We start from the raw sequence: 72,089 nt of genomic DNA on the forward strand, positions 1-72,089 counted from the left end.
GACTGGACACGATCATAAAGCACCACACAAGCATCTATGCAATCATACACGAAGCAAACAATAGATCTAAATTAAAATAGTACACCAACATATAGAACAGCAAGTAAAAAGGTTTTAAAGATGTCCTACACGCTGCTATGAAAACACAGATGCGAAAATCACGCTAATCGGAGCTAAAACAGAAAAGTTATGAATTAAACAAGATTTTCTTTAATTAAAATAATAGATTAAATCTAACACTGAATTTTAAAAGTTGAAATTATATTTAACAGTAAGATAAACATGTAGACTTCGCAATTATGAATCTAACGCAACTTGAACGGATCAAATCGGAGTTAAAACGGAGAAGTTATGGCCTAAAGAAAATAGTGGCAAAACTGTAAACACATGAAAGCGTAATTTGGATCTAACCGGAGAAACTACGTTTTTAGAAGAAGAAGAAGAAAAAGCGTATTTTGAATCTAACAGAGGGAACTTACGCTTTCCCGAAAGAGAAAACGTATTCTGAGAATAACCAAAGGAAAATCCGATTTTGAAAATAGAAAACGTATTTCGGGGAATACGTCAAGGACCACGGGTTTGAACTTAGAATCTTGCGAGGGCTCTTTTGCAAAACTAGCGGGCGAACCCGTACGGTGCCATCACGGCCGTTGGATCTAACTTGGATGGCACAGATTAGATCGGGAGGGAACGGCTACCGGTGGCGACGCAGACAGCGGCGGCGCCATGGCCGGAACGAGCGAGCTCACCGACGTAGTGGGATCTAGGCCTACGGGTCACAACAGCACAAGGCGAGGGCACCAAGAGAGAGAGGAAGGCAACGCAAACTCACCAAGGTAGTTTTCGCCGACGATGGAGGCACGAAAGCGATGCGCAACTCGACGAACACGACGGCTATGGCGGTGCTAGGGCTCGTGGCTCGGCATGCTGCAATTCGGCGATTTGGCGAGGCGACTGCTGCTCCGAGGCTCGGGATGGAAGTGGCACGATGCGGGCGCCCGGTATTTATGGCCGGGAGCAGCTTGGGGCGCAAGACAAGGACGAGGCGTGGCCGACGCGGAGTCGGGCGGCGCGGCGGAGTCCGGTGTGGTACCGAGGCGGAGGAAGGAGATGATGCCCGACAACGCGGACCCGGCTGTTAGCGAGATGCGCGGGGAGAGGGGAAGATCAGAGCGTCACGGCACTAGGCTGGCTGGCCCAAAACGAGGAAGCGGGCCGGCGGTGAAGGAGGGAGCAGGCCGCGGGGAGCAAGGCGGGGCAGGCCACTGCTGGGCTACGGCGCTGGACCGAAGAGAAAGGAAGCGGGAGGAGGCCTGCGCGGCTTGGACCGTGGGGTGAGAAGGAAACCAGCCGGCTGTAGAAGTAGGTGCAGGATTGGGCCAGATGCAAGGAGTGAAGCTGGGCTGGTGCGAGAAGACGGGCCAAGCAGCTGTTGGGCCATGGTAAAAGGAAACAAGGCTGAGCTGGGCCAGAAAAGAGGGAGAAGGGTCCTTTTTTTCCTTTTATTTCAAAACTATTTCAAAAAATATTTTAAATAAATTTGAATTTGAATCAAACCACTCATTACAAAAATACAAATGCACCAGCATATATGCACAACCATGTTTCTAAACCTTAGGATGACTTTTTAATTTAATGAAAAATATTATTTTTCCTATATTTCATGGCACAAAATGTAATAATTAAATCTTTTTAACCCTATTTCAAAAAGAGCAATTTTTAGGATGTTACATCCAGTCCATCATATATTAAGTACTGAGGTGATCTGGCTTTATCTCGCATCAAAAGCTGTAAGATGTGTCATTTGACTTTTGCAGTTTCATGTCTCCTGTTGCCAGGACATCCTTCGCCGTATTGTTAAACGTCATTGGTAAACCAGTGTGCAACTACAGCAGAAGTCAGCTATTGGGCCAATATAATACAAGACAAAATCCACAATATGGTGCATGCTTATACATGCCCTGTTGCCCCCTGTATATTTCGTGAATGGAGTAAGATTGTGAATCCAATTTACTACAGAAATCATAAAACCTGCATTCACATCTATCACTCTATCAGATCTCATATCGACAACATAAATAATCAAACAATTCCATGATCCACAGCACCGTATAAAGACATGTATGAAGGGGTGCCAGCCACTCAGAATGTGACCCCAAGTAAGTCGCTCTTCGCACCATTGTCAAACCATTGTCTGAACAAACTGAAATATTCCCAGCACTAAGATGAAAGCAGATGCTTTTAAGGGATCTTGGGCATATAATCTGTCACTAAACTTTTGTTTCCTCGATCGGTACCTCTATCTTCCCTGTACTGTTTGTTGAAGTGTTGGCCATGCGACCTCCTCATCATTGCTATATCCATTGATAAGAAAATCAGTGCAGTTCCTCTGGCAACCTCGACTGTAAGGATTTCTGAAACGCCCATCAGGCCCTCGAAGATATGTGTAGCGAGATCGATTCGCTACCTCATTAGTTGTCATGTTCCGTGCTATCTGCAATGAATGGGTGAAGCATACACGTTATGAAAATGCACACATTGAAGCGAATATGCCGTGCGGGTATGTGGCCGAACTTCCATTTTGCTACTTCTAGCAAACTGAGTTCAATGAAATTGTGCTGTTCGGTTTCACAATGATAGAAACATACTCTCTAAACAGCCTAGCTACAAATCTTGTGAGGCACAAAATAGAAACTGTATGCTCTTTTGCTATTCCCAATGTCCAAAGTAGCACAGAGCATGAGACCACAATTTGATCATACAGCATAGAGACAAATAGAATGCTGCTCTGATAACCCCGGAGTGTTTGCTCCAAAAAATGCAAATACTAACAAACAGGCGAAAATTTACCTGTACTGCTTGTGCTCCAGTCAGAATAAGAGCTCCAGTTAACAAAAAGACATCCAGAAACATGAACAATACAGCACCAGGATGCTCTGTCACCATGAAATGCATCCACGGTTCTGAAGATGAGAGTATAACGGGCTCTGTCCAAAGTCCTGAGGCATTAAATGTCCTTGACTTGTTAGTACATCTTGAAGCAAAGAAAAAGTACTGTTTAAAGACGTCCTTACTGTGGAATCCAACAGCAGCACCCAGGAAGGATGTAGCTATCCCCATCCAAAGAAACACGAAAAAGTCCCACTTATTTCGCTGCAAGAAAAAATATATATTTAGTAATTCCCTCTGTCCCAGTTTATAAGGCGCACACGTAATAAACAAAACATTGAAGTTTTATTCTTACAGTACAAAATTGATACCGTTAATTTTGAACGACATACTTTCCTACGATCTTAATCATATAGTCATAAACAACGCAATATGGAAAATCTGTCGAAGTCTCAAAGAGCTGCATGCAGAATACAATTGAATACGAACATGTATGTATGGCATCACGATGAGGTTCAAGTTGACAGTCTGAATACTTATTACAGTCAGATTTCATAATGAAAAAAATCCAAGTGCACACATTATTACGTGAATACTAAGCATCCAGCAACTGTGTATTCCCATTAGCGATCCAAAGAACAAAATTAGTATCCAATATTAGTGCCTAGCCAGAACATGTTTCCTAAAACAATTGGAACAGCAGAACAGGCAGTTGAAGTCACAACAATAGAAAATTCGAGATGTGCGAATTAATGTTTATACCTTTCCAACACAGTTTGATATCCATGGGCAGTGATGGTCAAACTGCTCAACACAATGCTTACAAGTTGGACAATGTTTGGAGCGCATAGGTCGAATTATCTGGTAAGTAAGGTTACCCGTTCAGTAAAAATAAACATAGTTGGGGTTTATAGCCAAAACAAGAGCAGGTAACAATGCAAGCACACATACATATGGTTTCATCTTTTGCTTCCGACACAAGTGCCATCTCCACAAGAGATATACTAAAATAATACGAAAGACGAGGGGGAGGGGGGATCACAGAAGTAAGAAACAAGACAAGCACACATACATATGGTTTCATCTTTTGCTTCCGACACAAAGTGCCATCTCCACAAGAGATATACTAAAATAATACGAAAGACGAGGGGGAGGGGGGATCACAGAAGTAAGAATAGTAATGAAGAGTTTTTCCCTAGTACCTTGCAAGTAGGGCATAGCTGAGACCAATTGCCTGTCCAAGTAGAGGAGTTGGTAAGATCAATTTCCATAAGTGGCTCCTGTAAATAAAGCGCTAATTGTCATATTTACCTACTGACAAAAAAAAACTGTGCAAACAACTTTCTATGGTTTGGCAGACCAAATGATGTTTAGTCAGTCTTCAAAATGTTGACTACAGAACTTCAGTTGGTCCCAATGCCAAAAGATAGGTGAAAATAGGCCCATAAACTCCTAGCTTCCATGTACTGTAGTATGATAATATGGTATCAACTACAAACTGAAAGAACATGTTTTATCTGTTCCTTGAAATGACACATAGCAAGATTCTATAAATATTGATCCAAGGCAGTTCCTTCAAGCACATTTGTAGAAACATTGTCTTTGAATAACAGTGGTAGAACATTTTTTTTACCTTCGGATCAGATCGCTTGGAATGTGCCTTGATGTAGCCAGGATTTTTTCTGTCAACAGCAAAAGAACACAAACGTTAAGCATGGAACAGGGACAATATGAGAACAAAATAATCTGCTGATCTTATAAAGTATATGTTCATATGTTGAGATTAAAACTTTAAAATGGAGATTTCCACACTAGCAAGAATGCATCAAATGCATGATCGAATCTCTTCCCATGAGTCTCATACTCTCATCACAAATTCATTTTACCCAACAGTCAGTCATCTTTTTAATGGCTACATACATCAAGGTATTATTACAGCTACTTAATGTACAAAGACTAAAAAAACATATCTAATCAGGAAATAGCCAAAGGTGCACATAAATGGTACGACCAGACGATAAACAAATATGAAACATAAGCTACCTGCTAACTCTGTAGAACATTACTTGAGATGCAAAGAAAAGTGATACAGCAGCCCAAGACCAAAGACCAGCGGTAGCAGTGATCCTAGAAAAATTAGGTGCTGCAGAGATTTTATGATCAGGTCTGATGCAAAACAAAGATCCCTAATTCTGATATAAACAACAAAAACTCTGAAGCAATGCTCACCAAATACAATCGAGTTTAGGAAAAGGATGAGGCAGACGACAAGATAAGCAAACAAGAAAGGGGCGTATCCAATTTTCCTCGATTTTCCAGGGAAGAACTTGTCTTCAAAGCTTACTTTTGTAGCATTAGACTACAAGCAGAGAAATTATTTTGTTAGTGGAGTTGAAAAGGTCAGTACCTAAAACACACACCAAACAAATATTTGGAGAACAAACTTCAAAACAGGGGAGGAAAGAAAATGGATAGAACAGGGGAAAGCATACATCATTGAATACATGCCATTGCAATCATTTACAACAGCACGAACCTAGATATACTGGTGTATGAGCAGATTGAATGGTGGCATGCAGCATAATTTCTCAGGAGGAGAAAGACGTTAATTATTAATAGGAAAATAGAATGCCAGCGGAAACGTACAAGGATATTGGAAAGATGCCGATGACCTTTTTCTGCTGCAAGTTGCACAGGAGTTAAGCCACCACTATCCTTAAGTGTGAGTTCTTCCTTCGTACCAGTATGTACAAGAACTGTGCAAACCTCCAAATTCCCTCTTATAGCAGCCCAGTGTAAAGCGGTACAACCTGCACGGCATCACAAAAAGAGCTTAAATACTATATACCCACCTAGCTGCCTAAGAGAAATAAAATAACAGGGCCACATTCGCAGTCATCCATAATTTTAAGGGAAATTAATTATTCATCCTAATTTTTTCCATAGGGTTGGGAGCATACCACAGACAATTGAAAAAGTAGATGTTTTTAAAAATATTCTGACAAGCACTGAACCTTGCCAAATATGCCATTGTTTTTGTTCATAGAATAAGAAAAATTGTGGGAAAGAAACATATGAAGTAGCCAAAAGATGTAATTAAATACCACAGAAAAGAGGCAGGTACCATTTTTGTCTTGCCTTACTTGATTAGCATCCATAAATAGCAGTAATCTGATTGTATCTGCATTTCCTTTGTAGGCAGCCCTGTGATGTTATAGAATATATAAGGTTACATTACGCCAAACATGGAAATGTAGATAAAAGTATCCAATGAATGGAAGTCTTGACAGAGAAGTCAGGTAGACAGTAAATTAACTGACTCTTCAGGACTGTGGTTACAGTCCTTCAATCGTACAACTGAGTGCACAGCACCATATCATATACATGCACAGCAGTGCAAAGACAATTTCTGAATGAATCATTTACCGTGATTGAGACACAATTTGAACAGAATATACAAAACCATATTAAACTGTATACTGCATTTTTTAGGTGACATTGATACCTAAACAAGGGAAAGCATGCATTCTGAAAGTAAGTATTGTCAATAATCATGTACCAGTGCAGCGCGCTCCTCCCATCATTGTCCAAAGCATCAAAATCTGCACCGTACTTTGAGATAATGTGATGCAAGAATGATGTTTGGCCATACTGAGATGCAACATGGACTGCCTGACATAATAATCAAAGCAGGGAACAGTCAGACAGAAGATTCCGCTTGAACCATATAAATGACTTAGCTGTGATCAGGAACTGAACATATAATCTTTTTCATCAGCATCAGCAATAAAGGAAAGATGAAAGGCTGCTCCAAAGATAAGCTATCCAGCCTAAAAGCAGATTTCCAAATGGTGTGCTGTAAATATGTAAGATATATTTATTATTTTGCTATTCAGTCCATTGTCTTGCCTATCAGCAAACAGCAGAATTAATCTGCAATTGCACCTGTTGCAAATGATTTATTCTAAACAAAATGGCACTAGCACAATGGCTGCTCCTCTGTACCAAATTGCAAGTCGTTTTGGTTTTTCTAGATACATAGCTTTTGTTATGCACTTAGATATTGTCTAGATACATAGTAAAATCTATGTATCCAGAAAAGCCAAAACGACATACAATTGGAATGCGGGGAGTACTTCACTGAGATAATGCTTAGTTTGGAAGTTGGACCAATAGAGTAAGTTCTGTATTTGGAAGTTAAGACTAACAGAGTAAGTTCTGTATTCTTCTACTAGATAGATTTCCTATTGTCATCAATGCTGAAAGCCTGAAACACACTAACCATACAGCTGATTTGGCAAACCAGCTGAGAATTGAGGCAGACCCTACATTTTTTTACTGATTCAAACAAACTTCATAAACCTCTAAAACCACCCCCGCAGACTATCCCAGAAGGCAGTTGGTTTCATGGTACCCTCACCAATCAGGTACTAAACCAATCACAAACATAGGGGCAACAAAATATATAAATTCGAATTGTACATCCAGAAAGACGGGTGCCACATTACCCGGTAGCCATTGGCGTCGGCGGCCTCGACCCTGGCGCCGTGCTCCATCAGCACGTCTGCCACGGAAGTGGACCCACGCACCGCCGCCCAGTGCAGCGCCGTCTGCCTCGCGTGGTCCGTCGCATTCACATCGCCCCCGTGCTGCAGCAAACCGAACAATCCCATCGTCAGCGAAGCTATAAGGTGAGGTGAGCACGAGTCGCAGGAATGGATAAGCGAAGATTCGAAGCCGGCGAGGAAGCAGGATAGCGGTAAGGACGGAGGGGAAGCCGAGTCCGAGCCCGACCTCGATGATGTAGAGCGCGACGTGGGGGTAGTTGTTGAGCGCGGCCCACTGGAGCGCGTGGTAGCCGTTGCCGTCGGGCTCCCTGAGCGCGGCGGCGGCGGCTCCCCCCTGCTCGACGAAGCCGCGGAGCCGCTCCAGGTCCCCGTACGCCGCCGCCGAGTACGCGTCCACCACGGGGTCTGCCGGCGGCTCCCCCGCACCTTCCTGCCGCCGCCGCTCCTCGTCCTCGTCCCGCCTGCCGCCTTCGGACACCACCTCGATCTCCGCCATGGATGGGCCCTGGCGGAGGAAGGTGGGGAGCGGGGGGGCGCTAGGGTTGGAGGCTTGGAGCCGCGGTTCCTTCGAGGCGGCGCGGGTGGGAGAGGGGAGAGGGAGGAGGTGGTGGTGGTCAACGGGGCCGACGACGAGAGGAGGGTGATTTGGGAACAGCGACCGCCGACAGAGGGACGGACAGCCCCCGCGGACCGGAGTGGGTCGGGAACTCGGGGCGGAGGTGGGTGGTGGTCGGAGTAAGAGGAGTGACGCGGTGGCACGTGAGAAGTGGGTGGGAGAGCCGTCGGACGGCTTGGGTGCCCAGGTTCAGGTGGAACGGAACGGAACGGAACGGAGGGGCTCCGTGGGTCATGGCTTGCGTGGACAATGTTTTTCAGCCTGGGCAGTTTTTCACCGGAAACCGAAAACCGAACACCGAACCGAACTGAATAGTCGGTAATTCGGTTTTTTTGGTTCAGTTTCGGTTTTTAGTTCTGTGAAGTTCGGTGTTTCGGTTCGGTTTCGATTTCTATGAACTGCAAACCGAAGTACCGAGAAACCGAAATTGGTGGAGTACTGTAGTTTTTTTTTTCCCTGTTGTTTATCAAAGCTGATGGAGTACCGTGGTTTATTATCAAGAATGAACTGCAAAACTGATGGAGTACTGTGGTTTATTATCAAGAATGAACTGCAAATTTGTAATATTTAATTTGAGCATCGAATCCTGTCCGATGTTTTCTTGCATCGGTTTATTCGGTTTTAACCGAAAAACCGAACTAAAAAACCGAACGTCCAGGCTGAAATGTTTTGGCTTCTCCGAGTTTGCAATGCATCAGACCATGAGACCCTCCGTCAAATTTGACTTTTTTTTTAACAAGTCAAACTTTTTTAAAAAAAAATTGATAAAATATGTTAAAGTACTATTTATGCTATGCAATAAGTATAATTAGACTATTAATAAAATATAGTTTTTCATAAAAATATACCTTGATATATAAATATTGAGATTATTTTCTATAAATCTTGTTATAAACCTAAAAAAATCAAGTCCTGAAAAAACAAGATATGTATTCTTTTAGGATCGAGAAAGTTTGATTCTAACTTTAAAAATGACCAGGAGTTTACTCATTCCAAATTGTAAGTCTATTCCAGCTTTCTGTCGATACGGTGTATATCTGGTGCATAGAAAAAACTATGCGCCTAAAAAGTTAGAATGACTTCGAATTTGAAATGGAGGTAGTACAAATTATGGAGCATAATGTGATTATCTTATCAGTAGATTGAGTCTTTAGGGTTAAGTCTTTCCATGTCAAGCATTTTGGTTTTGGGGATTTATTTCCTCCTCTCCGACGACGACGAGAGGGCATGGTGGAATTGTTTTCTCCATTGCGGTTCCATTGAAGATGAGGGCGACAACTACGATGCCAGCATCGTCACCGGTTTGACGACATGGAGACTTTATTTTCGAACGACGACATCAAGGCAGAGATGGTGTCGCTGCCGTTTAATAATTTTCTCCGGATTCTTCTCTGTTTTATTGTGGTTAGATCTGACCACGATAAAAGACTAGGGAGAACAAGTTCCAGATCAGTCTTCCTCATTCTTCGGTGGTAGAAAAAAGAAGAAGAAAGAAGACACCAGAAAGAAAAAGTTCATCAACTCTGCCTACATGAATGTTGGCCGTTGTTCGTTGGGCACTATTCTTAGGCCTTTTGCCGCAAAGCACTGTACAGGTTTGGTTTTGAGATCTAAAGCTATTCACAGTGTGGGTACAATTTAGATGAAAATCAGTTTCTGGAAAATTTGTGTAATCTAGAGTGCTTTGTAACGTGTTGAAGTACCCAGCTATTATCTAATATAATTCTTTTTTCGTTGAAAAAAAGGATTTATGCATGGATTTTAAATGAAGAATTTGGACACGTGTAAAAAAGATATTATATTATATAAAAAATCGTTTGATCTTATTTATGTTGTTATTATACTCCATCAAGTATATTCCACTTGTCCCTTAACATTGGATCGTTATGGGAGTGTTTGTTTGCCTGGCCCAGTTGAGCCATTGAGTCTAAGGGGTGCAACATGGGCTTTTTGTTTGCCTGGGCTAACCTATGAGCCCGGACAGCATGCCCCTCAAAGCACCCCTGGGCCTGACCATAGAGGAACGAAAAAAAATTTGTTTCTCTAGATCCTGGCTCGTCCGGGCGCAAGGCTGCTCGCGTTGGTAGTTTCTCGTCACCACCCTTCTCTTCACCTTCCGTAGTGGTGCAGCACCCTACCCCGTGCGTCAGCCCACCTCCCCTCCGGAGCATGTGACGAGCTTCCCCTGGCGTGGCGAGCCCTTCCCCGCGCTGCGGCCCACCTTCCCGCTAGCGCGAGCGGATAGCCCTGCCCCCCGCGTCGGCCCACCTCCCCGTCGGTGCGCACGACAAGCTTGCCCTGCATGGCAAGCCATGCCTCTACCTCGGCCATGCCATCCTCCTCGCCTCCGCCATCTCCCTCCTCCGCACGAGATCCAGCGCGGGCGTGTTGCCCTACTCCGGGCGACAGCCCTGCCCCGGCACAGCGGCCCGGCTCCACCTCGGCACGGTGGCCCACCACCACCTCCGCGCGTTGCCCTGCTCTGGTGCAGCGAGGAGGAGGTGGGGGTGCGTGGATCTAGGCCCGCCGCCGCTCACCCTGGCCGGCGAGGCAAGTTGGCCCCAGAGCGGCCGCCTAGCCCTGGCGCGCCAAGGCCGCCTCTCCGCCACCGCGAGCCTCCCGGCGCGACAGTCTCCTCCACCTCCTCCACCTCGGCACGATAGGTGAAAGGTCCTAATGGCTAGAGATGGGGTGAATAGCCTATTAAAAATTTCTACAACAACACTAAGATAAATGATTAGTCAATAAGATGGCGAAGCGAATTTTACACTAGCACTATACTTGGGGTTGCAAGCCACCTACCCAATTCTATTTTCTTTGATCTCAAGTATATCACAACAAAGCTATGTCACTAATATACACCTAGGTGATCAACCTAGTGAGAGTAATACAATTAAATGATACACTATCTAGTCTTAACTACCACTAGCTCTATCTAAGTGAATGTATAATGAAATACAAGAGAGTGGTAGAGAGGTATACCGCCATGGCAAATGTCTAAAGAGTGAATACCAATGAATACCAAGGAGACAATCAAGACACAATGATTTTTCCTCCGAGGTGCACTTGCTTACCGGCAAGCTAGTCCCTGTTGTGGCGATTCACTCACTTGGAGGTTCACGCGCTAATTGGCATCACACGCCAAACCCTCAATAGGGTGCCGCACAACCAACACAAGATGGGGATCACATAAGCCACGAACAATTTACTAGAGTACCTTTTGGCTCTCCGCTGGAGAAAGGTTAAGAACCCCTTACAATCACTACGATCGGAGCTGGAGACAATCATCAACCTCCACTCGACGATCCTCGCTGCTCCAAGCCATCTAGGTGGTGGCAACCACCAAGAGTAACAAGCCAAACCCGTAGTGAAACACGAATACCAAGTGCCTCTAGATGCAAACACTCAAGCAATTCACTTGGATTCTCTCCTAATCTCACAAAGATGATGAATCAAAGATGGAGATGAGTGGGAGGGCTTTGGCTAAGTTCACAAGGTTGCTATGTCAATGCAAATGGCCAAGAGAGTGAGCTAGAACCGGCGAAATGATATTTATAGACACCTCCAAACAATAGAGTCGTTGGCTCAATTATTAGACTCACTGCGAGACAACCGGACGTGTAGGTCGTGTGCACCGGACGCGTCCGGTGTGGTCCGGTGTGAGTCTAGAGAGCTCCCAGAGCCGCTCTAGGCCGACCGGACACGTCCGATCACGCTCCCAGCGTCCGATGAATTATTGCGCTAAAAACCCGAGACTTGCTGGTTCACACCGGACACATCCATTGGGCTATATAACTTTGACCTAACACTGAATAGTAATTCATCAGCGTCCGGTCACTCCACTGAGCTAGAGTCAGGTCACTTTCACTTAGTCGCTCACCTCGGGTCCAAATATCGAACGCGTCCGGTCCTGATTCCGGACGTGTCCGGTCACTTCTGTCTGACTACCCCAAGACTGGATAAAATAACGGACGCGTCCGGTCCCAATTTCGGACGTGTCTGGTCACTCTATGACCAACACAACTAACTCATTTTCAACTCTATCTTCTTTACCCTTGCTTAAATGTGTCAACCACCAAGTGTATCACCTTGTGCACATGTGTTAGCATATTTTCACAAATCTTTTCAAGGGTGTTAGCACTCCACTAGATCTTAAATGCATATGCAATGAGTTAAAGCATCTAGTGGCACTTTGATAACCGTATTTTGATACGAGTTTCACCCCTCTTAATAGTACGGTTATAGATCCTAAATGTGATCATACTCACTAAGTGTCTCGATCACCAAAACAAAAAAAAAACTCTTATCAAGTTTCACATTTGCCTTGAGCTTTTTGTTTTTCTCTTTCTTCTTTTCCAAGTCTAAGCATTTGATCATCACCATGCCATCACCATTATCATGATTTTCACCATTGATTCATCACTTAGAGTAGTGCTACCTATCTCATAATCACTTTGATAAACTAGGTTAGCACTTAGGGTTTCATCAATTTACCAAAACTAAACTAGAGCTTTCAATCTCCTCCTTTGGTAATTGATGACAACCATTTCACAAAGATATGAATTAAAATTTATTTGAATCCATGTTGCTTGCCCAAGCATATTTATCATGTGTAAAAGGATATGGACAAGTTTTATGAATCCTAAATAGTAGCAATTGCTCCCCCTATATATGTGCTAAGAGTTTGGATTGTAGCTTTGAAAGGTCCTAATGGCTAGAGGGGGGTGAATAGCCTAATAAAAATTTCTACAACAACACTTAACCAAATGGTTAGACAATTATGAGGCGAAGCGAGTGTTGCACTAGCCTACTTAAAATGCAAGCCACCTACCACAATTCTAGTTTAGATAGTGTCTATTCACACAATAGCAAAGACACTATCCTATGTTAGTGTGCTCTCAAAGACTAACTAAAGAGCCACACCAACCAAGCAAGCAAGCTCTCACAACTAGCTACACTAAAGAGCTTGTCAACTAGTTTGCGGTAAAGTAAAGAGAGTGGTTAGGATAGTTATACCGCCGTGTAGATGAAGAACCAATCAATCACAAAGATGAATAACAATGAAGACCAATCACCTCGGAATCAATGATGAAGACAATGATTTTTTACCGAGGTTCACTTGCTTGCCGGCAAGCTAGTCCTCGTTGTGGCGATTCACTCACTTGGAGGTTCACGCGCTAATTGGCTTCACACGCCAAACCCTCAATAGGGTGCCGCACAACCAACACAAGATGAGGATCACACAAGCCACGAGCAATCCACTAGAGTACCTTTTGGCGCTCCGCCGGGGAAAGGTCAAGAACCCCTCACAATCACCACGATCGGAGCCGGAGACAATCACCACCTCCGCTCGACGATCCTCGCTGCTCCAAGCCGTCTAGGTGGCGGCAACCACCAAGAGTAACAAGCGAAATCCGCAGCGAAACACGATCACTAAGTACCTCTAGATGCAATCACTCAAGCAATGCACTTGGATCACTCCCAATCTCACTATGATGATGAATCAATGATGTAGATGAGTGGGAGGGCTTTGGCTTAGCTCATAAGGTTGCTATGTTAATGAAAATGGCCAAAGATGTGAGCCACAGCCGGCCATGGGGCTATAAATAGAGCCCCAATCAAATAGAGCCGTTATACCCCTTCACTGGGCAAAACGCGCTCTGACCGGACGCTCCGGTCATACTGACCGGACGCTGGCCCTCAGCGTCCGGTCGCCCGATGGACGCCACGTGTCATCACCTTCAAATGCTGTTCGTCAGATTCCAACGGCTACGAAGCTAACCGGACGCTCCAGTCAAAACTGACCGGACGCTAAAGCCCCAGCGTCCGGTCGTTTCCAGTAAGCTCCCCGAGGCATGTTTTTTCGACCGGACGCGTCCGGTCCACCTTGACCGGACGCAGCCAACGTCCGGTGCTCAACCCTAGCCTACTATGCCGTCTGACAGCTCGACCGGACGTAGCCTTTCAGCGTCCGATCACTGAGTGACCCAGCGTCCGGTCAGTAGACCGACGCCAGCATCATTTCGACCAACTCCATTTCAACTCTAACTTCTTCACCCTTGCCCAAATGTGCCAATCACCAAGAATTTTGCATCCGGCGCAATAGAAAATAGACCTTGTGCACATGTGTTAGCATATTTTCACAAATATTATCAAGGGTGTTAGCACACCACTAGATCCTAAATGCATATGCAATAAGTTAGAGCATCTAGTGGCACTTTGATAACCGCATTCCGATATGAGTTTCACCCCTCTTAATAGTACGGCTATCAAACCTAAATGTGATCACACTCTCTAAGTGTCTTGATCACCAAAACAAAATAGCTCCTATAGTTAATACCTTTGCCTTGAGCTTTTTGTTTTTCTCTTTCTTCTCTTCAAGTGTAAGCCCTTGATCATCTCCATGCTATCACCATTGTCATGTTATGATCTTCATTTGCTTTTCTACTTGAAGTGTGCTACCTATCTCATAATCACTTGATGAACTAGGTTAGCACTTAGGGTTTCATCAATTTACCAAAACCAAACTAGAGCTTTCAAGCTTGCACATATGCTTAGATAGGAAATATAGGAAACAATGTCTACCAAATGATGCTAAGGTATAAGAGATAGACCTTTGAAGTGTGATACCAATCGAAGTGCACCAATATACCATCATTAGCACCATTAGTAACTAGACATACACAAAAACTAGAATACCCCATGAGATCAACATTAGAAGCAAGGGTCTAGTTTCCAAAAAATGAACATAAGTCTAGTTTTCTTAACCTATGCATGCTAGTTTTTCATTTCATCATTCAATCCAATAACTAGAATATACCATGCAAGCATAAATATTAAAATTTAAAACATGTGCCATGCAAGCAAACATATGAAATGCACATTCAAATGCATCCACCAAGTTTATGAGCTTGCTCCCCCTACTTGTGTGCTCAAAATTTTAATTGATCCCTTACTTTGTCATATCTCTCCCCCTATGTCAATTTGTCAATTTCTCCCCCTTTGTTATCTTTTCACTATCTTTGTACACTATTTCTCTCCCTTTGTCATCAATGACCTCAAAGGTTTAATTTTAAATAGGTTGAGATTATCAATGTCAATCAATGGGGCGAGGATCATTTTCCCAAATTTGGTCCAATCTAGATCACTTGCCAAAGATATTTAACTCGGTTTGATCCAAGGACAAGCTTCTTCACACCTTCAAATAAGGGTTATCTTATACCATGTTGAGTTAAACATTTATAGCTCATTTTCTAGATCAAACACTAGGTTTACAAGCCCACAAATATGTCATATGCTACCACTAGACCAAATTAAGTATAGAAGCAATAGTGATACCATACAAACATCAAAATCATTTGATTTTCATGAATGAGCCTATTAAATGTGAAAAATAACTAGATGCACTAAACATGTTGTCGGGTTCATAAACCCGGGGTCCCTCGGGGACCGGCTTCCACGCCAAGGCTCGGCCTAGAAGGACGGCCTTTTCTTCTTCTGGACCGGCCCAAGAGTCTGAACTCAACAGACTGGAGCACTCGCTTTAGGCCCTGCCCACCTTCGGCCCATCTTTCTGACCTGAGCACCTCAGGCTCATGCCAACTCTGAATGGCCTCTCTGATCGGAGCACTGGCTTCAGGCCCCGACCGCCTTCATACGACCTCCGCTTAGAAAGCCTAACCCGAGGACCACCTTCGACCGCAACCCCGTGTCTCCGACCGGGGTTCATAGAAAACCTTGCTCATCGCTATTCTTCGACTGGTGCGCTAGAACCGACTGGGGACCATCAGACCAGGGACGCCTGCTCGAAAAGAACTAGAAGGCGTGCGGAGAAAGGCAAGGCATGGCTCACAAGTCAAAACCACTGTACCAGGGACCATACCCTGCATGAAACAGTGCTCTGCAGCTGCCCTGACATAAAGTATTGTAGGGGGCGCTAGAAACTCCCATATGGTAAGCCCCCCCGCATGTCTCTGGACACCGATTGCGGTATGGGCTCCAGGATTTGCCATACCGGGTGAACATAGCGCGGCACCTCACCTGCCACTAGGCATCCAGAAGTATTTGTAGGTACTGGCATCCATCCTTCCTAAAGAAGATAGCTAAACCACCCGTGCACATCTGACATCCTACAGCGACATCAACAGTACTGGGGGGCTTCAGCCATTATCCAGTTTTCACCACCGTAGGCAGCAAGGCTTAGAAATATCTGTACTCTCTCCCTCTCACCTGTAAAAGTCATCCCCTTCATCTATAAAAGGGGATGCGCTCCCACCAACTAGGAGAGATCGACTTCTTCAAGCTCAGACTCACTAGATCAACATAAACACTCCCAACCGTAGGACCACCCAGTTCTGACCGTGACCCTTCCGGTCGGAGCCGATCGAACCTCTTGTACACCCCTTCTTCCTCCTTCTCGTTTGTCCCCCCACTACAAACTTTGAGCACCTAGGCTCAGGAATAAAGTCACCGACCGACCCCGACTGGATGTAGGGCACGTTTCCTAAACCAGTATAAATCCTATGTCATTGAGTGCTAGGCCACCTCCAATCACAACGTACAACAAAACTACAAATATTTACTAGTTGGTCACTTTTTGCACCGACAGTTGGCGCCGTCCGTGGGGAAGATGTTGTATGTTCAACACTTTTTTGGTAATCGGATGGCCCATTTTTCCGCCACCCCCACCATGGCGGGCTCGGGCGATACGATTCGTTTTGGCTCGCTGGAGTTCCCCGCACCCTCGCCCACCGGGATGCGGGTTCCACACGTCTTCAAGCCACTCCAGGCCTTCCGCTTTGGGAGCATGGACTTTGTCGCCGACTGGCTCGGCGTACTCCACCTTCGTGAGGAGGTTCGCCACCCGGCACCCGTCAAAGGGACGTCCTCCACCGACTCCGGGACATGCGACTTCGATGGCGCAGCATCTGCGCTTCATTCCGAGCAAACTCTCTGCTCAAACCCCGCTGTAAGTAATATGCGTACCACTCGCTCTTTATTTACTATCTCTCACCAGTCACCCGGAGGAAATGTACCGCCTATGCCACAAGCGCCATACGATCGGTTCCCCTATGGCCTTGCGTCCTCCATGGACGCCTACGCTCAGGGGCTCTGAAGGACGCTGGCACCATCCCCCCTCACGTCCAAGTTCATGGGAATGGCGGGCTTTGTTCCTACCATTTCCCACAAACTTCCAGATGATGATGGCGAGAGCGACGGTTCAAGCATCGGTGACGTGGCACCCCGCCACTGTCCGTCATGGGAGTGCGCTATGGCGGACGCTCCATGACAACCGCCGATGGTTGCGGAGTCTGTGCAAACTCACACCCCTTCGGACCTGCATGCGGGAGCCCTCACGTCTACGCAAGCACACGCTAAGGAATTACGACAACGACGATAGAGTCAGCCGCCGCCTGCATCGGTGCCATCGGTACAGCACGTTGTGCCCCACGTTCCTGGCCTGGTGGGTGGCGCCCAGGGTCACGCTCGTCAGGTTCAGCACGACATCATGAGCGAGGGGAACGATGTCCCACAATTCACCCGGGCCAGCCAGAATATCGTGGCTGCAGTAATGCTTCTCTGTGGTGTTCCCGAGCCCATCGACCCTCAGGAGCGGGCAGTCTACCGGAACCTCCGGGTTCTAGTAGAGGCCACCGCCGTCCAACAGGCAGAAAGCTCTGCACCACGACCCCGAACCGCGCCCTCTCTCCCCACCGGAGGGACGGGGACGCGCTAGACGGATCGATCCGTTCGCTCACCGCCACAGCCGACAGGCTCGGCTCGGGGAGCAATAGCCGCGCCACGGTCCAACCAGGCGCCTGCTCCACACCAACCGCACCAGGACGCTCATAACATCGCTGGCAACCGTCGTCGGGCCCAACATGGCAACGACGTCCGCCATACGACAGCAGGCAACACAGACCCTGGCCAAACCATCGAGGGAAGCGGTGAAACATGCGCCAGGCGCGATCGCCGGTCGGATAACCAGAGCCCCAGCCCTAAGGGCCTAGGGCCATGGGCCTTCAGCCGGTGCATCCGGAGAGCACCGTTTCCATAGCATTTTCGGCCCCCCACCAACATCACCAAATACATCGGGGAGACGAACCTAGGCATCTGGCTCAAAGACTTCTGACTCGCCTGTCGAGCCAGAGGGGTGGATGATGACTTTTTCATCATCCAATATCTCCCCATTTGCGTGGGGGAACATGTTCGGGCATGGCTCGAATTCCTTCCACATGACAGCATCCACGACTGGGCAGACCTCAAGAGGGTCTTCGTCGGGAATTTCTAGGGGACGTACGTCCGCTCGGGAAACTCCTGGGACCTTAAGAGCTACTAGCAGGAGCCCAGCGAATCCCTGCGAGATTACATCCGTAGGTTTTCCCAACGTTGTAACTCCCTCCCTGATGTTGTCGACGCAGACGTCATCAGTGCTTTCCTCTCCAGGACAAACTGCAAGTCCCTAATCCACAAGCTTGGTTACCTAAAACCCCGCACCACCTGTGATCTGCTCGATGTCGCCACCAACCATGCCTCTGGCGAGGAGGTGATTGGAGCAGTCTTCAGCAGAGGCCAGGATAAAGGCAAGTCCAAGCGCATGGATCCAGACGAAGGCCCCTCCACTCAGAGGGGCAAAAAGAACAGGAAGGATTCTCGAAGTCGGTGATCTCATGCTACGAAGGACCCAATCGACGAAGGAAAAACACAAGCTCTCTCCACCCTAGGAGGGACCCTATACGGTAACCGAGGTAATCCGACCGGGCACCTACCGACTGGAGGACAACAACGGCAATGTTCTCAACAACACTTGGAACATTGAACAACTACGTCGTTTTTTTCCCTTAGAATCAATCTAAACACCTTCGGTTAAAGCACATGCTCCTGTAAGAGCGCCCCCGCCCGAACACTTTCAACCCAGGTCGCTCGGGGGCTCCATAAATATACAAATATTGAGTACTACCTCTCTATTTTGTTTACTATTGTATGGAGAAATTCCTTCCTACCCTAATGAAGGGGTAGTTCATTCCTTTAAATTTACCTTACATAACTTTGCTTTAGAACATTCTGACTGATCGCACCCCACCTTTTCCTACGGTTACGACCGGCCGAGTCTCGCGGGCCATGCCCCGGGCTCACAAAGTTGCGACCTACGGAACAAACGGGCAGGTGCGAGAAAGAAAGAAATTTAAAATAAAATTATACTAAGGAGAAACTAAGGAACGGAAGGGAACAAGCTTCCCCGAACGAAATAACTCCATCACAGAAAACAAAATACCATTATAGCTGTTAAGCACATGAATGTTTTACACGGGGGCTTCCCCACAAATTTAAAACTGCTATGGCTACTCAACAACTTCACTTGAACGCTAGAAGAAGACCTCCCTGAGTCGATCGATTCACTCAGGATAAGCACCTGAGATATAGGTAGGAAGCAAAGGGGCACCCTATGCGGGCCATGCCGACTCCATCTTGAATGACGAGCACGGGTCCTGGTTGGACATTTCTGACTAAAGCTCTCCGAACCCCATCTCTCAGGTCATCAAGGTAAGCATATGTTCATTAAATACAAAACTGTTAACACGAGGACTAACCCACAATTGACAAGCGCAGGTACCGGTCGGGCATTTCCAACTAGAGCTCTTCGGACTCCGTCACTCCAGTCGTGCAGGCGCCACCACACGAAATCTCCGCCGAAAGACAACCAGACCTTCCTGAGTTGATCGAGTCACCCAGGATAGATCAACCGGCCTCCTGAGTCGATCGATTCACTCAGGATAAGCACTTGAGATATAGGTAGGAAGCGAAGGGGCGCCCCATGCGGGCAATGCCGACTCTGTCTCGAATGACGAGCACGGGTCTCGGTCAGACATTTCTGACTGAAGCTCTCCAAACCCCATCTCTCAAGTCATCAAGGTAAGCATATGTTCATTAATACAAACTGTTCACATGAGGACTAACCCATGATTGACAAGCGTAGGTCCCGGACGAACGTTTCCGACTAGAGCCCGGCGAACCCCGTCTCTCCAGTCTTCAAGGTAAAACACTATCGAAGCCCCTCTATTTCAATTTAAAAACATTCATACATCCATACGCGCATTTCATTCCATACGCCTGAATCCCCCAGACGGTTAGGGCATGAACAGCCCAAGGGCTCGGGAACTAAGCATCACACGTGCAGCGAAATGCACTAGAACGCTCCGTGTTGTGCCACGAAGCGATGGCTTGCCTCATTCGACATGAGCAACCAAACAGAGCCAGGGGAGAAAACTGTAGATGAGCACCATGCGGCCTTCGCCCGGTCTGGCAAACCAGGTCATCTCAACCTTCTCGTTCGATCCTGAACCTCTCGCCAAGCCCACAGAATCTCCATCGAGGGGAGGCCGTCAGGCCACCTGGGTCGGTCTATGGAATGACCTAGGCATCTATCGAGCTGCAGGTAAAGGAGTAGTGGAATGCCACAAGAGGGCTATGTTGACCCCATCATGAACGACGGACCTGGATTCCACTCGATCACACCCGTTAGCGAGCTCACCGAGCTAGTCTTCGAGCCCGAGCGATCGGGACAGGCGATGAAACTCAGCCCCTCCGGTTGTGAGGAACCAGATGGGGTAGCACAAAAATGACTCACAACCCCCACGAATGCCCGACAAGGCTCGGGGGGTTTAAATGCCATGGGACCGTGACTCCGAACTCGCGTCGACGGGATAGGCGACATTCGGCTACGGCTCTTGGGACCGCGACTCTTAAACTCTTGTCGACAGGATAGGCGACATCTAGCTACGGCTCTTGGGACCGTGACTCCTAAACTCGCATCGATAGGATAGGCGACATCCGGCTACGGCTCTTGGGACCGTGACTCCTAAAACTCGCGTCGACAGGATCGGCAACATCCGGCTACGGCTCCTAGGACCATGACTCCTAAACTCGCGTAATGGCTTCAGATGGCTCCACTAACTAAAACTAACTCTCTCGATCCACGGCGAGCACCGACGCCTAGGTCAACTCGTGACTCCACCTTACCCGATCTCACGGCGCGCACCGACGCCAAAGATCGAACTCTGTTGCATCCAAAACTAAGTTATTTCCATTCACGGAGCACACCGACGCCAGGGCTTGTTTCAAAAACTAAAAACTTCCTCGTCCGATCCCCGGCGCGCACCGACGCCGGGATCATTAAGTTCTGTCTCAATCCAATCCCCGCGCTTAAAAACACCTCGGCTGCACAACAACGCCATGGTTAAACAAAATTCCATCTCAAACTAAAAACACGCATACATGCCTGCTAACACCCCCAGCCGGTTCGGCCTAAACCGTCTGGGGCTCGGGGGCTACACCGGCGGGTGCGCTCCCGCCAGCAAGACAAAAAATCCCATAGACGATTCTGTCCGAATCGCCTGGGGGCTCGGGGGCTCCTATCGGGTTCATAAACCTGGGGTCCCTCGAGGACCGGCTTCCACACCAAGGCTCAACCCAGAAGGATGGCCTTTTCTTCTTCTAGACCGGCCCAAGAGTTTGAACTCAACAGATCAAAGCACTCACTTCAGGCCCTGGCCGCCTTCGGCCCATCTTTCTGACTGGAGCACCTCAGGCTCATGCCAACTCTGAATGGCCTCTCCGATCGGAGCACTGGCTTCAGGCCCTAGCCGCATTCACACGGCCTCTGCTCAGAAAGCCTAACCTAAGGACTGCCTCCGACTGTGACCCCATGTCTTCGACCGGGGTTCATAAAAAACCCTACTCGTCGCTATTCTCTGACTGGCACGCCAGAACCGACTGGGGACCATCCGATCGGGGACGCCCGCTCGGAAAGAACCAGAAGGCGTGCGGAGAAAGGCAAGGCATGGCTCACAAGTCAAAACCACTATACAAGGGACCATACCATGCACGAAACAGTGCTCTACAGCCACTCTAACACAAAGTATTGTAGGGGTCGCTAGAAACTCCATATGGTAAGCCCCCCTCCCCCTCCCCCCGCGTGTCTCTAGACACCGATTGCGGTATGGGCTCTAGGATTTGCCATACCGGGTGAACATAGCGTGACACCTCACCTGCCACTAGGCATCCAGAAGTATTTGCAGGTACCGGCGTCCATCCTTCCTGAAGAAGATAGCACAACCACCCGTGCACATTTGACATCCTACAGCGACATCAACAGTACTGGGGGGCTTCAACCATTATCCAGTTTTCACCACCGTAGGCAGCAAGGCTTAGAAATATCTGTACTCTCTCCCTCTCACCTATAAAAGCCATCCCCTTCATCTATAAAAGGGGATGCGCTCCCACCAACCAGGAGAGATCGACTTCTTTAAGCTCAGACTCACTAGATCGACATCAACACTCCCAACCATAGGACCACCTAGTTTTGACCGTGACCCTTCTGGTCAGAGCCAACCGAACCTCTTGTACACCCCCTTCTTCCTCCTTCTCGTTTGTACCCCCACTACAGACTTTGAGCACCTGGGCTCAGGAATAAAGTCACCGATCGACCCCGACTGGACGTAGGGCACGTTGCCTGAACCAGTATAAATCCTGTGTCATTGAGTGCTAGGCCACCTCCGATCACAACGTACAACAAAACTACAAATATTTACTAGTTGGTCACTTTCTACACCAACACATGTCCTTAGCAAGGATGTATGCCATGCCAATCAACTTTTACCTTGGATTGCTCGAAGGAGAGGCATGTCATATAAGTAGGGAGGTGCATCAACACATATTTGAGAAATCTAATATGTTCAACTCATTCCTTAGCTTGCAAAAACTTTTCTCATCTAATGGCTTGGTGAATATATTGGCAAGTTGATTTTCGGTGACTACACTCTCAATGCAAATGTTCCCTTTTTGTTGGTGATCTCTTATGAAATCGTGGCGAACATCAATGTGCTTTGTTCTTGCATGTTGAACCGGATTGTTGGTTAACTTAATTGCACTCTCATTGTCACATAGCAATGGCACTTTCTTGAACTTGATTCCAAAGTCATTCAAGGTGGTCTTCATCCAAAGTATTTATGCACAACAACTATCGGCGGATATGTATTCGGCTTCGATGGTTGATAATGCAACACTATTTTGCTTCTTTGATGACCATGAAATAAGTGATATTCCCAACAATTGACATGTGCCTGAGGTGCTCTTCTTTCAACCTTGCATCCCTCATAATCCGAGTCGGAGTAACCAACTAGCTCAAACTTTGCTCCTTTAGGATACCACAAACCAACATTTTGTGTATGCTTCAAGTACCTCAATATTCTCTTTGTAGCCTTCAAATGACTTTCTCATGGTGAGGCTTGAAATCTTGCACACATGCATACACTAAACATGACATCCGGCCTTGATGCGGTCACATAGAGTAGGCTTCCAATCATAGACCGATATAATTTTTGATCCACCCTATTACCACTTGCATCACTATCCAAGTTGCCATTTGTTCCCATTGGTGTACTAATGGTTTTGCTATCACTCATGCCAAACTTCTTGAGCATGTTTTTGATGTACTTGCCTTGACTCATAAATGTACCATTCTTCAATTGCTTAATTTGAAGATCAAGGAAGTAACTTAACTCTCCAATCATGGATATTTCAAACTTATTAGCCATCATCTTTCCAAACTCTTCACAAAGTCTTGATTGGTTGATCCAAATATGATGTCATCAACAAGATTTGTATTACAAATAAGTCTTTGTGAATCTTCTTGGTGAAAAGAGTGATGTCAACCTTGTCCATCATGAACCCTTTAGAGAGTAGGAAGTCCCTCAATCTCTCATACCATGCTCTAGGTGCTTGCTTCAAGCCATACAATGCCTTCTTCAACTTGTACACATGGTCAGGCTTCTTGTCATCTTTAAAACCAGGAGGTTGCTCAACATATACTTCTTCATTGATGTAACCATTGAGAAATGCACTCTTGACATCCATTTGATAGAGCTTGATGTTGTGGGTACAAGCATAGGCTAATAAGATTCTAATTGCTTTCAATCTAGCAACCGGGGCATATGTTTCTCCAAAGTCAAGGCCTTCAACTTGTGTATATACTTGTGCTATCAATCTTGCTTTGTTCCTTACTACTATCTCATCTTGATCTTGCTTGTTTCTAAAGATCCATTTGGTTCCAATCACATTGTATCCCTTTGGTCTCTCTACCAATTCCCATACTTGATTTCTTGTGAAGTTATTCAATTCTTCATGGATAGCATTCACCCAATCAACATCCTTTAATGCTTCATCTATCTTCTTTGGTTTAATGGATGACACAAATGAGAAATGCTCACAAAATAAAGCCAATCTTGATCTAGTTTGTACACCTCTTAAAATATCACCAATGATAGTGTCCAATGGATGATCCCTTGTAATATTGGTTGGTTGGAGGATTGGAACTTGATTGCTTGCACTTGCTTGATCATTGGGTTGAGATGATGCACTAGCCACTTGATCTTGTTTATTATCATGAGAGCCACTTATACTAGCTTAATTTGTATCATCTTGCACATTTGAGTTACAGAGCACTTGCACTTGATCATCTTCATCATCATTCACTTGCCTAGGTCCCAATTCACCAACATCCATGTTCTTCATGGCATTTGAAAGTTAAATGCCTCTAACATATTCCAAGTTCTTATTCTCTTCTTGTGAACCCTTGGTTTCATCAAATTCAACATCATGAACTTTCTCAAAAGTACCACTATCCAAATTCTAAACTCTATATGCTTTGCTAGTAATTGATTATCCAAGTAGAAATCCTTCATCACATTTCTTGTCAAACTTTCCCAATCTAGTGCCTTTTTTAAAGATATAGCATTTGCAACCAAAGACCCAAAAATATGCAATGTTGGGCTTTCTACCATTCAAGAGCTCATATGGTGTCTTCTCTTTCAATGGGTGACAATAGAGGCAGTTGCTACAATAGCAATCCATGTTGATAGCTTCGGCCCAAAAAGATTGACTCACATTGTACTCACTAAGCATAGACCTTGCCATATTAATGAGTGTTCTATTCTTCCTCTCAACAAGGCCATTTGATAGTGGAGTGTACTTGGCTAAGAATTGATGTCTAATTCCAAATTCATCACACAACTCATCAATTCTAGTGTTCTTGAACTCACTTCCATTGTCACTTCTAACTCTCTTGATGGTTGTTTCAAATTCATTGTGAATGCCTTTGACAAATGATTTGAATGTTGCAAACACATCACTTTTGTCCACTAGAAAGAATACCCAAGTGTATCTAGTATAATCATCCACTATCACAAAGCCATATTTGTTACCACCAATGCTAGTATATTGAGTTGGCCCAAACAAGTCCATGTACAATAACTCAAATACTTTACTAGTGCTTATCATGCTTTTCTTAGGATGGGTGTTTCCAACTTGTTTTCTAGCTTGAGAAGAGCTACAAAGCTTGTCTTTCTCAAACACTACATCTTTCAAGCCTTTAACCAAGTCATGATTGACCAATCTATTCAATTGTTTCACTCCAACATGACCAAGCCTTCTATGCCATAACCAACCCATGCTAAACTTAGCGAACAAATATGTAAATAATTGAGTTTCACTAGCATTGAAATCAACCAAGTATAGATTCTCATATCTAGAGCCCTTGAAGATCAAGTTAGAGCCATCTACACTTATGATCTCTACATCATCTACCCCAAATATGCATTTGAATCCAAGATCACACAATTGAGCCACGGATAGCAAATTAAAGTTCAAGCTCTCTACTAGCAACACATTGGATATGCTCATATCATTGGATATTGTAATCTTACCAAGCCCTTTGACCTTGCCTTTGCCAATGTCACCAAATGTGATACTATCATAACAATCATTGCCATTGGTATTGATTGAGTTAAACATTCTTGCATCACCGGTCATATGTTGAGTGCACCCACTATCAAGAACCCAATGCCTTCCTCTTGCTTTGTAATTTACCTACAAAAGAAGATAAATTCTTTTTAGGTACCCAAACTTGCTTGGGTCCATGAAGGTTAGTGACCAAGCTCTTTGACACCCAAATAGCTTCTTCTTTGAGCCCATCCATGGTGTACCAGTGAACTTAGCTTTCACACCATTTGTACTCTTAGTAAGCACATAGAAAGAATTAATATTAATTGAGGATACATTAACACTTTTGCTCTTGTTCTTGCACTCATGCTCTTTTATGACCAACTTGCTTGTAACTAGTGCAAAACCGACCATTGTTCTTCATAAAACTAGTCTTGTGAGGAGCAAAGGCCGCCTTGCCTTTCTTGGGGGTATAGCCCAATCCCTCTTTGTAGAGAGAAACTCTTTGGCTACCCAAGCACATAAGCAAGTGGTCCTCACCACCATAGGCCTTAGCCAAGGTGTGAGTGAGCTCATTGACCTTATTCTTGAGGGTCTTATTCTCAACCATTAGTGAGGCATTACATGTGAAACCATCACTATTAGATAAGGTGGAAGTGGAAGTGCTACAAGAAGGGTTAGTGGGAGCAATAATGATAGGCTTATATAATGATTCATCAATTAGGTCACAAGTTAACCCTACATTACATGTCTCAACATGCTTCTTCTTATTTTGCTCATCAAGCAAAGTGGAATGAGCTTTTTCAAGCTTCTTGTGAGCCTTGCCAAGCTTCTCATGGGCTTCCTCTAGCCTCTTATAAGATGCATTGAGCTCACCAAAGGCTTGCTTAAGGGCTTTTAGTTACTTACACAAGCTTTTGCATTCCCTTCTCTTAATGTTAAAGTGTTCTTTAACATCATCTAGCATGTCAAGTAGTTCATCCTTAGTTGGTTTATTATCATCACTATCACTTTTATTTTCATTTTCATTATCATGTTCCTCATTGCTTCCATCATCACAAGTTTGTACCTTAGTGGCCTTAGCCATGAAGCATGATGGAGTGTCGAAGAGAGAAGGCTTCTCATTAATAGCATTGCTTGCAAGTGCCTTCTTCTTGATGGTCTTGTCATCATCACTATCATCATCATCACTTGAGGAAGCATCACTATCCCAAGTGACCACATATGAACCACCCTTTTTCTTCTTCTTGAAGATCATCTTGCCCTTCTTCTCTTTCTTTTCCTTCTTGTTCTTCTTGTTGTCATCATTGTCACTACTGTATGGACATTGAGCAACAAGATGATCTTTGCTTCTACAATTGAAGCACCTTCTTGATTCTTCCTTGTTCTTGGATGAAGACTTCTTTCTTCTAGCACGATAGCCCTTCTTCATCATGAACTTGCCACATCTCTTGACAAAGAGAGCCATCTTCTCATCATCCATCTCATCAAAGCTCAAGTCTTCATCTTCATTTGATGATTCTTGCTTTGCCTTGCCCTTGGATGATGTGGCCTTGAATACCACACTCTTCTTCTTCTCATCTTTCTTCTCCTTCTTTTTTTCTTCTCATCATCATCTCTATATGTATCATCGGTCATTATATCTCCCAACACTTAGTTTGGTGTCATGGTGTCCAAATCACTCCTCACTAGAATAGTGATCAATGTTCCAAATCTTGAGGGTAAGCATCTCAAGAACTTATGGGAGAAGTCCTTGTCCTCCACCTTCTCACCAAGTGCTTTGAGATCATTGACAAGCACTTATAACCTATGGAACATCTTCAGCACACTCTCATCCTCCTTCATCTTGAAACTAACAAACTTCTCCTTGAGGATATATGCCTTGGCACCCTTCACGGCTTGAGTGCCCTCAAATGATTCCTCCAACTTCTTCCATGCTTCATGAACCATCTTAATATTCTTGATTTGCTCAAATGTTCTCTCATCAATAGCATCATGAATGGCACTAAAAGCAATGTCATTGTTTTGGAGAAGCACTTCTTTAGTGGTGGTGGGGTTCTCTGGATCCTCTATCTCAATCTTGGTCTCCACCACCTTCCAAACTTTTCTATTGATTGACTTGATATATGTTGTCATCTTAGCCTTCCAATAGGGATAGTTTGAGCCATCAAATTGGGGTGGCTTCTTGGTGTTGTTGATTTAAGCCATTTTTACACAGAAGGTTGTTAAGCCTTAAATCATGGTGACCACGACTCTGATACCACTTGAAAGGTCCTAATAGCTATAGGGAGGGTGAATAGCCTATTAAAATTTTCTACAACAACACTAAGACAAACGATTAGTCAATAAGATGGTGAAGCAAATTTTACGCTAACACTATATTTGGGGTTGCAAGCCATCTACCCATTTCTATTTTCTATGATCTCTAGTATATCACAACAAAGCTATATCGCTAATATACACCTAGGTGATCAATCTAGTGAGAGTAATACAATTAAATGATACACTATCTAGTCTTAACTACCACTAGCTCTATCTAAGTGAATGTATACTGAAATACAAGAGAGTGGTAGAGAGGTATACCGCCATGGCAAGTGACCAATGAGTGAATACCAATGAATATCAAGGAAACAATCAAGACACAATGATTTTTCCTCCAAGGTTCACTTGCTTGTCGGCAAGCTAGTCCCCGTTGTGGCGATTGACTCACTTGGAGGATCACACGCTAATTGGCATCACACGCCAAACCCTTAATAGGGTGCCACACAACCAATACAAGATGAGGATCACACAAGCCACGGGCAATTTACTAGAGTACGTTTTGGCTCTCCGTCGTGGAAAGGTCAAGAACCCCTCACAATCACCACGATCAGAACCGGAGACAATCACCAACCTCCGCTCGACGATCCTCGCTACTCCAAGCCATCTAGGTGGTGGCAACCACCAAGAGTAACAAACTAAACCCGCAGCAAAACATGAATATCAAGTGCCTCTAGATGCAAACACTCAAGCAATGCACTTGGATTCTCTCTCAATCTCATAAAGATGATGAATCAAAGATGAAGATGAGTGGGAGGGCTTTGGCTAAGCTCACAAGGTTGCTATGTCAATACAAATGGCCAAAGAGAGTGAGCTAGAGCCAGCCAAATGATATTTATAGACACCCCCAAACAATAGAGCCGTTGGCTCAATTATTGGGTTGACTGCGAGACGATCGGACGCGTCCGGTGTGGTGATCGGACGTGTCCGATCACTGCCTGACTGCTACGTGTCCCTTTCAAATTGTTTAGCCATTGGCGCCCAACGGCTATCTCTACGCATAGTAATACTACATGTTCAGACGCACTGTTAGAAAACAACTGGACCCGGGAGATGCAGTGTCAGGTCGAGTCCAGAGAGCTCCCATAGCCGCTCTGGGCCGACCGGACGTGTCCGATCACACCGGACTGGACCCGGGAGACATAGCATCAGGTTGAGTCCATAGAGCTCCCAGAGCCACTTTGGGCCGACCGGATGAGACGCTCCCAGCATCCGATGAATTATTGCGCTGAAAACCTGAGACTTGTTGGCAACCGGATGCGTCCGGTGGCTCTCTGCAATCCTGCATCGGGCTATATCACTTTGACTTGATGCTGAACAGTAACTCGTCAGCGTCTGGTCACTCCACTGAGCCAGAGTCCGGTCACTTTCACTTAGTCGCTCACCTTGGGTCAAATATCGGACGCGTTCGATCCTAATTCCGGACGTGTCCGGTCACTCTGTGACTAGCACAATTAACTCCTTTTCAACTCTATCTTCTTTACCCTTGCTTAAATATGTCAACCACCAAGTGTATCACCTTGTGCACATGTGTTAGCATATTTTCACAAATGTTTTCAATGGTGTTGCACTCCACTGGATCCTAAATGCATATGCAATGAGTTAGAGCATCTAGTGGCACTTTAATAACCATATTTCGATACGAGTTTCATCCCTCTTAATAGTATGACTATCGATCCTAAATGTGATCATACCCACTACGTGTCTCGATCACCAAAACGAAAAGCTCCTATCAAGTTTTACCTTTGCCTTGAGCTTTTTGTTTTTCTCTTTCTTCTTTTCCAAATCCAAGCATTTGATCATCACCATGCCATCACCATCATCATGATTTTCACCACTGCTTCATCACTTGGAGTAGTACTACCTATCTCATAATCACTTTGATAAACTAGGTTAACACTCAGTGTTTCATCAATTCACCAAAACTAAACTAGAGCTTTCAACAGGGCACCTCCCTACGATCGCAATGAGAAGAGAACGAACAGGAGCAGGGAAGAAGGTGGGGTGGGTGGGGGTTGGGGGGGTAAGGCTACCAATTCTTGGATGCAGGGTACTCATACACTTTTGTTCAGGCAAACAAGCACCTTCCCATCCCTAGCCAACCTCTACTTGGGCCAAGCAAACAAACAGGCCTAGTTGCACCACTTGGGGCTGCCTCCACCAGGCTAGGCTGGCCTGGTACCGACAGGCCACCCTGGGCCAGGGAAACAAACACGCCCTATGTGATCCACCGCTGTATTAGCTAGATATAAAAACATTTGTTGCCATCCAATGGAATAATGGGGAATGATTTAGTGACTACACCCAAAAAGAATCTCAATGAATATATACCATAATTTAATTGTACTAGAAGAGACGAAGCTTGGCACTATATTTTGTTTCTAACTTTTATTCCTAACTATTTGTAAGGTGAACATGATAATTGGTCCTGCTCGCTTGTCTTATGAGCCGTACTATTTCAATGAATGAATAGTGTTTTCTCTCACAACAAATATGCGAACAGTATTTTCAGTCATGGTTTTTCAGCAAAGCGAACAGGGTCAATGCTTTCTTTACTTTATAATTAAAAGTAGATGTCCAAAATATAACCATACAACTCTAGACGTACCATTCTGGCTCTCTTGGCTACTATAGCCAACTAAAAAACACTCTTTTTTTAGATAAATTCACCCGCGGTCTTCTAACTTGACAGCGGGTGTCACTTATGGTCCCCATTCTTTAAAAATGCAACTTCAAAACTCATCCCGCGCGCCAGGTCCAAACGGGCCACGACCTGATCTGCTTGCGTCTGTGGTGTTCCAGCATGGCGCAGACATGGATCCCGCCCCAAAATCAGACGCACGTAGCCGACCCCCTTTCCCTGCTCGCTCTCCTTCAAACTCGCCTACTCTGCTTCTTCTCGGTGGCCACGGCGGGTCACCGAGGCGTAGCTAGACGCCGGCTTCTCGATGAAGGAGATCGAAGGAGAAGGGATTGGGTGGGTGTAGTAGGCGGCGACAGGAAAGCAGGTGGCTGGCGCAGAGGCTTCGGCGATGGGTCCGAAGCTGCGAGCAAAGGGGGAGCCTCTGCCTTGTTATGCTAAGTTCTGGGATGACAAAAGTCTCCAATTTTTTGTGCCCGAACTGATGGTTTCAAAGTAACAGTTGTTGTTTGATTTGTAAAGTTTCGATTTTGGGGTCTAGGGTTTGACATTTAGGGTGCGATTCGATGAAAGTTGGGGTTTTGTTCATGGGGTAGGGTTAAGATGGGTACTGTGAAATACACTGATGTCGTGTAAATTTACCTGATGTAGTGTAGTGAAATACTAACCATGGCGTAGTACTGATGTAGTGTATTTGCACAATTGTTTGACTGTAGGTAGCAACAATGAGTTCACTGTTGAAGTTCATCATGGTGGATTTTTTGTTGGTTCGGGAAATTTGAGGTCTTATGTGGATGAGAGGATAAGCTGGTTTGATTACTGTGATGTTGATACTTGGTCCACTTTGTGGTTTGATGACATTGCTCAACAACTTGGCTATGACAGCAACACTGCCTTGAAGGTGCATTGGTTGCTGCCAGGAAAGGAAATGCAAGATGGCTTGCGGCTTATGCTTACTGATGCAGATACAAATGCTATGTGTTCAGTGGTTGATAGGGTGAAGACATTGGTTCTGTATTTTGACCAAGATGATTATGACTGATAAACAGAAGGTAAAGTTCAAGCACAACAACACCATTTTCTCTAAGTTTATTTGGTTGTTAATTCACACCTCTTGTTGCAGGGTCTAATTCCAGCAGTTGAAGAAACCTTCCCTGAGTCAGAGCATCGATTCTGTGTGAGGCATTTGTAGGCAAACTTCAGGGATGTTGGTTTCAAAGGTGAAATACTTAAAAAGCAGCTGTGGACCTGTGCAAGAGCTAGTACAGAGCAAAAGTGGCAATATCACATGGAGAAGCTGAAGGCACTCAGCCATGCTGCATTTAATTGGTTGGAGAAGATGCCCTCGAACACATGGGTAAGGGCTTACTTTCCTGAATTTCCTAAGACTGATATGCTTCTGAACAACAATTATGAGGTATTTAATAGTTACATACTGGAAGCTAGGGAATTGACAATTCTTTCCATGTTAGAAAAGATCAAACAACAACTAATGACTAGGCACTATAACAAGTAAAAGGAATTGTTTGAGCAGTTTGTTGGTCCTATCTGTCCTAAGATTAGGAAGAAAGTAGCAAATAATGCAGAACTTGCCAACATATGCTATGCTATGCCATCTGGAAATGGTTTATTCCAAGTACTTGAAAGGGTGTTTAAGTACATTGTGGACATTAGAGCAAAGATATGTGAATGCAGGAAGTGGAATCTCACAGGAATTCCCTGTCAGCACGCTATATCATGCTTAAGGCATGAAAGAATTCTAGTTGAAAGTGTTGTCCATGAGTGCTACTCTCTTGAAGCATTTAGCAGAGCATATGAAAGTAAAGTCATTCCATGTAGAGACATTACACTGTGGGAAAATGTAAATGGTCCTACAGCTCTTCCACCTAAGTATGAAAAAAGAGTAGGAAGACCACCCAGGTGTAGGAGGAAGGAGCCATAGGAAATTCAAGGAAAACATGGACCATCAATTTCCAAACATGGAGTGGTCATCAAGTGCAGCTACTGCAAAGGAGAAAATCACAATGTCAGAGGTTGATCATGTACTACAGCTAATTGTCTGCCATTTAAATTATTTTGATGACATACTGCCATTTGTAAACCTATAGGATACCCTAGAATCTCAGTTTGTAGGCCATGAAGGTCCACAAAATTCTCAGGTATTCACAGAAGGCCATGAAGGTCCCCAAAATTCTCAGGTATTCACAGAAGGCCATGAAGAACCTACTGCTATGGCATCAACATATGACCACCTGACACAAACTGGTGATGCACCAGTATACTCCCAGCTGATGTCCAATATGAGCTCGACCACATGTTACTGCAAATGATGCAAAAGGTTATCTACTTCACATGCCTACTGTTATCAATTTTGTTGTTTGATGTATCCACTAATGTTGGTCACCATCTTTATTTGGTAGGGATTAGATTCATCCATTCCATATCAGCCTGTAGGGCCACTGCCAGATTTAGTGTTCATCAACACCAACAGGCCGTTGGGAAGGCCAGTACCTCTAACAATAGCCACCAAGGAAAGCAAGACTGCAGCAAAGAGGAAGAGGACTGCACCAGGACAGAAAAAGGCTCCAAAGAAAACCAAGGACTAAAAAAGTTAGTGAAGATCTGTACAACTTTCAGGAAATAGTTAGTGAAGACTTTTGGGAAATAGTTAGTGAAGACAACTTTTGGGAATTAGTTAGCCATGACAACTTTTGGGAATTAGTTAGTCATGACAACTTTTGCTCTTTTGTGAATGCCACAGCCTTTGGGAAATAATTAGTCTGTGACCGTAGCATCTATGTCTGAGAAAGATGCTTGTACAGGTAGCACCATAACATTGTAGAATGGCACCAAAACATATGTACCAGTGCCATAGTTGCAACTCTGCAGTGGCAAACTAAACGGTCTTTTATGGCTGTGTTTTATGCCTCACTCTTACATATATGTGGTTAATTGCAATACATGTTTCAGATCACCGGCTAATATATATGTTTTTATGGCCGTAGCTCATGGCTGCCTATATATGTAGAAGAGAAAACCAGAAAATATTAAGACATTCTCTTGGGCTGTAGAAAAAATTGTATGGAGACCCAGTGAGCCTTATCACAGAAATTTGCATGGTAATAGAAGTACAGGCAAAATGAGCAAATACTTCATACTTCAAGCAAGTATATCCTGGAATAGCTCAAACACACAACAGAGGCCCTATACATGCATTTTAGCATATGTTCAGATTGAGCTAACTGAATGCTGGCAACCATCAGAGAAAAATATAGATGTAGATGCAAGCAACACCAATAGGCCATTTCATTGCACATAAGACAGTTCTACAATGCAGGCAACCATCTCATTACATTTCAAGTGTCCCTGAACATTTCAGAAGCATAACTATATCCATACAAGAGATTTCTCTACATTTAGTTCGTGAAATTTAGAAATTTGGCTACTGTAGCACTTTCGTTTTTATTTGGCAATTAGTGTTCAATCATGAACTAATTAGGCTCAAAACGTTCGTCTCGCGATTTCCAACCAAACTGTGCAATTAGTTTTTTTCGTCTACATTTAATACTCCATGCACGTATCGCAAAATTCGATGTGATGGCTACTGTACCACTTTTTGAGAAACTTTTTGAGAACTAAACAAGCACAAATAGCCAACAGAGGCCTGAAATTTTCATATCTTCTTTCTTTCAATCAGATATGATGCTGGCTCTTCTCTGCATTTTCTTTCACTGCTCCATGATCCTTCCTCTTCTCTGCTGGCTCTTCTCTGCATTACCTTGTTGAACACTGGCTGATATGGAGGGACATGGCCTTCCTCACGAGGTCGCGCCGCCGATGCCGGAGCCCACGACCATGACGGCGCTTTCCTTGCACATTGCTCTGGAGCCGGCCACCTACATCTCTTTGGAGCCAACGGCGAGCACGGTGGACGCGAGGGCCTTCCTGTCGGCGGTGAGCTCGACGGACGTGAGGGCCTTCTTGGCAACGGCGAGCCTCCGCGTGCTTCCTGGCCGCCACGCCCGCCCCCGGCGTGGCCGCGCCTGCCTCCAGAGGCCGTGAGGCCGCCACCAGCCCGCCCAAGCGGAGAAGCTGAGAAGCGGGTGGATCCCTCTCGCCGTCGATGTGGCCCTCGCAGGAGAAGACGCGGCTCTGGGCGGCGGACGCAGCTGGATGCGGCCGGCACCGCTGCTCCCCGACGACGAACACGATTGGGGAACTGTTCTGCCTCCGCGTCGTGACTGAAGGAGAGCGAGCATGGGAAAAGGGGGTCGGCCGCGTGAGTCTGTTTTTGGGCCGGAACCCACGTCCGCGCCACGCTGGAACGCCACGGAGGCAAGCAGATCGGGTCGTGGCCCGTTTGGACCTCTAGTGGCGTCCGGGACGAGTTCTGGGACCCCAAAGTTGCACTTCTAAAGAACGGAGAGCTAAGTGCCTAAGTGACACCTGCTGCCAAGTCAGAGGACCGCGGTTAAAATTTTCTCAAAAAAAAATAACACCCAACTATATACCTTGATTCTTCTTAGCCATCCTATCTCGAATACAGCTTCACATTTATTTAACCATTGTGTTATCTACTATATACCTATATAGAAGGAATCCACTAGCGAATCCACTAGCAGATTTCTAACCGATTTCGCAAAACCATGTCAGCGTTTGTGCTACATGAACTGAACAGCTGTTAGTCTATGTACTCGCCGGTTCCTTCTTACGTGCCAACCAAAGAGGCGTATAAATTATTGTATTTCACCATCGATTCCTCTACCAGAACGCACCACTGATTTCTCTACCGTAATAAATGCACCGAATAGCCACTGCAAATGCATGAAAAACAAAATGAACGGTCGCTGCAACAGAGTTTAAGGCCATGTTCGGCTGCACATATAAACCGGTTTATATGATACAGTATTTTTCTCTTCCAATAAATCGCACAAACAAAAGCCTAGATAACTCTGCTCCGCGTACACTCGCCGGCCACCCTGCTCCGGCTAGGCCATGCCCTGCCCCGCTCGGCAGCGCTGCACCGTGTCGCGCCGCCTCCGCTGGGCTTCTCCCAGTCCCAGCTCGATCGTCGTGACATACCAGCGGGATACTGCGCTCCACCTCGACCGTCACGAGGTTCGTGCCTAGGATCACCTGGCTGAGATGGAAGATATTTTGTACTGTATAGCGGAACGATAGTGACGTGTGATGGTTTTCTTAAGCTGGGTCTCACAACTGATACTCTAGGTCTGTTATCTATCCACGTGTGTTTTTTTTTTGACAAAAATCTAAACTACAACTTTGGTCTCTTGGAGACTAAGGCCTTGTTTGGCATGACTCCAATTCTGGGTGGAGCTGCTCCACTCCAGAACTTCAGGTGGAGCCAGCTCTGGGTGGAGTTGGAGCTGTTTGATGAGGGTGTTTGGCTGGGAGGGTGTCCCCAGCTCCAGAAAAGATGAGTTTGAGGGTAGATTGCCATTCTTGCCCCTGGATCGACTTGAACTACTTCTCACAAATATGAAATGAAAGTACATGCAGTGGAGTCCAAAATAATAATAAATTACATGTCATTTGTCTAGAACCGAAATTACAAAATAAGTTCATAGTTCCAAAATAAGGTCGTCCATAGTTCACGACATCCAGGACGGGCAGGAAAATGGCATTGATACCTCTCTGTGCTTCCATACCAGTAGCAGCCTTTGTGTGTGCTCCACTTGCAGCAGCGTCCATAGGTAGAATATCAGAACTGAGGTCATCGAGGGCGGCTTTGATAACAGTAGAAGAAGGAAACAATAACGATGATGAACTTGCCGTGGCGATGCCCTTGACCATGGAAACATCAGGCTCACTGGGCACACCATACTGGATATCAAGCTGACAACAACCATCATATATATTGTGACCATGCAACTCTCCGAAAGCTTCAACAACATTATATTTGGATCGGAAAACAACCTGAGCAGACACATGGTCTAACCCCTCAAACGCTTGCACCTGCTCCATATCGCCAAATGGACTAAAAACCTGACGAAGCACATGTTCTGTTACAGGATAGCAACCTTGTGAATGGTGACCTCCAGGACGTGATTTGGGGGCGTCCAGCTCTGAGAACCGCAAGTAGGCAATCCATCGAACACCTGGTGGACGTCCACCTCATGGGTGCTGCCCTTGGAAACATCAGGCTCGCTGGGCACACCATACTGGATATTAAGCTGACAACAACTATCATATATATTGCGGCCATGCAACTCTCCGAAAGCTTCAACAGCGTCGTATTTGGATCACAAAACAACCTGAGCAGACACATGGCCTAACCCCCCAAACACTTGCACCTGCTCCATATCGCCAAATGGACTAAAAACCTGACGAAGCACATGTTCTGTTACATATCGGCACCTGCTCCTTGTGGATGGTGACCTCCAGGATGTGATTTGGGGGCGTCCAGCTCTGAGAACCGCAAGTAGGCATTTTGTCGAACACCTGAAGGGCAAGGTGAAGTTGCCGCCCCTGAGTGCTCCCGAACAGCTCCCAAGTCGACCGCCGCCTGCGCCGTCACACACCCACGCCGAGGATCGACCTTCTCTGATACCAGCAGTAATACCGCTGGCCATTGGCGTCCGGCGAGGAGCCGGAGACGCGAGCTCGCAACCAGGGTGGTGGATGACGGGGAGGTGGGAGCAGTGGCGGATGTTGGAGTGAGAATAGGCCGGCCGGCACGCACGACGGCGGCGGCATCGCATGGGCAGCACAGGCTGCGACACGGACGGGGAAGGTGGGGGTGGTGGCGGGGATGCGCCCTCCAGCCGTCGGGGGAGTGTGAAAGGCGGCAGGTCGGCAGTGGCGGGACGAGGCAGAGGTTGCGTCGGGAAGGAGATGGAGAATAGAAAGAACGAACCGGCAGGTCGGCAGTGGCGGGACGAGGCAGAGGTTGCGTCGGGAAGGAGATGGAGAATAGAAAGAACGAACTGTTTTCTGTGTAACCAGTGGCATTGGTGGGTAATTATCCACCAACTCCACGAGAAGGTTCATATTGGGTGGTTTTGGAGCTACAAAAGAGGTGCTTCAAAACTCCACCCCCATTTGCACTGCAGCTCCATGGAGTTGGCAGCTTCATAGAGTTTTAGAGCTAAGGTGTTTGGCTGGAAAATTGGCTGGAGTTCAGCTCCAGAGCCATGCCAAACACGCCCTAAGACAACACCTCGCAAACTACATAATGTGTTTCTACAAGTTGTATAGGTGAGCAGTTAGATGGCTTCCTTTTTTGTCATATACCAGATACGTGTATTTTCTTTACACATCAAGATATCTATTTGATTGATAGACGTTTTGTTAGGCTTTACTAAAGATGAATCATTGTTTTCCATTAATACTTGGGGCTACAGTCATGAAGAAAAAAAAAGAAATATTTCTCCCACTGTGATCGTATATAGCGCTGCAAATTTTCTGTAGCAATGTGGCGGGTTATCATCTCGTTCTACTTGTTTAGAGGACATATTATTCTTAATTGTTATTTACTTACATATTACGGGCGTGTTTAGTTTCAGAAAGTTGGAATTTGGGGGCTACTGTAGCATTTTCGTTTTTATTTGGCAATTAATGTTCAATCATGGACTAATTAGACTTAAAATGTTCGTCTCGCAATTTCCCACCAAACTGTGCAATTAGTTTTTTTTCGTCTACATTTAATGTTCCATGCACGGGCCGCAAACATTCAATGTGATAGGCTGTAGCACTTTTTGGGAATTTGGGGTGGAACTAAACAAGGCCTACATCACCTATTGTACTTCTCTTTTCAGAAGATGTATAAGGTCCGGTTCGTTTTGCTAAAAAGACATGGCGTTCGCTGATTTGTTATGAGAGGAAAACACTGTTTGTTCGCTGAGTTAGTACAGCTCATAACATAAGTGAACAAGGCCTAAGCTATAAAGACGTATTTTGTTCTATTTTCTTTCACCTGACTTTTTTTTTGCAACGTTGACCAAATCTTGTTAGAAAACATTTTCAATATGAATGTAACGACACATGTACCTTTATATTTATACGAAACCTGTGCATATTTGGTTCAACGTTAGTCAAAAGTTTATAATGTTTGGCCTTTTCTAGTTCTACTAATAACAATTTAGTACTGATTAATTATATTTTTCAACTCATTGTGACAGTGTCACCTAAACTCGGGCCATGTTTAGATTGCAAAAAATTTCAATCTAATGAATAGTAGCACTTTCGTCTTATTTGGTAAATATTGTCCAATCGTGGACCAACTAAGCTTAAAAGATTCATCTCGTGATTTCGAACTAAACTGTGCAATTAGTTATTTTTTTACCTACATTTAATACTTCATGCAAGCGGCTAAAAATTGATATGATGGAGAGAGAGTGAAAAAACTTTGAAATTTGAAGGTGATCTAAACAAGGCCTCGTTTATCCGTGGACGTAATTGAAATTTTCCCAGCGCACCTTCCAGCCTTTCGCCCCAGGGGGCCATATCCTCTCCCCCACAGGTTTTGCGGCTGCCGCACTCTGTCCCCTGCAGCACCGCCCCCGTCTTCCCGGAACCCCGCCGACGCGGCCCTCCCGCCGCCCCCCTCGCCTCACCGTGCGCAAGAGCCCCATGGCCACGGACTCCTCACCGCCCGCCAGCCAGCAGCCCTTCAAGGTTCGCCCTCACCAATTTCAATCCAACGACAACCCGTTCCTCTTCCTCACCTTGTCCTGACCGCCGGTGGCTTCGTCGCGTCGCAGCTGATCCTGGGGTCGTCGTCGGTGGCGCGAAAGCACATCCTCGAGGAGATGGGGCTGGAGTTCCAAGTCATGGTGGGTCGTGCTGCTCTGCTGCTTGGCTTGCTCCCAACCGCCGCTGGCGGCTCTGATTCTGCCGGTGAAATGGAATGCTTATGGGATTTGTTTGTGTTTATTTATGTGGTTTCAGACTGCGGACATCGACGAGAAGAGCATCAGGAGGGAGAATCCTGATGACTTGGTGATGGTCCTCGCGGAGGCCAAGGTAGACACAAAAATGCCCTGCTTTTTTTCGCCCCCTTTGGTGAGACAATGCTCTGCGTTGTGCTATGTTGTAGCTTCGGACCTTCAGTAGACTCGGGAGTTCTGCAGTTACATCCAGTTGCCAATGTGATGATTTGTGTGGCTCAATTGCGAATGCGTTGCTGGGGGCTGCAAGTTTTTAGTATATAATGTTCTATACTTGTAGTAAGCCAGTCCTTTTGTGCTTTGTATTGGGAGTTTAAAATGAAATATTGTTTTTCAATTTCCATTTTGTTATATGATACTATGCGATATACTGACATTTTCCTCAATCGCACGAAAAAACACATGAAAGTTCAGTAGGTGGTACTTTTTTCATTTCCAAAGACCTATAAAAGGCCTTTTCTATTAGATAACCTGATCGACAAGATAATATTTCCCTGAATATATAGAAACAGTGTTCAGCAATGTATGCAGGAATTTTGTACACAAATCGGTTTGAAAAAATAAAGTATACTCCAGGTTCAGGGGTAGTGGAAACTTATTTTAATGCTTGACCAAAGTATCAGTCAATATACATGGTCATGAGCTGAACATGGCCATCCAGCAACAAAGAAAGTGATCCTCTTTCTCAAGGCTGCTGAAGGCATCGATCATATAATTATACTTTTGTGTGTGCAAACGATGATTATGAAGCCTTGGATGAATCATCGACTCATCGTATTCTGTTTTTTTTTTTCGGTTTTGTATTTGCTGCCCACTGCTTCAGTTTCCTCCTTAGTTTTTTTTCTTTCTGAATTTGCATAACTAATTGAGGACCATCAGATCTCCAAAAGAATGTAAAACAAGATTTGAGAGGCTTATTTTGGGTGTTGATTTCAAACCAAACCATTAGTTTTTACCATAGTATCATGATTGCTTTTAAATAAAGTCAACTCGTTTTGTTGATTTTCTAAGAGTTTCTAGGATGCAATTTGGTTTCTCAACATACCATTCATATCCTTTTTATGCATGTGTATTTCTTTTTTTTTTCACTCAGTAGTAAGTGTTATTGCAAGCATACCTATGCAATAAGGCCTGTTTGCCATCTCAATATCAGCATTAATGGATGTAATAGTTATGTGCACAGATATGCACCATTGTGATACTTAGTGAAAAAGATCAGGTGTTCATGCATTACACGATATAAGTCAGTTGTTGAGTGATCCTAAGCATCATTAAAAAATGTTTGTATTTTTTTTTTATTTTTGTAGCTTCCTTGATAGTTTGGTGCAAAATTATGACTAAAGTTCACTTGGGATCTGATTTATGATCTTTTAACTATATTATTGTTGGTCAGTTGATAGCTCTTAGCAAGTTGGCTAAGTTTGCAACTTCTTTAGGTGGCCATCTGAAGCATAAATTAGGAAGTTCCTTAAAGTGTTTGTAAATTTTCTGGGTGCAGATCATATTGCACAACAGATTCGATGCACAAAATGGTCCATCAATGTGTTGCAATTGATGGTATTTACATTTTGCTGTGTCTTTGCCCCATCTAGTTCCTACATTAGTCTGCCTGGATTTGTGATCAAAATGTAATGGTTAGGATTGACTTCAACATGGGCTTCAGTTTTGCTGGTGTTAGACGAACATATTTTGCACATATACTTGTTTTTAAAGCTACATGAAAACTAATACTTCTTTCTGTGGGAGGATAAGGAGGCTAAAGAAATATCAAACCAAATTGGGCCTTGGTTGTTTTTCTAGCACCAACAGTTTTTTTCTCCCCCAGCATGGAGTTAACCACGTTAAGCATCTTTCAGGCTGATGCTATCATGTCCAGACTGAACCTTGCTGACTACCAGAAAGAAGGCAATCAACCAACACTCCTGATCACTTCTGACATAGTATGTCTCGATTACCTCTGCACTCCTAATTTGGATGGAATTTGTATGCCACAACTGTGGTGGAATGTATCTTCTCCTTTATCATTTGCTAGTGTGTTATCATTTGTATGATTACATACTGAATTGTAGTTGACTTTGAGGTGGTCGTCCATGAAGGGATTATTAGAGAAAAGCCAACCACCAAGGAAGAAGCACACCAATTCCTGAAAGGTTTGTTGTCCACTACGCATCTGATTCACAATGTTTTAATGCATTTGTTTATTAAGTGAATCATTATCTTCTCCAGGCTATTCTGGAGGTCATGTGTCAACTGTTGGGTCTGTAGTTGTAACTAATCTTACAACTGGGAAGAAACTTGGAAGTTTGGACAAAGCTGAGGTAATTTTCTCTTTTTAACCAAAAGGACTATTTCATCAAGGCTACTCTTGTTATGTTGCCATTCAAATCAGATTTACTAGTGCAAGAGGATAGATGTCCAATGCAGATGCATAATCGCTATATAGGTATTCTATACAAATGAAATTCACTGATGTAGGGGAATGAATATTTACTAGACAAGATTCTTCAAATTTATTGTGTCAAAAGGAAGTTTTTGTCTTAAATGTAATATTTGTGTATGATAATTGACCAAGGAAGTTTTGCATTATCATTCTACACTCTGCAGATTTATTTCCACGATATACCAGAAGAGGTCATCGAGAGTTTGGTATGTGCTCATTTATTCTACTTGAATGCTGGGTTACCATCACGAGCTTCAGTATTTTCATATTTGTCATGTCACTGAGTTTTTCTCTGCCCTCTTTGCTAGATCGATGAGGGAGTAGTATTTAGGGTTGCAGGTGGCTTGCTGCTTGAACATCCATTGACACTGCCATTTGTCGAAGCAGTGGTCAGTGTCTCATTCACTTTATCTTGGTTGTCTTATAGGGTTTTTGTTTCCATTCATACAAATGTGAACTAGCTCCTTGACTTGTGCAGGTGGGTTCTAGTGATAGCGTCATGGGGCTCTCAAAGGAGATTGCAAATAAGCTAATTCACGACGCACTGTCTACTTAGCCTAGCAATTTTGGAGCTATTGTTTCTGATCAAATTCTTACCGCACTCACCCGGAGAAACATCACACAGAAAGCATATCTGGGGATACCTCATAGTGAATCAGTAATTCTTGTATTTTTTTTTAATTTAAACGTTAAACCAAGACAGGCGCACCTCTGGAGTGAACAAGGATGCTCCAATCTCATGACTTGCCATTACAAATTGTGATGAGGTTGTGCTTACAGTCTGTTTCACTTGAAGGAGTGGGGCAATTTGTATGATTTGTAATGTACTGATATATACAATCTTGTCTCTGAATTGTGATGCTGTGTTCTTTGCAGTTGTTACGAAGAGCACAAGTGTAGCGATGAAAACGGATCGGACTTGAAAGGCTATGTACAGATATGAATACATGAATGTGGGTCATTGTTTTTCCCCTCAGTTTTGTTGAATGTTTGGATTAAGATACGGATTATCCATTTACTATGAACCCCTTTGAGTAATCAGAAAATATTTGTTCTGTTTTTATCCCTATCTAAGGACCTATTTAGATGAGCTAGGACTAATAACTAGTCCAATTAGCTCATATCCATGGATTAATGCACTAACTAGTCCATGACTAGTGAACTGACAATTAGTCAGCCTGTTTTGATCTTTATGGACTAAAAATTATTCAACTAGTTACTAGTTGAGTGCCTTTGCGTTGCTACGGGTATAAGTAGGATCCCATGACACTCATACGGTTAAAACATATGAAAAATCACTTGAATCACACAGAGTTAACACCGAAACACATAATTAACTGGATTTCTTTGAATCAAAGCAAGCACAAAGTTCATAATCAAAAGTGATCAAAGGTTAAATATCTACCATTGTAGAAAAGAGACATGTTAGAAATGATAATGAAATTATATTATAATATAACGAGTACATCAAATCACACTAACATCTTGACAAGTCATCCTATATTACCTTAAATGTAGATGGATACAAGTCATCCTATATTACTTTTGTCTCCTCTATTACCTGAAATGCAGATGGATACGATGAATGATCAAGTTTGCAAGTTTTACACCACTGCAATCAATCATTTTTATAAGCAAGCCAAAGCCCTTCACAGCTCTGAAATTTATCAATTATCACTTAGGCAATTGTCACCCGTGCATGAAGCTACTGGATCATGCAGTAATACATGCAAATACAAGTGCACAACATTAAGCCAAGCCAATACAATAAAGCATGACAATATATAATAAAATTTTGTTCAAACCCATATGTTGCTATGAGCATAAAACTTTCCCCCAATTTTTTTTTGGACGGCTCGAATCATGATACACATACCAGAATGACTACTTTTCTTTCATAATACAAAAGCACGTGATTAAGGAGCAAATTTTCTAGCTTGTTTGACTAATCTATGAGCATCTTATTTTAGTAGCCAAATATGAAACAAAATATGTTCAAATATACAGTTCTAGTTAACCCAAAAATAATTCATAGGTTATCCATGGTGACCTATGAAAATTCAAAGTCAGCATAAATTTTCTTCCTTCTTATCCATAGTATGGGCCATCCTTGTAAGTTGTTCAAGTATGATTTATTAAGGGGCTCACATGGGTGCCAATAATAGTTAAACAAATGGTAGGGAGTGAATCCTTCATAGTCAAAACACAGGCAGTTCTGAATTGCCTTGGGTTATTGTCTTGCCGCAACTCAAGAATTGCCTTGGGTTATTGTCCTGCCGCAACTCAAGAATTTCCTTGGGTTCTTGTCCTGCCTTCATTACTGTTCTGAAATGTTTTTACAGCAATAACTACCATGGTTAACTATTGATTTTATACATTTATCTGTACAATGCTCAACAGCATAACTATGACACTCAAGAGTAGCAATTTTCTGCCCAAACAAAAAGTAGATTTTTTTTCTTTATTTTTTTGTTTGAGTTCCCAAGCCAAAATACATATCTGACATTGAGAAACAAATGACTGAGATCATGAAACAATGGGAGATTTGAAGGCTCAGCTCACTTGAGGCAATGAGTTGTTCTTCTTCGAGGCTCATTGCAACACGAGGCACATATCATCCAATTAGCAGGTCTATCAGCGCGATCAGCGATTCACACAAGCCACATGACATAGGGGTGTTGCTGCCTGCGGCTTGAGGTCACTGCGCCCTAGTGTCCCGACATGTTGTGGACCTGGGTACCATGAGTTCTGCGCTTGGAAGCTGGCCTCCATGACGGCGGGGTCTCACCATGAGCACCGTTACCGACTCCAGCCTGCCACTGCCATGCAAGGAAAGAAGCTAGCATAAGTAATCTCGTCCAATTTCAGTCAAGAACTGCATTAGTAACTGTGAAAGAACAACTGCATAAACATCTCACATTCATGTATCAAACAACATTGTAGTAGGTTTAGATAAAGGTAAAGTGTGCATTGCTATTGCAAATAAAGAAATTGTGTAACATATAACCAACATAATAGCAAAGGTATGTCTGGTGGTTCTGAACATCTCGCAAGTTGTCTCATGAGTGATGAAAAAGGACTGAACTTATGAACATTCTTATACAGAAAAAAAAGAATACAGGAACCTAGTTCCATATTCCAATTTCGAACAGATCTATAAATGGATAATGAGATTTATATGAGATTCATAAGCTTCCAACAAACTCATAAATCGAAATCCAAACTGTGAATACAGACTTAAATGCTACATTTGATCACCGAACCCAGATCAAGCTCGAGCGGCCGGCGACGACGGCGAGGCGACCGAGTGCGCGCGCCTGGCCGCGCCGCTCGATTCGCCAGTTTTGAGATCCGGTGCGACGGGGAACGGGCCGGCGGTCGGCTCGCGCGACGTGGCACCGGAGCCGGCCCACCGGCTGCTGCTGTGCTAAGGCGCAGCGAGACGACGGCGAAGCGCGACGTGGCAGGGAGACGACGAGTGCGACACGGACGATCCCCAGCAGCAGCGCGCGCAGAGAGCGGGATTGCAACACCTCCCTCGCCGCACGGGAGCGCGCTGCCGCCGCTTCCCCGAGCTTTTCTTTCCCCGTCCCCGCACGAGAGACTTGGGAGGCGTGGCTTCGAACTGGGCGAAGCAGCTGCGGTTGTGCGGGCAGGAGGGAAGGAGCTGGGCGTCATGCGCGGGGCGGCGGTTACGCGAACGCGTGATAGAGGGAGCAGAGGGGAGCGATCAGTTTAGCGGTGACGATGACATTCGCTCTTTTTAATGGTAGAGATTAGTCCCGTGAATCTTAAACAGGTGTAGCTCGGAGAGTTCCACCACTTTTCTGAATTGAATTTCTACATTCTAGGTACTACGTAGGAATGAGCCATATATGCTATGAAGTTATGTCCTACCAGGTCACAATTTCAGAAAGAAGAGGGGAGGGGGGTGGTATTACAATTTCATGCCGCAGAGAATTAAAATCTAGGAACCTGGAAAAATTAACCGTCTGTGTAAAAGCAACTTTCAGCTAAAATGTCCAAGATTTTGTAGTAAAGTAATATAATTACTAAGGATCGGAACTTTTCTCTTTAATTGGGGGTGTAACTTTTTAACTTGCTGTGAAATAACTACCAACTTCAACTGAGTGCAGTAGCTCAACTGCTTAGGTTACTTATGGTGAAACCTGTTCATATGAGTCTCAACTGCATGTATATTAGTGTGCATTTGTACTGTTGAAAAAAAACTCAGACGATGTGTTCCTCGATAGTGGTGTAGCATGTAATTGTATTGTGCTTAAAAAATAAATGATCCAACACGGTCGTCCGTCCATAACTCCCGTCCGGACGTGGCTTCATAGGAGCGGGCCCCATCTTTCTCAGAAACTAAAAATACAAATCCCCACTCCCTTTTATGATTATCCGCTCGGCCCCGAAGCAGCGTGGCCGCTCATCCGGCCGTCCTCTTCCCCCACCACATGATCGTTGGGCTGCCGCGCCATGCCCTCCCCCAATTGTCGACCGTGCCACGCACCCTCGCTCACCTGCGTCCCAGTCACCTGCGCCGCTCACCTATGTCCTAGTCACCTGCCCCGACGACCGAAATCGAACAACCCTGGCCTTCCCCTCCCCTATATTGTAAATATATGTTTCAAGTGTTTTAGATGTTTCTAAACTGCGTTACAATTGTTACATATGGATGTTGCAAAACACTACTAGGAATATCCACTTCTATGACGATCAGCTTTCGTCACTGAAGGAGCCAAATTCGTCATAATTTCAGTTTTATGACGAATTTATGATGAAAAACGGTTCGGTATAGAAGTTGCGTCATTCTTGTAATTCTATGACGATTCTAGACATTTATCATAGAATTGGATAGATCTACGACGAAAACTGATCATCATAGAACTGTTTTGGCATGCGTGGCATGGGGGCAACCGCGCTGGCGGGTGCTTCCGTTGGAGATGCTTTCCACAAGTACATGCTATAGCAGGTTGCATTGGAGATGGTTTGGGTACGTGTCACATTCTTATTGCATAACGTGGTCATCTCTGGTTCTTGCACGTTTCAGGTTCTTACTCGATCACGTGTCGGGACCCTATTGTTCCATCTGTCAGTTTTCTATTGGCACACGTGCCGTGTTGTGTTGCGGTTGGGTCACGTGTCACTTCTTCATTGGACCAAGTGTCGTATTTTTATTGGTCCACGTGGTGTGACCATAATACTTCGTGTGTCTTTGTTTTACTCGACCACGTGTCTCGATGTTGTACGTCCGCGTGTTAGTATTTTATTGGGCCACGTGTCGCGCCCTGAGCTACCCATGTTTCTTTTTCTGAGTCGACCACGTGGTAGGATGGATTTGTACCATGTATTTTGTTTATATTGGCCCACGTGCCCTATCGTGGTTGTTACACGTGTCATTCACTGGTTTGTCCATGTGTCAGTTTCTTATTTAACAACGTGCCTGTGCCGAATCTACCACATGCACACCAATTATTACATCTGAGAAAATGATTTTAGATATACACTACTGCACAAAATGACTACATGCATAATTATATTGAACCTAAATCAAATAATAGCAGTACAGCTCAGCAGCAAACCACTGACAGAGTTCATATATCAAGCTGCCAAAATTTTACATCAAAACAACAAACAAACCACATGTTCACTATATCAACAAGACTGAGAGTTACCAGCGCTTAAGAGCATGATATGCTCACGGAGCTTATTGTACTCCTCCTGTTGCTGTTTCTTGAACTTCTCAAACTCCCTATTAGTGTTTTCTACCTTCCTCTTCAGTTGATTCACTTGCTCGATGAGGATAGCTGAACTTTCTTGATGAGCATCAAGTCGTTCCCGAAGTCTAGAGCAACTTATCCTGATACCAACATTCTTCAAAGAAAAGGTGTTGCAGCTGGCCTAGGACAGGACCTTAGAAACAACATCAACAACAGATTCTGCTCGTATAGTTTCCATAGCTTCCTACGAAAACCAAGGAGTAAACATTAGGAAGAGGACTTAAATTGCAGAACCAAGAGACTATTTCAGCACAAGTAATGCATAGGTTTTCCTTAGTCTACTGCCAACAGAGATTCATAAGCACAATGCATAGGTATCATATTAACTGTTGTAATATTACAACTTCAAAATGATGGTGCCACTTTAGGCTCCTCCAACTTTTTCTTTTTTTTGCCAATGGCTTCAGCAGATTTCAAGAAAAGCAAACGAAGGTACTTATCACTGCTTCTCTTACAGCATCGCTCAATCCCGTGCTGCTACTAGTCTAGAAGTTGTTGAAGATTCCCACTGCATCAACATCTTCATGAGGTCGATCATGTTCTTCAGCGAGCACTTCTTGATCGTGTCCTGCGTCCTTCCTGTTTTTGTCCTTCTGTTAAATTTGCACATGCCTTTCTGTTGACACAAAAGGCATTGCGTATTTGATATATACCATCACTTACATATGCTTGCAGGTGGGCAATATAGGAGCAAGATCCTGTAACCTGGTGGCACTTGACTTTTGCATGGTTTCGCTTGTTCTGCTCCAAGACTGCCTATAACCACAATTGTGTTAGACTACAACACAAGTAGACCACTTAAAGACTAGATAAGAAATAAATGAGTTCACACACACACACACACCTTGTTCTCGGAACTTAACCACATGTGGACAAGTGCACACCACTATGTGTCATTCATGCAAGACACAGGAGAGGTCTTTCTGATTTCATCAGCCATGATGCCATTAAAGTAAGATTGCTTGAACCTATACCGTGTCTATCGTACAATAGACTATAATACACTAGTGCATGCTTCTTTTGTTGCTTCATAATTGTCATCAATGGCCAGCCTCAACTGCAGAAATGTGAATGCAAATTAAATCCATTACTAAGTTGCTCAAGGTAGAGTTGAATGTCAACAGAGGATATACATACTTACAGATAGCTTGGCCACAAATCCATTGAGAAGTTCGATCCGTTGCTTGTAATGTTTCCAGTATGGGAAAATTGGTACTTGAGACTTGACTACTACACCTGCCTCTGAGGCAAACTTGGTAGCTTGCAATAGATCATGTGGCCTTCTATTTCCCTTGACAACCAAGATGGGCACCTTATTCCCATTGAATGGGTGGTTTTGTGAAGCCCAACCTCCTTAGTTACTTGCCTCGACTTCCTTGCTCTTCTCTGCAATGGTATTACATAGTTTTCATACATTTAGATTGTTAGAAAAGTAACATGGATATCAAATAGTGTGACTTGATTTATAGACATGTCTAAGGTAGTACCAACCTTCGCAAGTTTGGTCATTCTGCTAGTGGGGAGGTAGAGCCTCCTCTTCGGCATGGCTAAGGTCATCTTCACATGATCAGTCCCTCATAGGGCTTTGTTCGCCTTGTGTGTGCTGACTTTTGGACTTAGTTAGAACTATAAGATGCTGCAACTCTACTAGACTAGTTGGCTTCACTCTCTTGGATTGCCATTCCCCAGGACCCATATCGGTGCTGTCTTTTGCCCTGCTGGCAGGGACTTCTCTACTGCTTATTCAACCCACAGCCTAAAATTGGAGAAACAAACTTAAGCGACAAGCATGTAAAAATTGTATTGCTATCCACACATCAAAGAATCAAATTGCACTGCTACCTAAACCAACCCCCCTTCCATCCCAACATGACAAGATAGAATAAGTACCTCAATTACAAGGGATACTTGCTCTTCTAAATCTGTATCTATATCACCATATCCCTGAACATACTCCCATACTTCAGGGAGATATTCCGGATGTCAACATGTAGATCACAAAGGCATTTATTGAGTTAACCTTGTACCAAATGTTAACAAAATAGAGCAGGAGCGTGCAAATTAGGCGCCTAAACTATAGCTTATACGAAAGCCATTACTTGAATAAAGCACATGTGAACTACAACTTATACGGAAGCTATTATACTCGAATAAAGCACATGTGAACTACATCTCAACTAAGAAACATGTAACCCTGTCACTATATATCTACATGTCCTAGGTTCAACCACTAGAGTACAATACACATCATAAAAGGAATTTGGGTGCCTCTTCCTATTCCTGGCTACGCTGCGTCATCGACACCGCCCTCTTGTCATCCTAGTCGCGGAAGTGGTGCAGCCGGCGTTGACAAAGGGGTAGAAGATCTGGTGTGACGGTCATCAATGATGATGGTGGGGCTTGGTCGTGACAGGTGCCGACATAGGGGGTTCGGATCTGGCGTGTACCTGAGCTCTAATTTTCTATGAGGAGGGCAAAAGAGAGATCTAATTTTTGGTTCGTGTTGGCGGCATTGCTAGGCGCGGGGATTCCATTTTCACCCAAAATCAAATTTTCGTGCAGGCGCCCCGGCTAGTGTCTTGTGAGCAAAGACCGAATTTTATATGATGAATGGTGATGATATATAGTACGGAGTAATACACTAATGTGTATTAACAGTCGATCACCAATATTAATCCCCTAGGTTTCGGTGGACCCCCAAGTTTTGGTGGACGGTGACTCTAGACAACGTTTATGTGTCCATGATGCAATTAAACGACATGTGGGACAGTCCGCTACTAAAGGCATTCTCTAATCAGTACCCATCTTTTCCTCTTTTGCGTGCCGTTTCCATCGCCGTTCGCCCCCTTCGGCGCCACCCACCCTGCGCCACCTCCCCCCTCCCACTTCCACTCACCCCCTCACCCTGCACACTGAAACCTCTTGCCTAGATCCTTCCGCGTCGCGGGGATCTACTACGCCGCAGCGATCTACCGCACCATCGTCTGTTAGTGCGCCACTCTGAAGGGTCGAGATGGCGACTAGAGGGGGGGTGAATAGTCTTTTCTAAAACTTAATCGTGTCGGCTAACCGATACAAATGCGGAATTTAAACTAACGGTCTAGCCAAGACTATACCCCACTATATATGTTCACTAGCACCTTGCAAAGATAACAATTATGCAACAAAGGTGCCGGGCTAGCTAGAGCTCTCCTAAACAATTCTAGGAGCAAGGTCACACAAACCTATGCCACTAGTACTTTAAACAACAAGGGAGCTCCTACACATGCTAATAAGCAAAAGCACAAAGCTAACTAAGCTCACTAGCAATGCTCAATAACAAGGCAACCAATGCCTAATTAGAGAGCGCAAATACTTAGTTACACAAACTAAGCAATGTGACTAACAAGGTTACTAAAACCAAATTAGCCACGCAAGGGAGCTACTTCTATGCTACACAAGCAAGAAGGTAATTAGCAAGCTACACAAGCTATCTAATTACAAGAGCAACTACACAAGCTTAATATGTATAAAAGTAATTGCAAGCTTGTGTAATGGGGATGCAAACCAACGGGAAGAATAAGGTTGACACGATGATTTTTCTCCCGAGGTTCACGTGTTTGCCAACACGCTAGTCCCCGTTGTGTCGACCGCTCACTTGGTGGTTCGGCGGCTAATTAGCATCACCCACTAAGCCCGCACGTCGGGCGCCGCAAGAACCTACCCCTTGAGTGAGGGTAGCTCAATGACATGCTTTACTAGAGTTGCTCTTCGCGGCTCCCGCGGGGCGAGCACAATGCCCCTCACAAGCACTTCTCCGGAGCGCCGCACAAGCTTCTTGCGCGCTTCGACGGAGACCACCACCAAGCCGTCTAGGAGGTGGCAACCTCCAAGAGTAACAAGCACCACCGGCTTGCAACTCAATCACCTAGTGCCACTCGATGCAACCTCACGATGCAATCGCACTAGAATCGCTCACTCACACAATCGAATGATCACTATCAAGTATATGTGTGATGGAGGGCTCCCAAGCACTCACAAGCATGGACACTAAGTCCCTTGAGGTGCTCCACCCCAGCCATGGCCGAGGGCCACTTCTATTTATAGCCCCAAGGGCTAAACTAGCCGTTACCCCTTCACTGGGCAACGGTCAGGCCGACCGGACGCTCCGGTCGTGTTGACTGGACGCTGGATCTCAGCGTCCGATCGCCCACAGACGACCACGTGTCCCGGTTCCAACGGTCACTTGACCTAACCGGACGCAGCAGCACTCAACTGACCGGACGCTGAACCCCCAGCGTCCGGTCATTTCCAGTAAGCTCTCGAGCATGACCGGACGCGTCCAGTCGAACGTGATCGGACGCAGCCAGCGTCCGGTCACTCTCCAGCTACTGCGTCACCGTACGTCAGCCTGACCGGACGCAGCCTTCCAGCGTCCGGTGCATTCAGATCCAGCGTCCGGTCAGTTGACCGACGCCGGCATCTTCGCGACCAACTCGTTTTCACTTCTAACTTCTTCACCTTTGCTCCAATGAGCTAACCACCAAGAACTTGCATCCGGCGCAATAGAAAATAGGCATTCCATTTTCCCGAAAGCGCCGAATCCCGCCTCGCAAGCTCGGCGGGAGGGAGAGAGGGACCCAAACCCATCTCAACCCTGCAAACACCACCTCCTTTGTAAATGTGCCAACACCACCAAGTGTACACCACCATGTGTATGTGTGTTAGCTTTTTCACAATCATTTCCCAAAGGATGTTAGCCACTCAACTTGCCACGCCACTCGATCCTAGCGACAATGCAAAGTTAGATCACTCGAGTGGCACTAGATGACCGATATGCAAACAAGTTTGCCCCTCTTGATAGTACGGCCATCTATCCTAAACCCGGTCATAAACTTCTCTACACACCTATGACCGGTGAAATGAAATGCCCTAGGTTATACCTTTGCCTTGCGCATTCCATTCCATCTCCTTCAATGTCGATGCAACACATGCACCAACACGATCAACAATGATATGATCCACTTCATATCATCACATGATCATATTGGTTCATCAATCTTGACTCTACTTGCTCTTCACCGTTGCCATCGTCCATCGGCGCCAAGTCTTGCTCAAGCTTCACCGCCACGCAGTCCATCACTCCAAAGCCTTCGACTTGCCCTTCATGCTTGCAACCGGTCCATTAAGCCAAGTCTTGTCTTGATCTTCTCCACCTTGATCACATGACTCAATGTCATGTCTCATGTGCATTTAAGCTCCTTCATCATCACATGTGTGAGCTTTGCAACATCTCCAAGCCATTTTCACCTCCATGGCATATGTTGCTCGCACACATGTACCTATGGACTAATCACCTGTGTATCTCACATAAACACAATTAGTCCACCTAAGTTGTCACTCAATTACCAAAACCAAACAAGGACCTTTCACACTCCTCCAGGGAGCAAGCCGGTCGAGATCGCCTTCTCGCCTTGGCACGGTGAGGCCGTCTGCACTCTCCTCTTTTTTACTTCATGAATTTATGGTGTTTGATGAAACACATGCGTAATTTTTTCTGATTGCTGCAGATGGCCCGAGTTAAATCAAAGCGGGTAGAACTACCACATCGCAGAAAGAGCCAGAGGTAGGCAACCATTCTTTGAGAAGCAGAGAAATAGGCACCACCATAGCCCAGAAAGTGCTAGAGGAAGGCTCACAGTGTCTCAGAAGTAGAGGAACATGCACCACCATAGCCCAAGAAGAGGCAGAGGAAGCTAGACAATATCCGAGAAGCAGAGGAAGAAGCAACCAAAGCTATGCTAGCCCTAGAGTCCAGGAATTCTGGCAGGTGAACTCAAATGGCCCATTGACAACAGTAGCGTGAGGAGAGTGCTGAAATGGAACTCAGGGAGGAGGAGCTCACTGAGGAACAACTACAGCAAATGACCGAGTTCCACTCTAAAAACTAGACCAGTCGCTTTGCACCTTCCTGGATCAAATCTGTAGCTACTCATAGGGGCGCGAGCGCTTGCACTCATGGAGGTTTGATGTGTGCCACAATTGGTGGTACGAGGAGTAGTCAAGGAGGTAATTTGATGTGTGCCTCAATTAGTGGTACGAGGAGCAGTCAAGGAGGTAATTTGATGTCTGCCAATGGGGGTATGAGGAGCAGTCGAGGAGGTTTGTTGTCTACCAATGGTGCTATGATGAGCAGTAATATTGAGAGAAAGAAAGAGGTGGTTCAGTTCTATGACTTTCGGTATTATAGCTCAAAGAAGATACAGAGCATCAGGTTTTGCGATATTGAGTTCTGGTTTCCACTCCTGAAAGAGCCTGACACAAAATCATAGTTTTGGACTGTGACTCAGGAGAGTTTCTACAGGAGCTACCATGCTAGAGGGATGGCACTAGCGGACCAAAGGATACTTGGTTGGAATGAGCTTGAGAGAGCAGCTGGTATACCCATCCGACCCCTCTTTGAGCGGTTCCCGGGCTTTGTTCACCTTTTTAGTGAGGTTGATCGAATTGTGATAAGCTATGTGCGTTAGTTCTATGCAACAGTGTGGATTCATCTAGAGCATGACTTCATTGCTTTTATGCTCGATGGTTGGCCAGAGCAAATGTCCTATAACCATCTGCAACAACTCCTCGGGGTTAACACTTCAGACAGGAAGCTCCACCAGATAGTCTACAGAGATGCTCTTCCTCCATGTTGTAGCAGGGTTGGAGGTACTTTCCTACATACCAGGAGATTCGATCGCTCTTCATGGAGCCCTTCATCGATGGCTCCTTGCGTACACCAGATAGATTGCGTCTAGAGGCTTACATTCTACACATGGCTCTGAGGAAGACAGTCCTACCTCGTGGTGGCAATAGGGAGTCGTTGACCAACTTGCAGTAGCGGCTACTACTATCAATATGGAGAGGCGAGTAGTTTGACTTCTTACACTTTTTCCTATCTGAGATCAAGGATGAGATAGCTAACGCTATTAGTATTGGATGGTAGCATGTGTACCCTCACATCATCAGCTATCAGCTATGCTCGATTGACTCTGAAAGGAATGGGGACCTACGAGGTTATGACCTACATGCTAGCAAGTCTGGATGATCATCATCATGGATAGCGTTCCCTTAGGTATGTTCAAGAGCAGATACCCATATAGGATAGAGAGACACGAAATGGTGGATGCAGCCCTAGAGCAGGCAGAGCACTAGTCTAGGATTAGGGGAATCTTGAATGTATGAATGCAAGATTTAGACTCTAATGACAGTGACTATCGTGACCCTATGACAGACGACCACCATGAGGGAGGGTCATCCTTCGATGGTGTGGTTGACAAAGAGATGGATGATGTTCCACCTACTATAGAGACTATCGACACAAAATTTTTGTCTCTGTGCCGAGGTCACACACACCAAGCTAGAAGGGTCCGCTCGATGGAGCAGATCCGTCTAGCTTCAGCGCAAGGGTGGTCGATCCTGCGCAATCCTCCTGAGCCATGCCAGTCAGTTTTACCCTGCAATTGAAAAGGAGAGAAAGCTCATCAGTAATTAAGGGTGGAACATGCCGGTTTTGCCAGACAGTCCCGAATGTGTGGCTCTAAGAACCGATATGAGAGCATATTCGCAAGAATGAATCGGTTAAAGCTCATGGGGTTGTATAAGAAGAATCGGTTGTCATTCAGGATAAATGTTACTTAAGCAAATATTAATCAATAGCAATAAGATATCAACAGTGATTGGTTTGTACTGAGCCAATGATTATTAGTAACCGAACCCCTCTTTATATAAAGAAACAATTCAACACCACTTAACCATTTAATAAAGATAAATCTAATGAACATGTTAGATCTCATCTATCGCCATGATCAGTGGGGCATGAGGCAGAATCATGCAGGCCGTAGAAACAACAAAAGACTCAACGACCCTAACTCATTACTAATATCAGTGGGGCATGAAGCAGAATCATGCAGGCCGTAATACAATAACAAGATCATGGGGCTAACATATCTTTCAACTTATCTCTACTTCGATGATCTCGTAATGTGAACAGTTCATGAAAGCATTCGATATCGACTAAACAGCTGATTCAGGCATAGCGCACAGTTAAGGTCATGCCTCCTTAGGAACGGGTCTACCAACCAATAATCCCCACTCCACGGTGTCAATAGTGGGGTGAGAGGCAGAATCCCACAGGCCGTGATGACGGGTCATGAAACGGTTTTCATTAACTAATAGATCTACTCGAGATCGAACATGCCTTAACCACACGCTATGCACGATTAAGATTGACGCAAAACAACCGATAAAAACATAATTCATCGTTTAAGATGTAGATCAGATCAGTTTTAGATTAGCAAACGATGAGTTAAACAAGATATAAGACCGATCCAGATCAATCTCAATCGGACAGAGTGATACTATTGTAATTAGATAAACAATGAAAGTAATAAGCAATATCGGTAACTTAATGAATCTACCAAAGATTGCCATACTAAGGTAGAGCTGATAACTTGACCTTGATCTAATTCAAGCAATGGGTGTGAGGCAGAATCGCACAGGCCAAACTTAAATTAGACAAGAGTCGATAACTAGCCTATACCAGAGTCGCAGTGGGGGTCGATCGGATCGATGCAGCCATACGAACAGAGGTATAAAACATGACGGTACTTACAGTCGACCGGATCGATGCAGCCGTACTTGCTGAAGAACTCGCCGAGATCTACTCTACTCCTACTCCTAAGGGGTGGCCGAAGCCGAAAAAACTAATTGACTTGTATTTGATTGGTTAATGATTTACAATGTGCCATAACCCTTTATATTTATAGGGCCGCTGGACTTCACGTAAGGACTAGAGTAGCCGAACAAAACAAATCTAATCTAAGTCGGTTGACTTTCACAAGTACATGTCCTAGACTTGTTTGGCCCAATAACTGGTCACGTTATGCACGTGGCCAGCTAACTACGTGACCGCGTTTACGTGTCTTGCATCCATACACCACGTCCAGATGGATATCTGCCTTGGTAATTTCCTTCGCGGCACTACTGGAGGCCACGGCTTTGCCGAGTGTTTTTACACTCGGCAAAGAGTCCTTTATATTTGGTAAAGGCTTTGCCGAGTGTAGTATTCGGCAAAGTCCGCTCGATAAAATTTTTCTCGGCAAAGGGTCTTTGCCGAGTGCTTTTTATCGGGGCACTCGGCAAAATAAAAAAAATTTACCGAGTGCTTGAGGCGGCACTCGGCAAAATATTTTCGGTCGTTACAGCGCCGGCCGTTAACGGTTATTTTGCCGAATGCCCGACCCAGCACTCGGCAAAAAAAAAAAATATTTTTTTTAAAAATTACTTTGCCGAGTGCCCCAGCCCAGGCACTCGGCAAAGTTTTTTTTTATTTTTTTTAAAAAAGTACTTTGCCGAGTGCCCCCGCCCAGGCACTCGACAAAGTTTTTTTTATTATTTTTTTTAAAAATTACTTTGCCGAGTGTCCCTGTTTAGGCACTCGGCAAAGAATTTCTGAATTTTTTTTAAAAAAAATACTTTGCGGAGTGCCTCCGCCTAGGCACTCGGCAAAGTTTTTTTTATTTTTTTTAAAAAAAATACTTTGCCGAGTGCCCCTGTTTAGGCACTCGGCAAAGAATTTCTGAATTTTTTTTAAAAAAAATACTTTGCCGAGTGCCTTGCTCATGGCACTTGGCAAAGACCCCGAGAATTGCAAAAAAAAAAAATCCATTGTATATATATATATATACACACACACACACACACATCAATCATCACATCTATATCAGCAACATGCATTATATATCACAAGCACACGCATATTTAATAAACCATCGAAAATCCATCACAAATGCACCAAAGTTCAACATCACAAGTTTATTATTACAAGTTCAACATCACAAAGTTCAACATCCCTACTGCGGCGACGGAGACTGCAGGTGTGGCCCCCCGAACTGCGGTGAAGGACCGGAGCTGGAGCTGGCAACTGCACTTGGACACCCGATGGTTTGCATGATCTGATACATGTCCGCCATCTGCTTCTTCGTGGCCTCCAGCTCTGCGGTCAGGTGCGCTTGCGTCTCCCTTGTCTCTGCCAGCTCGGTCGTTTGCAGAGGCCGAGAGACACGCGGCATGGAGCGCCGCGATGCAGTTGGAGATGGATGCGGTTGAGAAGAACCGCACCTAGTTTCTCCTCCGAAATCTGTGATCCCAATCTATGATTTATTGATTTCTCCTTTCCCAGCAGCCACCATCACTGGCTATCACCGCAATGGTGCTTACCCACCCAAGCCCATAACTACTGATGGCTTTGATTACTTTAGATAAAAGGAGTGGCAAACTTACGTTAATGATTTCCCATGAAATACAATTGGTGGAGCAATGGCAGCAATTATGCAAAAACCAATGTGGATCTGCACCAGACATAATTGCAAAAAATGACCTCATCTGTGCTAAATGAAAAGTGACAACTACTAAAGTAGTTGAACTGAAATGTTAATCATGCAAAATAAACTTGCAAATTAGATCTTACCAGGTAACACAGGAAAAACCATCCAAAACTGAAAGCACTGTTAGTCCTGTTTAACAAGTTAATGAGAGTGTCAAATACAAAGCATCATGCAGCAAAGCAAAGACTTATAAATATAAGCATCTTGGTTCCAGAAATGTATATCATAACTATAGTAAAGTTCCACTTAACAATCTTATACTAGAATTCGAGCCACATCAATGTTTGGTGCCTAAATATAATAGGGACAAATATACCGTGCCTCGCTAATTGGTACATGAAAATAGTCACTACACTTCCCAAGTTCGCATATACTATATTTACACAAGAACTTGCGTTGCAATACGCACTGATGGAACACTTCCCAAGTCCGCATATACTATATTCACACAAGAACTTGCTTTGCAATATGCACTGATGCAAAAGACTCTAGGATGGGCACATATTAATTTACGCAATTGCAATATGCACTGATGGAAAACGCTCTACAATGGGCTCATCTAAATGTACTACAACGCGAAATTTATCCATATTAAGGAGTTCCAAAAATGATCACGGCATACCTCATTGCACGGTAGAGTGGCATATACCATATCATATCTAGTAGACTTGTACCCCTAATTGCCTGCTTCTGCAACCCCACCTAGATAAGAAAATGACTTGTTACTAGTAATCACAGTGCAACAAAATGGTCCATGCCAACATACCAAGCCAGCTTGCAAATGCAAGATACTGCAACTTCTGCACATTGGCTGGTATCTCATTGGCAATGTCATGGTGGATGATGGGGAAGAATGGTGGCCAGTTCTCCTCCATCTGCACGCCAGCTGCACCAAGCAAAATGGGGGGAAATGCCAACGATCATATTTAAGTTGAAACAAGTGACAACTCAAACACCACTGACAGTCTGACACTAGAAAGAAAAAAAATAGTGACGCACCATTCTTCAGCGCCTCCTCCCTCCTCTTGATATCCTACAGCCACAAAACAGAAGCCATGAGAACACCACCGATCAAACAGCCAACTAAAAGTTCGAAAGTGGAAATGGAGGACAAAAAAAAAAAAACCACCGCCTCTCGCCGCTTCAGATCTGATTCCCACGACGAGAACTCCCTCGCCTTGCTCTTCGAGTCCTGCATTGCGCGCCGACACCGACCCCAAAACACTGGGATTAGCCCACGAATAGCAACTGAGGAAAAAGGGGGATCAGCGTGTGGATGAAGCGCCTTATTACCCCCATGGTCTCGAGCGGGACGTCCACGACGGCGTCGCCCCTGCCGGCGCCGCCGAACCCGACGGGCTCAGTCGGCCGGAACCCGTACTGCTGCTTGCCGCCTCCACCTCCTCCATTCTAGGACGCAACAGCGACGGTTGATTAGATACTCGCCTGGGGCCGCGGGGATGGCCGGGGGCCGCGGCGATGGGCAGGGGAGGGGTGGCCTGCGCCGGCCAAGGGGATGGGCTGGGGGCGCGGCGCTGCGGCGGGCGGCGCTGCTGCTGCGTGCGGCGTGAGCGCGGCGGCGCACGCGGAGGCGCGCGCGGGCGGGAGGTGGCGCCCGCGGAGGCGCTGCGGCGGCAGGCGGGCGGCGCTGCGGGGGCGGGCTGCGCGGAGGCGCGCTGCGGCGGCCGGCGGCGATGTGGCGGCGGCGCGGCGCGTGCGGGGGTCGGGGGCACCGGCGGCTGAAGATAGGGTTTGGAGGGAGGGGTGAGGGTGGGCCGGTTGGGCCATTTAGGCCGCGGGCGTTTTTTTTTATTTTCTTTACCGAGTGTCCACTGGGCCGGGCACTTGCAAAATTTGTTTTTATTTTTTTGAAAAAAAACTTTGTCAGAGGCACTCGGTAAAAAAAATTTTATTTTCTGAAAACAAATTTTACCAAGTGCCTCCTGGGCCCGACACTTGGCAAAAACATTTTTGCCGAGTGCTCTCCATGGCACTCGGCAAATTTTTTTTTTATTTTGGACCCAAATTTTTTTATGTAGCCTTATGACAGTATTTAAAGCTCTACTCTAAAATTTAGTGAAATTTTGACTTTTTAGGTATATTTCATTAATTTATTTCGTTTTGTTGATTTTTTCGGTGTATTTTAAATTTGAACTGCAGGTCCATGGAATAATGAAATTTGGTCATCCAAAAATTGATATTCATGATATTTAGCGTATGTTGAGGCCGTATCGAGGGAGTTACATGAAACCTCGAGCATCTCGTTGACGTAACATGTCGAGTTAGTTGCGGGAAAAGTGAATTTAAATTATATAAAATCCAAACGAAGTCCGAAAATCACGAAACTTGTGGAGGCGTTGTGTTATCGCATGTGGAGGCTGTGGTAAAAAAATTAAGAAGATTTCGAGCAAGTAGTGACGTCGGATGCCAAAAACCCAGACATCTCCACATGTGAAACGAAGTGATCACATGTGGAGATATTTGGGTTTTTGGCATCCGACGTCACAACTTGCTCGAAACCTTTACATTTTTTTTACCACAACCTCCACATGTGATAACACGACGCCTCGACAAGTTTCGTGATTTTCGGACTTCGTTTGCATTTTATATAATTTAAAATCACATTTCCGGCAAGTACCTCGACATGTTACGTCAACGAGATGCTCGAGATTTCATGTGACTTCCTGGATATGGCCTAAACATACCCTAAATATCATGAGTATCAATTTTTGGATGACCAAAGTCCATTATTCCATGTACCGGCAGTTCAAATTTGAAATATCCCAAAAAATTAGACGAAACGAAATAAACTAATGAAATATATCAAAAAAGTCAAAATTGCCCCAAATTTTAAAATAGAGTTTGAAATACTGTCATAAGGCCATAGAAAAAAATTTGGGCCCAAAATAAAAAAAAAACAAAAAAAATTTGCCGAGTGCCATGGGGGGCACTCTGCAAAGTGGGCTTTGCCGAGTGCCGGCCCAGGGGGCACTCGGCAAAGTTGATTTTCAAAAATAAAAAAAATTTTGCCGAGTGTCTGACGCTGGCACTCGGCAAAATAAGTTTTAAAAAATTTAAAAAAATTTGCCGAGTGCCCAAGGCTTACACTCGGCAAAATAAGTTTTTAAAAATAATAAAAAAAAATTTGCCGAGTGCCATCCGTCAGGCACTCGGCAAAATCTGACGACAGGTGGCCACCGTCACGAGCCGGCCACCTTTTGCCGAGTGGGACTTTTGCCGAGTGCCGCGGCACTCGGCAAAGCCCAGATTTACCGAGAGCCAGGCTTTGCCGAGTGCCTGGCACTCGGCAAAGCCACCTTTGCCGAATGCTTTATTTTGCCGAGTGTGGCACTCGGCAAAATATTTCTTTGCCGAGTGCCCCGATAAAAAGCACTCGGCAAAGTCTCAGGCACTCTAGCAAAATACAGTTTTCCAGTAGTACGGTCTCCTATTCTCCAGCTGCCCTGATCGACATGTTGACGTACTCCGTACGTGATAATCTTTCTATTTTTCCTCACATAAAAAAGTGTCTTTCTATTTCCTTGTGCAGCCGGCCAAACAATATTAAAAATATTTCTCCTTGACGTGGCCAAATATGTTAATTGGCCATACTTAGCTAAAATGCAAGTATAGTGATTACGTATACGAGTATATCTCCTTTGCTTTATTCTCGCCAGCAACCACGTCGAACTGCTCCATGCTAGATTCCGGTCCATATTTCCCTCTTTCTCCATATCCGAATATGCAAGTAAAATCAAGTTGCCATTCATGCGCCAAACAGCTAGCTGCCGAGAGATGGTTTGCCTTGTATCGGCTCTACATCATCAGATCTTTTCCTTACTCGGCAATGAGATGATTTAGTTTAAGCAATCTTTTGGCTTTCCTTGCTTTTTCCTTATCTTCGCATGGGGCAGTCCCGGACGTGATGTATCTCAATACATTAAATAATATTTCATGGTCGGCTCATAAATATCCCATAATTATGAGACTTTCTTGCTTTCGACATCATCGGTCAATCTCTTCTTTTCAGGACAAGCTTACTAAATTTTGGTGTAAACACAGGCCTCCTAGTTCGAAGTATGAATTTTCATGCTTCGAACTATTTTGATCCGATGGTCTTCAGCCGATGACATTTGCTCGCAATCACTGAAAGCTGCATTGGCCCCATTTTCTTTTTGATCTTGATAACTTCAAATTGATCTTTCTCTGCATCTCCATTCATCTGCTTTAGCCGATTAGGAGCAGGCCCCCCGAGTTCGATCATAGCAATACAATTTAACCGGCAGTACTAAAATATACTGCATAAAAGTTCATGTATTCTAGCCGATAGTCTTCTTCCGAGGAGCCGAGAGGAATTTATTGGCAGCGATATTACCCTATTCCAAACCTCACATACACATGTGAACTTTGAAGTGTCTACCATACTATCTTGGGTGGTTGAGGAATGGAATGGATTAGAATCCAATAACCCTCGCTTCCCCTGCTCAGAAAACTTGGATTTTTGAAAGACTTTCAAATTAAAACACAACTTTGCTCCTCAAATGATTCTCTCAGATCGCTCAATGTGTATAGTTCCTCATCAAAGCATTGTTTTGTCTCTTCTAATCCTACTTCTAAAAAGCTTATGTGGAGTTTTAGGTAGGGATAAAACATGTAGCGTACTTACCTCGCAAATATCATACTCTTAGATCAAGATGTGCATGTGCGTGGAATATTTGGTGGCTAACCTAATTCTACTATGCTCTTTGAAATATATTTCTCTCTTGTAGAATATTCTTTGCGAGAACATGGGTTATCTCTATTCTCATTTCTTTTTCTTTTTCTCCCTTTTTTTTTACTTTGGACCTCTTTTGTGTCCATCTTTTACATTTTGCATAACCCATGTCCCTTTTTACAATAACTTTTGAGAGAAATATTATCGAGAACTTGGAACATTTATTCTGATAAAACCTAGCAAACATATTTTTGTCTTCTCCCAGTGTAGGAGCAGAACATTTTGAGGTGGATGAAAAACATGTTTTTGCGTACTTCCAGTATAGAAGCAGCACATATATGTGACGTGTATGTGATTTTGATCTTAGGAGCATGATAAATCTCTCAACAAGAGTCAACAAGACTTGACAAAACTCAACAAAGAGCAAGCAGCTTATATGAAAGGTTTTTAAATGAGACTAATATATGGCTGTGGTAGGAAATTCAACATTATTGAGGAGACAAGCTATTAATTTTGAATTTTTATAAGAAAATTTCCCCAAGTACTTTGCAAAGAGAAGCAAGGTTTCTTCCATCATACCATGTCTCATTCATCAACTACTTAGATAGCATGTTTTTCCTATAATAGATTGTTCACAAGTAGTAAGAAAAGCGAGGAATAAAGAATATACGAACCAACCATAGAAAGGCATGTACCTCATATTTGCATGTATGCTCCTTCGTTCCGAGCCGATAAGTGCGCGCCTCTGTGTGGGTTCCATTTTTTTTATAACGATGTCGGCTGTTGCATCTGGAATGCTTGTATGCTACTACTGAAAATAATATTCTTAATCCTTCTTGACTTACGGCCAGTGGATACAAACATGTATAGATATCATCAGCTTAATTGAAGCCCCGTTGGAGTACACCTCGTATATACTGCTTGAAGTTGCCAAACAGTTAATCCATGTAGAATACCTTTCTTATCTCCATGTTAGATCTCTGTTCATGTTTCCATCTTTGTTTTCTTCACACATTGCACACCTGCACTTCATATGCCGTGCTCAGTAGCCAAGTAACAAGCAATATGTGTGTTATCGGCTTGTTAGGGGAGCAAGATCCTGAACCCCAAGGTTAGCAGCCGATTCTACTCCAGGATAGCCGATCTCCATGTGCCAGAGTTGGTCTGTTGGATTTCTCTGAGCAGAATATATAGCTAACTCCGGATGAGCCAAATCCTTAGATCAATAGATGAATTCCAATCAACAGTCTCTGGCAATCGTCATGGGAAGAGAATACCCGTGCTAGTACGATCGGCCCGTGCGGCGGCGACAAGATAATTAGAGCCGATATCTTCGTTGATCGGCCATTGGCTCAACTCCTTCACCATGAGCTTGAGCACTAGGTATGTAACATTTACTGCTCAGAACTATTCAGCCGATGGTGGGGTAATTAGAAAAGGATATCTCGGCCAATCGGCTATCTACTTCTGTTAGAAGCTGGTTCCAGATAAGTATGAGCCACGTTAATAGAGTCTACTCCTGTTCCGATCTGATTTTCATAGTGAGTCTACTGGAGAAGCCGATGATTATGGTACGATCAGGTTTATCTTGTACCATCACCATCGTCTTGGTAGAAGATGTTGAGTCGATCAGTGAGGCTTCTTACCTATTAAGGATCGGCTTTCATCAGAACTAGTAGCAACTCTTACTCCAACCAGCTTCGATGAAGTGAAGATGATTCTTGATGATCTTCAGGTCTTGAAATTTTGCTGGACATGTATATGCTTCTTTTTGTTTTGGCAGCAAAATTTGGCCGATAGTGGCTGCATCGGCTCTACATAGCCGATTTTGCTTTTAGAGCACCCATGTCTCCAAGCTCTCCACGTCGCACACGGTTGTCTACTGTTGAGGCGCCTTTGCTAGCGGTAGCTCCTCCTGAGCCGGCCACGTCGCTTCTGCTAGGCCAGATGGCTCCATCACCTGATGTATTAGCTGAATTGGAAACTGAGCCGTTACTGGCCCCCCGAGCTTATAATCATAGCCTGCTGTCGAAGCACTCTTCGGCATTAAATCAACCGCTTCCACTTCCATCGGCTCTTTAAGGAATTCGTGGCTAATGATGAGGTGTGTTTCTCATGAGCCGATGAGATCATGGTGGACGATGCTGAGCCGATGAGGACCATCTTGTAGATACAGGATCGGCTCATTCTCATATCTTAGAACTACTCTGACTCCAGCCTCATATATTAAGACCTGATCGGAAGCCACTCTCGGTTCCAGCACCATGCCTATCCGGTATTGGCGATGTGCATGCACATGCGGTCGGCGACGTTGCTTGGTCTTCCTGGCTAAAAACTCGAGTTTTCCATCAAGATAGCAATCCCACAACTCACGTCAGCACAGGTGGATAGCCGATTCCAGAAATTCTATTTTGCAGCTTGCAGGCAGCACCAGAAAATCTATAGATTGTTATCATTATTATATATATATATATATATATATATATATATATATATATATATATATATATATATATATATATATATATATATATTTATCTGGCAAATCATTGGCTTTACGCCCTTGTGGATCGGCTGCATGTAGACTCCATCCTTTGCCTTCCGCTGTATTATTTTCTCCAAAATTAAATCAGCTGATGGAGGTGAAAGATCAGCCTTCTTTTGACAGCCGATCCATACTTGCTATTTCTTTGCCTTCTTTATTAATTACGTGAGACTCAAAACGGATGCATGGTGGCTGGCTTCTTCCTTGCTTCCTTACGTCACGTTCCTATGTACATATAGCCAGCCATCTTGTCCTTCCTTGTATAAACATCGGCAATTTAAAAGAAACAGCCAGTCGTCTTCTAGTTAAGGAGCAAACAAATTTCAATTAACAGTTTCCGAAACATGCCACAAGAAGAGGAGACCCGTGTTGCCACGATCGGATTGTGCGGTGATGAGAGGAATACTTGGAGCCGACATCTTCTTTGCTATCGGCTATCAGTTATCTGCATATGACTAGCCGATAACACTGATGCACAACTGTTCATTGGCTGAAAACATATTCAATAATCAAATATTCCGGCCAGCCTGCTAATGATATACTGTGGAGCTGGCCATTATTCCGTTTTCTAGATCAGTCAGCCTCTTGAATTTGAACAGCTTATTTCTATATTAGCTCCACGAAGAATGTGCTTGGTCGAACAACCGATGACAATAGCCAATGGAAGAAAACTCAATCTGATCTCAATGCAACCATCAGCTTGATGTTTTGAGTAGTTTGATGCCTACAGATATGACTTCTGTAGACGCCTGCATGCTCGGCTTCCAACCTTGCTTGCTTGCATCTACTCCATATTGGATTCGATTTAATAAAAGAATCAGTGCCCGACTCTAGTAAATAAACAAACCATATTTGCTTCTGGAGCAGAAATCCTTTGTATGACTTTCTTCTGAGCAACTAATCGACTTCACGAATTTTGAGAAGCATATACCATGCATGGACGTATACGCACTTGCTAGCTTCTTCCATATATGTCAACATGTATATATGCATGCATGGCACTGTAATGTGTTAGCTCCTTCCTTTTGACTGACGTGAAGTGCTATCCTCACAGCCGATTCCATTTTAGGAAGCGATCGGCTCTCGTCGGTTTGGGAAGCAAATATGTAGTTAGCAGGACCCGTGTTTTGTATTCAACAACACCGTGTTGTTGCCGTGAGCATGGTGGCTTGGACATATCAACATGAGCTCGGTCATCTTCTCAATCCAGCAATCCACCGGCTTTATGCTCTGGCCGATTGGCTTCTGTTGGCGTCATCAGCCCAAATACTTCGTTTTGGTAAGATAACTGTTTCCTGGACCGATGAGGATAGTAGTAGATTGATGACAACTGCAGCCTTGCTAACATATAATTAAATATTCCAGCCACCATGCAAAACATGTATGAATCATCCTTATTTCCAACGTCGCCTTCCGTGCATATGTATTCTTTCCTTAATTTCTTGACTAATACATCCCAAGCATGTACATGCAGCAGATGTGTAGCTCTTGATCTCCGACCTATCCACATCAATTTTCTTGCTCACGTGATGACCTCTGGATGCCTTTCCTGTGTTTTTCACCATGCAGGTTCCCATGTGCTGCTAGTCTTCTCCATGATGCATGTCCAGTTTCAGCATCTGCCTTCAGATCGGTGCTTTAGATACTCAGCCGATGCAAATATGAATTGGGTGTCAATCTTGAAACGATGAATGCAATCTTCTGGCCAGACACAACTGCGATCAAAATAATTGTGATGAACCCACCCTTTTCTCAGCCGATGCTTCCAAGAATTGGCTGATATGTTCAACTCTGATTTGGCAACACATCCAATACTTGATTTCCTTTCTTCTCCCGTGAGTAAATAATCATGTGGCATCTGGACTCCTTTTCCCTAAACACTGCACCTCCGTGATCAAGGCACATAACCTCTGGTATGTGTCAGTCATCTGGCCTATCCCTTGTTTGTTTTATGATGATGAATTAACATGCAACATCTTGATGATGGCCGAATAAATGCTAATATCGGCCTCTGACTTCTAATCAAACGATTGTGGTTCCACCGGACGTGCCAGAAACAAGTGTCGACACAAAATTTTCGTCTCTGTGCCGAGGTCACACGTAGCAAGCCGGAAGGGTCCGCTCAATGGAGCAGATCCGCCTAGCTTCAGCGCAAGGGTGGTCGATCCTGCGCAATCCTCCCGAGACGTGCTAGTCAATTTGACTCTGCAATTGACAAGGAGAGAAAGCTCATCAGTAATTAAGGGTGGAACGTGCCGGTTTTGCCAGACAGTCCCGAATGTGTGGCTCTGAGAGCCGATATGAGAGCATATTCACAAGAATGAATCGGTTAAAGCTCATGTGGTTGTATAAGAAGAATCGGTTGTCATTCAGGATAAATGTTACTTAAGTAAATATTAATCAATAGCAATAAGATATCAACAGTGATTGGTTTGTACTGAGCCAATGATTATTAGTAACCGAACTCCTCTTTATATAAAGAAACAATTCAACATCACTAAACCATTTAATAAAGATAAATCTAATGAACATGTTAGATCTCATCTATCGCCATGACCAGTGGGGCATGAGGCAGAATCATGCAGGCCGTAGAAACAACAAAAGAGTCGACGACCCTAACTCATTACTAATATCAGTGGGGCACGAGGCAGAATCATGCAGGCCGTAATACAATAACAAGATCATGGGGCTAACATATCTTTCAACTTATCTCTACTTCGATGATCTCGTAATGTGAACAGTTCATGAAAGCATTCGATATCGGCTAAACAGCCGATTTAGGCATAGCGCACAGTTAAGGTCATGCCTCCTTAGGAACGGGTCTACCAACCAACGATCCCCACTCCACGGTGCCAACAGTGGGGTGAGAGGCAGAATCTCACATGCTGTGATGATGGGCCATGGAACGGTTTTCATTAACTAATAGATCTACTCGAGATCGAACATGCCTTAACCACACGCTATGCACGATTAAGATTGACGCAAAACAGCCGATAAAAACATAACTCATCGTTTAAGATGTAGATCAGATCAGTTTTAGATTAGCAAACGATGAGTTAAACAAGATATGAGGCCGATCCAGATCAATCTCAATCGGACAGAGTGATATTGATGTAATTAGATAAACAATGAAAGCAATAAGTAATATCGGTAACTTAATGAATCTACCAAAGACTGCCATACTAAGATAGAGCCGATAACTTGACATTGATCTAATTCAAGCAGTGGGGTGTGAGGCAGAATCACACATGCCATACTTGAATTAGAGAAGAGTCGATAACTAGCCTATACCAGAGTCGCAGTGGGGGTCGACCGGATCGATGTAGCCATATGAACAGTATAAACCATGACGGTACTTATAGACAAGCAGTGGAGATCGACCGAATCGATGCAGCCGTACTTGCTGAAGAACTCGTCGAGATCTACTCTACTCCTACTCCTAAGGGGTGGCCAGAGCCGAAAAAAATAATTGACTTATATTTGATTAGTTGATGATTTACAATGTGCCGTAACCCTTTATATTTATAGGGCCGCTGGACTTCGTGTAAAGGACTAGAGTAGCCGAACAAAACAAATCTAATCTAAGTCGGTTGACTCTCACAAGTACATGTCCTAGACTTGTTTGGCCCAATAACTGGTCACGTTATGCACGTGGCCAGCTAACTACGTGACCGCGTTTACGTGTCTTGCATCCATACACCACGTCCAGATGGATATCTGCCTTGGTAATTTCCTTCGCGGTCTCCTATTCTCCAGCTGCCCTGATCGACATGTTGACGTACTCCGTACGTGATAATCTTTCTATTTTTCCTCACATAAAAAAGTGTCTTTCTATTTCCTTGTGCAGCCGGCCAAACAATATTAAAAATATTTCTCCTTGACGTGGCCAAATATGTTAATTGGCCATACTTAGCTAAAATGCAAGTATAGTGATTACGTATACGAGTATATCTCCTTTGCTTTATTCTCGCCAGCAACCACGTCGAACTGCTCCATGCTAGATTCCGGTCCATATTTCCCTCTTTCTCCATATCCGAATATGCAAGTAAAATCAAGTTGCCATTCATGCGCCAAACAGCTAGCTGCCGAGAGATGGTTTGCCTTGTATCGGCTCTACATCATCAGATCTTTTCCTTACTCGGCAATGAGATGATTTAGTTTAAGCAATCTTTTGGCTTTCCTTGCTTTTTCCTTATCTTCGCATGGGGCAGTCCGGGACGTGATGTATCTCAATACATTAAATAATATTTCACGGCCGGCTCATAAATATCCCGTAATTAGGAGATTTTCTTGCTTCGATCTCTTCTTTTCAGGATAAGCTTATCAAATTTTGGTGTAAACAGAGACGTTAGCTAAGCAGGCAACGCCTCCAGTGTCCATTCGGCAACCTTCAGAGCTTGGACAGATACTTTCTAGGCTAGTTGTCGGTCAGAAAGAAAACTAGTAGCGTATGGAACGATAAGAGAGGTGTTTGAAAGCAAGTATTGATAAGCAAGCGGAGGGTGTGGACCTTCTCAAAGAGCAGATGAGCCAGCAATCATTTGCTTTTTGTGAGACCATCAACCAACAAGGCCAAAAAATTGACCTGATGTCCAATGTGTTCACCGGTTGCTTTAATCAACTGTACAATGCCACATGGGTTAAGGCCCCTAACTTTCAGACACTTTAGTTGCAATGTGGTAGTCAGGTCAACCCCATTGCTGGTTATTTGACTAGTCCTAATAATACAACTATCGACACAGAGTTACCCATTGCGATGATGCTACATAAGCAGAGTTCAGCTTCAGATCCTGATCAGGCCAGTGATCCACCTTCTTCACCCCCTCAGGTCGAGGTTCAAGTCACCATGGAGGCACATACAGAGCCTCTCAGGGCTTCTCCAACGCCCGAGATACCTGAGCCAGCTTTAGGTTCTAATGAGGCAGGTGATCCACCTTCTTCGCCCCTTCAGGTCAAGGTACAAGCTACCACGGGGACACATACAGAGCCTCTCGGGGCTTCTCCAACGAACGAGATGCCTAAACCTGCTAATGCTAGTATTACTACAATCGAACATAAGCAGAGTTTAACTTCAGCTCATGAGGCAGCTGATCGACCTTATCTACCCAATCAGGTTGAGGGGCCAGATACTACGTGCGACGCCATAGGGGCACATACAGAGCCTCCCAGGGCTTCCCCAACAATCGCGGAGCCTGATACGACCACCGAGCCTACTAATCCTAGCATTAATAGAGCTGAGTCGACCCTAGGGTCTGACACTACTACTTCAGTTCAGTAGACCGGAGAGTCCACCATTCGTTCAGGTAACCACTTCACTGAGCATGATGAGACATCGGATTCGGATGATGAGATTTTAGCATACTCACCAGGTGAGATGCACTCACTAGGCGAGTTCGACCTCAACGGCACCGTCATGACTTCGATGCCTGCTTTATCGTCGTCATCACCACATCCTTCAGATGCATAGTCACCTTGATTCCCTGCCAATGAAGGGATGTAGAAGAGATTGGTCATAGTTCGACAGTTTAAGGGAGGGATGCGATAGAAGGTGAGGGAACAAAGGCATCGAAAGTTGGATTTAGAATGATTCTTGATGTAATAATTGAAGTCTTGCTTATGACACAATGTCTATTTTATGGTTCTGTAATAAGTTGTATATGTTGAACCCTTTTTATCACTATATTGCCATGTAGGCATCAAAATTTGGATTTAAAACGATTCTTGATGTAATAATTGAAGTCCTGCTTATGACACAATGTCTATTTTATAGTTCTATAATAAGTTGTACATGTTGAACCATTTTTATCACTATGTTGCCACTGTAAATTAAACCTAACATTTAAGTGCGATATGAGCGACATCTATCTAGTCTGACTACCTTGTTGCAACTCAAGCCGTTGCTCTTAAGAGAGAACTACAGGGTTGAACAACCCCAATGCAAATCGAGGAGTCCCCCAGACACGAAATCTATTGTCCAACACGTTACAATCATAGAGTAGGGGACTTTCTTTCATGCGTAATCAAATCTTATCTGCACATTGAGAAAAGAGTAATAGATATTGTCCGGCGTGTTACAATTGCATAACATTGGACTTTCTCGTGTGTGCATTCAGAAAAAAGTAATACACATTGTGCCGACGATTAACATGTACAATGCCTGACATAGGTGGAAGCGTTCAGAACAGAAATATGCGAAGTTACTAAGTTACCGACGGTGTTTCATAAGAGGGAAGGAAGCTTTCCTAGAACCTAACTCCCTTTCGAGAGGGGAGGTAGGATCTGGCCCATGACCTTCTAATCACCTCATTTGAGCATGTTGGCTGCACAAGCTGATCGCATCCAAGCATAAGAAGCAAACACCGTGAAAGACAAAGCGACGCGCATAAGTTGTTCTTCGAATTAAAGTAACAAACTAGCCTCTCATTTAGATTGGAATGACCCTAGATACAATCTACAGCTCAAAGAAGGCAGCGAG

General features: G+C 44.5%; 3 protein-coding genes and 1 pseudogene across 3 annotated transcripts; 2 read left to right on the forward strand and 2 right to left on the reverse strand.

The window, feature by feature from the left end:
- Positions 1-1,884: 1,884 nt before the first annotated feature.
- Positions 1,885-8,203, reverse strand: LOC136482267 (probable protein S-acyltransferase 23). Its single transcript, XM_066479491.1, has 13 exons — positions 7,684-8,203; positions 7,398-7,538; positions 6,449-6,561; positions 6,014-6,093; positions 5,536-5,699; positions 5,119-5,248; positions 4,933-5,032; positions 4,523-4,571; positions 4,092-4,169; positions 3,652-3,750; positions 3,075-3,153; positions 2,851-2,999; positions 1,885-2,494 (listed from the first exon to the last, which is right to left on the reverse strand). Exons 1-13 carry the CDS (start codon positions 7,951-7,953, stop codon positions 2,300-2,302), a joined length of 1,647 nt encoding a protein of 548 aa, XP_066335588.1. The 5' UTR covers positions 7,954-8,203; the 3' UTR covers positions 1,885-2,299.
- A 31,063-nt stretch (positions 8,204-39,266) lies between these two features.
- On the forward strand, positions 39,267-43,170 carry LOC136482268 (uncharacterized). The gene is made up of 9 exons (XM_066479492.1): positions 39,267-39,448; positions 39,535-39,606; positions 39,722-39,796; positions 41,577-41,660; positions 41,801-41,870; positions 41,947-42,038; positions 42,325-42,366; positions 42,469-42,549; positions 42,639-43,170. The coding sequence occupies exons 1-9, from the start codon at positions 39,404-39,406 to the stop codon at positions 42,714-42,716; spliced, it is 639 nt and encodes a 212-aa protein (XP_066335589.1). The 5' UTR covers positions 39,267-39,403; the 3' UTR covers positions 42,717-43,170.
- Positions 43,171-57,681: 14,511 nt separating this feature from the next.
- Positions 57,682-60,143, reverse strand: LOC136480171 (secretory carrier-associated membrane protein 6-like; annotated as a pseudogene).
- A 10,227-nt stretch (positions 60,144-70,370) lies between these two features.
- LOC136480172 (uncharacterized) lies at positions 70,371-70,892 on the forward strand. The gene has a single exon (XM_066477799.1). The coding sequence runs from the start codon at positions 70,371-70,373 to the stop codon at positions 70,890-70,892; it is 522 nt and encodes a 173-aa protein (XP_066333896.1).
- Positions 70,893-72,089: the final 1,197 nt, after the last annotated feature.

This window comes from Miscanthus floridulus, chromosome 9 (genome assembly GCF_019320115.1).
Source record: "Miscanthus floridulus cultivar M001 chromosome 9, ASM1932011v1, whole genome shotgun sequence".
Taxonomy (NCBI): Eukaryota; Viridiplantae; Streptophyta; class Magnoliopsida; order Poales; family Poaceae; genus Miscanthus; species Miscanthus floridulus.

What these genes read in the sequence shown, in the direction of transcription:
- LOC136480172 (XM_066477799.1), top strand. Translation starts at nt 70,371, where the DNA reads ATGATGCTACATAAGCAGAGTTCAGCTTCAGATCCTGATCAGGCCAGT.
- LOC136482267 (XM_066479491.1), bottom strand. Translation starts at nt 7,953, where the DNA reads ATGGCGGAGATCGAGGTGGTGTCCGAAGGCGGCAGGCGGGACGAGGAC. An exon ending in GGCATCTTTCCAATATCCTT is followed by an intron (nt 5,249 to 5,535) that starts GTACGTTTCCGC and finishes CTCTGCTTGTAG; the next exon opens with TCTAATGCTACAAAAGTAAG. An exon ending in ATGTTCTACAGAGTTAGCAG is followed by an intron (nt 4,572 to 4,932) that starts GTAGCTTATGTT and finishes TGCTGTTGACAG; the next exon opens with AAAAAATCCTGGCTACATCA.
- LOC136482268 (XM_066479492.1), top strand. Translation starts at nt 39,404, where the DNA reads ATGGCCACGGACTCCTCACCGCCCGCCAGCCAGCAGCCCTTCAAG. An exon ending in GGCTGGAGTTCCAAGTCATG is followed by an intron (nt 39,607 to 39,721) that starts GTGGGTCGTGCT and finishes ATGTGGTTTCAG; the next exon opens with ACTGCGGACATCGACGAGAA. An exon ending in GAAGTTTGGACAAAGCTGAG is followed by an intron (nt 42,039 to 42,324) that starts GTAATTTTCTCT and finishes TACACTCTGCAG; the next exon opens with ATTTATTTCCACGATATACC.